The sequence below is a fragment of the Rissa tridactyla genome, chromosome 7 (genome assembly GCF_028500815.1).
Source record: "Rissa tridactyla isolate bRisTri1 chromosome 7, bRisTri1.patW.cur.20221130, whole genome shotgun sequence".
NCBI classification, from domain to species: domain Eukaryota; kingdom Metazoa; phylum Chordata; class Aves; order Charadriiformes; family Laridae; genus Rissa; species Rissa tridactyla.
In genome coordinates, this window is record NC_071472.1 from 10144023 (window position 1) to 10216111 (window position 72089).

The 72089-nt window shown below is 38.8% G+C and overlaps 1 protein-coding gene across 2 annotated transcripts; it reads right to left on the reverse strand.

Moving 5' to 3' along the window:
- Nucleotides 1-3179: 3179 nt before the first annotated feature.
- CCDC93 (coiled-coil domain containing 93) lies at nucleotides 3180-54905 on the reverse strand. 2 transcript variants are annotated; one of them, XM_054209198.1, is made up of 23 exons: nucleotides 54740-54905; nucleotides 53528-53641; nucleotides 51714-51808; nucleotides 49016-49127; nucleotides 44821-44919; nucleotides 43967-44023; nucleotides 40196-40296; nucleotides 35949-35988; nucleotides 34408-34500; nucleotides 33880-33930; nucleotides 32706-32792; nucleotides 27942-28058; nucleotides 23871-23933; nucleotides 23606-23679; nucleotides 22954-23035; nucleotides 21524-21595; nucleotides 20371-20442; nucleotides 19998-20106; nucleotides 16640-16722; nucleotides 11557-11594; nucleotides 10212-10320; nucleotides 6416-6529; nucleotides 3180-5408 (listed from the first exon to the last, which is right to left on the reverse strand). In XM_054209198.1, exons 1-23 carry the CDS (start codon nucleotides 54779-54781, stop codon nucleotides 5355-5357), a joined length of 1878 nt encoding a protein of 625 aa, XP_054065173.1. In that variant the 5' UTR covers nucleotides 54782-54905; the 3' UTR covers nucleotides 3180-5354. The 2 variants fall into 2 exon arrangements, with proteins under 2 accessions (XP_054065173.1, XP_054065174.1); XM_054209199.1 differs by having other exon boundaries at nucleotides 4146-5408; nucleotides 10212-10296; nucleotides 54740-54904.
- Between the last annotated feature and the right edge of the window lie 17184 nt (nucleotides 54906-72089).

The window sequence follows — 72089 nt, forward strand, 5'->3', positions numbered from 1 at the left end:
TACCGCCATCCCCTGGCCGCCCGCACAGCCTTTTCCCCACGCATTTGTGTGCCAAACCCAGTAACCGGGTGCTATGGGAGCATCGCTGCTGGATAGTCATCAACCTTGATTAAAAAATAGTTGGAACTGTGGATAATTTTCTACCTCCCTTGGTACTTCATTTCTGTGATTAATTACTCTCATTATTAAAACTTGCAACTTTATTTTAATTGAAAAAAGAGGAAACAGTAAAATGAGGCCTGTGAGCAGTCCTCTTTCTGGCACTTCAAGCATTAGTTTAGCTCTTACGTTATTGCTGTGTTGTGATCCTTGGCTTCAAGATGGACCAAAAAAGATACGGAAAATACAACTCCCAAGTGAACTAAGATAAATTATACAGTGTCTTGAATATCCAAATAGAAAAAAAATATAAAATCAGCTATTTACAGAAACATCATTTGGCAGTGCTTAGATGTAGAGTCATTTATTTCCCCAAATACAAGTTGCAAGATTGGAGTACACCAGTGATCTCTGCCTGTACACAGTGGACTACTAGCTTTAATTTTATCTCCTGACACTGAATCTACTCATGGAGACTCTTGCTTAGCAGAAAGGCATTGCCGCATCCTGCAGCTATACTGAAATTAAGGGCTCAGTTTGTTGTGCTGTTGGAATCTACAGATAGTGCAGAAATCCAAAGGCTTTGGAAGATGAATGTGAACAGAAAACGCTCCTCTCTCCAAGAGACCCACATCCATCCTACAGCTTCCACGATGAAAGCTCTTCAGTAATTTATTATTGTACCCAGGAGTTCCTGATCTTTCCACCATCCTTCAGTCTCTCTGTCTAAATAGCTGTTTTACGTGAGAATTCCTGAACAATTCCTACGTGAAGACTGATGAAAAAAAAAAAAAAACCAAAACCAAACCATGAAGGGATCATCCCTGAGAATACACAAACCCCTGCGAGCAGCGCCTCGTCATCTAGTCCACTCATTCACCAAGACACCAGGTATGAGCAGCAGATTCTGGCGAGACGCTGCTGCGTGCGATGTGGCCACCAGCCCCACCTGAAGAGCTGGCTGAAGAGGTAGCGCCCGCCTCGAGCCCCAGGGACCACAGCCGGAGCAGCTCTGATGCCAGCTGGCTGAGCTGGCATAGGCGGCAGCCGGGGCTGTGTAGACACCGCATGAATAAACATGCTTGTGTTCATAAATTTTTTTAGAGAAAAGACTATCCTGAGAGTATGTCACCCACCACCGAAACGAGTAAGATTTGTATATCGCCTTGTACGTGCGCCCTACTTACATGCCTAATTTAGCAAAGCCGGTGGGTGTACCGGCCCCATTCTCCAGCTGTCTGTTTTGCATGAGTACCAGCAGCTATACCAAGTGGGACCTAAAAGTAGTAATACCCTTTCTCTCATGCAAATAATTTTATGTTTCTAAACAGATCTGAGCAGTTTTGCCATGTCCTATATGGCTGGGTATACCTGTACCATAGTTGTCTCCAGAGAATAAAAAATGCAACGTCCTACTTTGTCACACAGAAAAATGCTTTTGCGTGTCATACATTTCTCCCCCATAAAATGCTGTTTGGTTCGGGAGCCTACACACTAAGGTCACACTTCAGTAATCAGATTTTTCAAGAAATAAAGAGGAAGAAGGGAAGAAACTTTAAAAAAAAAATGAAATATTGGTCACACTTTAACTTGCCTTCAAAGATTTTCTTTTATTCAGATGAGTAGTGACTTGGTGCAGTGCTCCATTCGTTTTGATATGCTGTAACAAAAAGATTGGATTTTGTCATGCTTGGATTAGGTGTATGTCACTGATTTCACTCTCAGCAGATATTTTACAAGTGCACTTGCGGAACTACGTTTAAAGGAAGCTGTCATGATCTGAAAGGTAAGTGTATGCCTTAAGTTCAAAGACTGTCTCAGCTTCTGAAACAAAGAGCAGACTTACTTTACAGGAGTTTATTCAGCAGCGGATCAAAATAACTACATTTATTGAAATGCAAATTAAAGCTCTAAGCAGGCTCTGTCAAATAAAAAGAGAAAAGAAGCTCTGTTACAAGTCCTATAAATGTTATTTTACAAGCCTGGTAACACCAAACGAATTCAGGGCAAGATCTTTCTCTTTAAACAAAGAGATCCAGCAATACTGAGGTAATATCCAGATAAACTCTTAGCTCCTCCCTTACAACCAGCTGAAATGGAGAATTAAGACAGATTCTGCTTGCTGTAGGTTTGTATCGTGCTTTGCGTAACACGTATCTATACTCAGAATTCAGTGCCTTGCCTGCACAGCTCCAGTCACCAAACTGTGGGCATTAAAAATATCTTTAATTCTGTAGATCAAAAAGTAATGTAACGATTATGCAAAAAGACCTTAAATCTGCAGTAAAGACATGGTACACATTGAAGCTTATTGATTTAAGGGAAAATAACCACTTCAAAGCACCGCCCTCCTTTCTTTGAAAACTCCACTTAGAAGTTACCTCCTGATACTGCCCTTTATTTTGACAAATAGCTGTCATCATTTTCCTGGCAGCCAAAATTAACTCAGTTGTTTCTGTTTAGCAGGATTGTCATATTCATAGTGTCAAAGCATCTCGGAGACAGTTCCCAAAAAATCACCTTCCCACGAGTAGCCGTGGCATGAGACGTCCCTGCTCCTCCACACTAAAACTGAGTGGGGAGAGCCTGATCTGGTGGTTAAGCCTGACAACCATCAGCGTAAGCAGGAGGAGGAACCAAGTCATCCCTTAGCAGAATTGCCTCTTTCGTTTTGATTTGTCCCCAGGTATGAGACGAAATGGTCCCCGCAACATACACAGCCTGCGACAGAAAGCCAGGAATAGCCGATGGAGCTTTTTCCATACCTCTCCGGCTTCTTTCGCTTTCACACCAGAGTTGGAAAGCAAAGACAGTGTCCATCTGCCCTGGATTTCAATCTAGTGTAGAAAGAAAGTGACTCGTTACAGTAAATTATAACCTGGACTCTGCTTTATTTTCTATGGGCAATAACTGGATCTTCACAAACCCCAGATTTATATCTTAGTCAAAATCGCTACCTCCTAGACACAGCAATAGATCTAATGTTTTCATATTCCACGGTGAAGTTTCCAGGTTACTGTGTGTGTAACAGGTAAGTATGAAGTTTGATCATTTAGTCTACATGTAAGTCCACTGCTTACCCTACCTAGGCAATTTTGCTTGACACTTAAAGCAATTTCAATGAAAATCGTAAAACACAAATTGAAATGTCCATTCAAGTTATTTTTTTTGAAGTGCATGGTATGCAAATACGTCACAGCTTGAATTCACAAACAGCTTATCTTAGTGCCGAAGTCAAATGATTCAATTTACGAATTAGGAAGAAAGAAAACTGTCATTTTTATACAGGGCAAGGTTTGTAGACATAAATAATGTCTCCTAATATCAAAGCTGACTAGAGAAAGTCTGCAAGTAGCACTCAATGCAAATTTCCTCCTTTGAAGGAAATCTGAATGCAATTTTTTCCTTCTTTGAAGGTACACAGAATTCAATTTTGCCTTCATTATTTCACCAGCTCTAGGAAGACTGACTTTTTGAATAGGTACAAGAGGAGCAGCCTGTCTACGTTCAGTCACTAACCAGTGTGGGGGAGTAAGGTACCAGCTGGCTCAGCACAAAGTTTGTCTTTCTGTTTGCACTGAAGGAACAGGAAAAGGGTTTCAGGTTGTCACAAAAACACAGTCTCATTTCTGAGAAGGTACATCCCATTGAACCTAGTCTACCACGGTTCTGGTAGCTCACTGCATTTTACCTGAACAGAACATCAACGATCTCCTTATGCAAGGCTTAACAAATGCCTGCGCTTCTCTATTTTCAATGCTGCTGAGTTTGCATAAATTCACATGCTACTATCAAACCTTCCGTTGTATTCAAGAGGAGTGCATTCGGGTATCGTAGCGTGATGGACTTGCACTGTCTCCACTGAGAATTCTGTATCTTAAGCAGATACCTATGGAATACAAATAAAACCTTCCATGGACCTCCTTTCCATGCACCAGCTTTGATAGTTTGTGCCAAATACTGAAACACTAAGCTTACTAAAAGCAACAAGAGAAAACAAAACGTTACCCATTGCGATGTGACACATGAAAACATGAGTGAATATTGACACAGTTCTTCTTGTCACGCACTCGTAATTCAAAAGCATAGTAAGGCTTCTAAAGCAAGTGCCACCTTAAAAACACAATAGCAGAAGGTCACTGGATTCCAAACATTCTTTATTTTATATTCTCTGCCATAGAAAGTAATCGACCAGCACTGTCATCGGTGTTACTGGGAAAGAAGAACGTGGGTTTTCTTCTCCTGAAGATGTGATGCACATTAAGAAGTCAGTCCAAAATCCTGATGTTAAGTACAAAAAAGCAACTGTTTGCATTATAAAATACTGTATATACAGATATAAAAGTGTTTCAGAAAGTGTTCCACAAAGTTTCTATACTTTCAAGGGCAAATCTTCAGCAGGGTAAATAGGTCGTTGTCTTCAAAGGTGAGCGTTGGTTCATTTGAGCAGAACGTCTGAATATTTATCTTCCCATATTACAGGCGACACAGACTTTGATTTTCATCCCAGCCAGGGATAACATGATGGTCCTAGTGATTAAGGTGTTTTTTCCTGGAGCTATTAATTTAACAAGCACACTCTCTATATATAAAAATGAAACTTCAAAGAAATTTATACAACAGCTAGACTTTATAAAAATATAGATCTATATTTTTACACCAGGAATTATCCAAGGTAAGTTTCCATTTTCTTATGTCTTAACCATTAGAAATTAATTTTTATCCTTTGGAATCTTATCTATGGCTAAAGTGTAAATTAAAATAATGTGAAGTTATTAGCTGGTGAAGAGAGTTTCAAGAATCTCATTCTGTGGGTTTTTTTGGCCAGAATTCATAAACCACTGTATTCTGCAGTGCTCATCTTGTGGTACTGGACATATTACACAGTACATATTTACTTATTCCAGAATCTTGACCTAATTCAGTGTTAAAACCCAAATAAAAAACATCCCCGTTGTCCTTACTGTGGAAAAAACCCAAACCCAAATAAATAAAATTAGACAATATTTCTATTTTGCTGTACTGTGTTAGCTCTTTACTGTATAGTGGAGGCAATAATGAATAATACAGCCATGTGATGAAGGAATGTAAAACTGAATACATACTGGAAAAAGAACCAGACTTTTACAGCTGCGTGTATATATTTTTTTTATATATATCTCTATATATATCTACATTGCAGTTACAACTGTCACCTCACAAAAGAGATTCAATGGACTGAACAATCATCTCTAAACTTCACCAGCTGGAGTTCTTCAGGAAGAATTAGCTTTCAGCTTGGAGAGCAGCATTTCATTCTTACGGCATTCCTGTTAACAGAAAGCGAACAGGTAAGGACGTAGTTGCTCTTAATTCTACTAGCTGTATCTTCACATCAGCAAAACTAAACCCTTTTATTTTGAAAGATCTCCAGAGTCCAAAGTAGTCGAGTAAATGATGAGCTGAAGATAGTTCTCATTCATCCATAATGTTATTTCAATGGTAATAGTCATTAAAGTTTATGACATTCAACCCAAAAGGAATGCTGCTTGACCATTCGTCTGAAGTTGTTACAAGTAGCTAGAGCAAATCCACCTTTTTACTTATAAATTGAATAAATCTGAAATTGAGATTACTTCTAGGTGATCTGGAACTTCACAAGACAGTTTGCAAAAAAGTCAATATTCAGGGAACAACTCCAGGTCAAGAAATATATTTACACAAGTACATACCACCTGTTTACAACACCACAACCATGACTTCATTTATTTTTAAGGATAGCAAGGTTGAGTAGAAGTTCCCTCACGAGGCAGTGTCATTCATTTGTCACAGAGAATTCATTTGTCATTCATTATCATGGAGACAACAATTAACAGAAGCACATTATGATGAAAAGCTCGGGAAAGGCTAAATCGATGAAGTGTTAAACAGCGCTTTCACAGCGGTTAGAAAACAGGGCTGGTTCCTAGAGGTGTTTGTAACTACGGAGACTCTGGATTCCCTCCCTTATTCACACACGGTCCCACAAACCTCTTTGCTCCAATACCTAACTGCCCATAGATCTTCAAGAGATTCCATTTGGAAACCTAAATATACAGCTTGCTTGGTAACAAATTAATCCTTCCCCTGTAATACAGAGGGGTGCTAGTCTATCGGTGAAAAAAGAATTTCCAGAATCAAATTCAGAGTCCAAGAATCACGTGGAGATAGCCACACGAGACATCGTGAACATGGTGTGATGAGCATCACAGTCGGAAATCTCGGGCATCCATTAATGCACAACTCAAGACAAAATGGGTGAACGCTTGCCAGTTTACATTAGCAAAAATGTTCTTACCTCTTTAAATTCTTTCACTGTTTTAAAGTAAAGCCTCTGTTTCTCCAGAAGCTCTAAGTATTCATCATTCAACTGGTCCCTTCGCATTTTGTTTTCTTGCTTCTTCTTTTCCATCTGTTGGTATACAGGAAGGGTAAGAGACCACACACCGTGTAAGGCATATATAATATCAGGAACAACTATCTATAACAGACAATAGGAGACAGATGCTTCATAAATGACACCCCTGGCTTGTGCTTTAAATGCAATGAACATTTAAGCCAGCTCTTAAAAAAATATTTAAAAAGCTAATGCTGAAGTCTCAGTACCAGTGGCCCTATAGGTAGCATTCAGAATTAGACTAAGGCTCACATCTCTGCAAGCCAAGAATCTTGCTCACGGAACAATCCTACCGTAATGCTGACACATTGAAATCAATTAAAAAAAAAAAAGTTTTTGATGCAACACTGAGATCTTGTTTTGGTTGGTTGTTAGTTCTATCAAATGGGGAGGGCAGGAGACATCTTTGCCTTCTTCTACAGTGCTGTGCTTGCTGAACATATGCCACATATAAGAAATTTCTTTTATCTTTTTGCCAAAATTGTGACAAACATAACTGAAGTCCCTAAATGTGAAGAGTGTTGATTCTTATTACAGAACAGACTGCCTTCCTCTCGGGGTACCTCTAATGAAGTTCTTCCATCACAGCACCACAGACAAGTTTGCTGCTAGTCTAGAATGTCAATTTTCCCTCCCTCCCTCTGGTGCTAGGGCACAATCACATCAAAAGTCCTGTTGTATTCCCCTCCCCAAAAATTATTTTTGCATTCTCTCTGACAGGCTTTCGTCTCCTAAATTTTGACAGGGAAAAATACAATTCCCAAAACTGCAAATATCCCCCAAAGCCCAACCAAGCAGGTAATTGCACAGCAACAGAACTTGCTGCATTTCTAGACTGATGCATCAACGTTGATCTTACCGATTCTTAAGCCTAAAAGAACTGAGCAGATCCCAAACTTTCCCTTGAGCATGAACACCGCTGCCAAGATACGTCTCCTTTACAAAGGCAGCTACTGTCTAACATCAGGGAATCTCTCCTAACGTAACTTATCAGGGCCAGCAGGTTTTTAAAGTTATGCTTGAGGAATAAAAAGCATCAAATGTGTTAATGCAGAAAAAAAGCATTATCACATGCAGCCTGTTCCTTTAGAATGAGACTTAAACCAGCATTGCTAGAAGATCTAGGAACTAGATTACTGTGAAGAGATAAGGCCCTATTACTATCCTTTGATAAATGCTTCCTTTATGCACGACCATGACAAATCTTTCAACACGCTTCTCTCAGTAGAAAGTGTCCGGCTCTGTCCTCAGAAAGTCTCACGAGTCTCTGTTATCACACAGAAACGCTTGTTTGCGAGTTACTCGTTCTCAGTAACAAGTATGTCTGATTTCTCCTTAGGCCTTTTTTACAATGCAGTTACAATATGATGGGCTTTGAAAATGAAAATTTCTCTTCAGGTACAAGGTGTAAGGTCTTCAGGGCTGTACAGAAAACAATTAAAGAGGATGTACTTTAATTGTGAAACTAACTGTGAGCACTTCTAAGGCGCTGCAGACAGAAGTCAAATAGGTAAGACTAATAAACCATCCCAGGGTTGGTTTACAACTAGCCGTACAACTAGACTGTCGGTTGAAAAAGACACCCAACAGACATTTCCTAGGTGAAGAATAAGAAAATCTGCCCTTTTGTTGCAGAGCTGTTCCCCAAGGAACCATGTGAATTGTTACAACTTTCTTAGCATCCATTTGCTGTCGGTATCTTCACCAGCACTGAGAAATCAGCTACAAGAAGGTACCAAATGATTATCTACTCCATCGCTAACAAGTGTTTTTTTTTTTCTCTCAACTGAGATAAGCTCAGCTATTTCGTTCAGAAACTTGTTTTTCTCCATTAGTTGTAACCACTGCCTCCTGCTGATCCAGACACCTACACCTAGGAATGAAATGCCACTTGTGAACTCTCTCACACAATACGCCAGTGGCCAAACTGCCAGTGCAGAAATACAGCACAAGTGACACGAGCACCCATCAGAGACACTGAAATGATTCTCCCGAAATAATGAGCCACCTGACACGATAGCTCCCATTCACTTCCTTATCTGCACGTGAAGCAGCTGAAAGTTTTGATTCCGCTTGAGAATATAGTAAGAGAGTCCAGAATGACTTTATGGACTTCGAAGTTTTAATAGTTCAATTGCAAGAACCTGAAGTAAGTCACCCATTTCTGTGTGCATAATAGAGGCAGACAGAAAACAAATCACTGAACTCCAGGAGAATTTCTATTTGGGGCAGTTGCTTGCTGCAGCAATTAAAATAACATTCCTCCAAAAGAATGAAATGTAATTATCTTCAAGCTCATCTTCTCACTAGTCAGAACTGCACTGTTCTAAAGTATTTTCATCATCTCAATTTGATGCTGAGTCACTCATTATGTCAGCCGCCTTCACAACAGAAAGATGACCCATACTTACAACCACTAACATGGCTATTCTTTCTGCTGTCATTTTGTACTCTCTGAAAATAAGAAGTCAAGCAAATAAAAAGAATTCATTGCAAAAAAAAAAAAAAGCAATGAACTAGCCACCTATTCAAACACAGCAGTCTATAGTAAGCGTCATATATTTTTATCGTAGGGTTTATTAGCGCAAAAGAGCTTATTACAGCCTGAGATCCATCCTGTTCTGTTTTTCTATATACACATGCTTATCGTATTTTGTACTTGACGTTTCTATTTAGCTATGGAGATAAAACAGCCCAATACCTGGACACACTGCATTTTCAGTGCACATTCTAGTATACGTTGATTTATTGTCTATTATACTTCCATTTAAACTCAGATAAAGAACAGCTATAACCTGCTACCAAGAATTTTCTGGCTCTACAGAGAAAAGAATCTCAAAGCCGCTTTACGGGACTTGGGAAAATATGAGTATGTTCACATAGGAAAACAAAAAGTGTAAAACAACACAATAGCTACAAGTTAGTAACTACCATTATCAAAAAGTACTTAAGCCTGTCCCCACTGTATGCAAATATGCCTGTGGACAACTTTACTTGGAGCCACTGTTAGACCTCATGCTTGCATTGCCCCAACACAACACAAGTCCACTGGGGCTCTGCTTTTACAAAACAGCCCTCGAATGTTACCAGAGGCAGTTTTGTCTTCTCTGAATGAGCCCTGGGGCTCTGCTCACCCACAAACCCCTGTCATTTGCTGTGTGGACACAACACACTCATCAGCAACGCTGAGCCTTTCCAAATCAGGTTAAAAACAACAAAAAAACCACCCAAGTGGCTTCAGCAAGGTGTCAGATGAGCGCTGCAGCTGAGACGAGGGAAGCTGGTGGCTGGGACTCCCCGAGGTGCGGTTGAGGCTCTGCAGCAGCAGAAAGCAGCTTCAACCACCTCCAGCTGCCTGAGAAACCGTGCCCGAGGTCTGACTGCGCCCACACAATCCAAATGTAAGAATTGTCACTGAATTAGGTGACATCCAGCTGTTTCAAGCATCTAAATCTGCGAATAACCAAGTTAAGGGGTATGAGCTTCCCGCCCAGAGAAGTGTTATACTCCGTTCTACTCTATTCATTAACATTTCAGTGGTGAGTAGTTTCTTATGGATGTGAAAATAAGTAATAAGTAAGTTGCTTGCTTCATTTGCACCTCACATAATGGATTTCTCCACGCATAGTTACTATCCAAGAGGCTTTTCTGAAATAATTCTCAGGTTCTACCAAAGAAAGTGAGAAGAGTCTCAGACCTTCATCCGATTCTGTTTGATGCCTTCCACAATCTGCTCCATCTGCCGTAAAAACTGCTCACGAGAACCAGAAGATGCCATTGCTCTGGAAAGAAAAAAGAGATAACAACTGTCAGGGATGTGGGACAGTGTGTCCCATCTACACCTGTCTTGCACATTTACCCATGCCCAAGAATTCACATTGCTTAGTGTTCTATGTAAAAATTCATCTTTTTAATCACTGATTTCAGGTAACAGCAGAGCTCTTCAGCTGGTATGAACTATCAGAGAGATGGGAACAGAGACTACAGAGCTCATCACAAGCGTTCTCCCTGGCGGTTCAAGTCTGTTCCTTTCTTGCATGTGCTGTACAGAAATAAATTGCTATTAACTAACAAAAAGCACAAACCTTTATGAAAAGCAGCTGTTGTGAATATTAAGAAGGTGAGCAGAGGACTAGTAGATGAGTAAATATTCTAAAAAATAATTTCATGCCCTAATAGGGAAAGTCCAGAAGCAATTTTAACATATCTTAAACAGATTAAGAAAAATAAAACAAAGAAAATACACCCCCCCCCCAAACACACACACTCCCAACAAAAAAAAAACCAATCCAAAACCCAGCTGTCACCAAACACAGAAGGACACAAGTGTAAAACAAAGCAAAGAGATAATTAATTACTCTGGAAAACAAAAAGCAGCTTGTAATTTCACAACAGAATTATAAAAAAAAAAATAATAGGAAGAATTGTTTAAAACTATTAAACGGCCATCTCCTCCCCCATGACTCTACTGAATTGTACTGTTGTGACAAAAATTCATACTAGATTTTTTTTTTTGTGAAGTCAAAAAAAACCACAGAAAAAGTAAATGCCGGCTGCATCATAGACTAATATTTGACCTTGAACTTCCAAGGGAACCATAATTTTACCTAAAGGCTTCACACGTCATCAAAACCTTTAAATACAGGGTTAGTCTATAATAAACATGTCTGAAATATGTTTAATGTTTTGTACATAATGTAATAACCACAACGTCACAAAATGAAGAAAAATATTTAAATTAATGCCAGGAAAATTATGACTGAATGATTTGTTTCCACAACTGCAACCGAAGAGGCAGATATTAAAAACATATGTTGGCTATAAAAGTTAGGTAATTCCAAGTCTTTGATTCCCTAAACATTGGCTTAAACAGAATTAATAAACTAATTTATAGAGTAGTTTATAGTATATAGCAGTCAATAGTATACAGTAGTTAATAAAAAATTCTAACAATTTTTTACTCTAACTCATGCCCACTCCCATTTTTCCAACCATCCATGCTACTCATTTCAACTATCCAGAGAAAAATGAGCACTACTTACTGATGAAAGTTGTCGTGAATAGAATTCAGTAAGTTAACCTGTGAAACAGGAGGGGGGAAAAAAAAAAAAAAAAAGAAATTATACCTTTGTCCTTTCTGGTATGAGTTTTCACAGACAACAAAATTAAATTCAAGTTAAAAAAATTGACTCTATAGATGTTGCCCTGACAAGCAGTCAGCTCTAGGAAAATCACAATGAGCTTGTTTTCGGAAGGGAATCCACAATCCCTCCGTATTAGTAAAACCTATCCCAGTGGAGGAGCCACAGAAAGCAGGAGCAATTTTGGACTACAACTGCAATTTTTAATTTTACTGATGCCCAATTATACCACTGAGAATCTTCCAGCGTGATGACTTTCTAAACCAAAGCGACGAAGTAAAACGGTGTATACAACTGTTCAACACGTGTTGAAACTCGACACACAAGTAACTTACAAGTTATCATCCAGCGTTCAACAGTGACAGTGCGCAACCATATGCTGTGGTTACGTTAGGTTTGCATAATTAGTCTTGTAGTGATAAAGCAAAACAAACAGTTTCACTTAGGCATATCCCTGACTATGCTTACAAGCCAGACAGGATAGCAGATGGAGAAATAGCTTTAAAAAAACCAACAACCCACCAAACAAAACCAAGAAAACCAAGCAATAACTCCCCAGCGCCCCAGAAAAATAAACCCAGACTGTATGAACAGTACGAAGATGCTGGCTTTGATGCTCTTAGCAGCAGAGCTCTGTCAAGAAGCTGCAACTTAGCTCAGCAGCTTGAGTAATGCATTGCATCAGAGGGGAAAAAAAACCCACCACAAAACAAAAACAACCAAAGAAACAAAAGACCTCCCACTTTTGCTCCCGAGACTGGAACCAGTATCCCCACACAATACTGTGCAGACTCTGGGAGCAGTGCAGGACCAGCAGGTGAATTGCTGCACTGCTGTCATTGTGCAGCTGAGTTCTACAGGTTTCCAAAACAGCCATGCCTCATTACTCACTTTGCTTATATGTATTTTACAGGCTGTTAAAAGATTGAACTTCTAAAAAGTATGGAATGGCATTTCACATGCATGACTTCTATTACGAGATACTAATATTGCACTCAATCAAGACAGAAATAGAAATTTATAACATTACAGGAATATTTTGTTGCTCTAATCAAACTATATATCAAATATTTTCTGTGTAACAACCTTTGATTTTTTTCCTTGCTTTCTATATATTGCTGAGAGCACTAAAATTCACCAAGTAGCAATTAATGGGATTCTCTCTCGTCTTGCAAGTCTCATGTGGTTAAACCTTCCGAGCGGTTTCTCCTTTTGATGAATATTTGAAAGCGTTCTGTACTAAAAAAACCTAAGCGTTGCGAACAGAATCACTCGCCCCACTGCTGTGGAAAGCTAAACTCATCTCTTTCAAATTCCAAACCTTCCACCTGCAGGAGACAGCGATAAGCACACGCATGGCAGAATCCGCAGTTGTTCCTGACCTTCCTTTGAAAAATTCAAACAAATTCTGAACAGACTGCAAAGCAGCTAAGAAGTTGCTTAAGAATTCCTGTTACTTTGAGGAAAGAAATTATTGCGTGACTCATCAATATTTGCCAAGTCCGTATCCTTGCCTCAAGGTATTTCCACTAAGCGTGCATTTAAGAATGTAATTACAGTTTATACCGCAAAACATTCAAGTCATGAAAAGCAATACTGCACAACTATTGCACAGTGAGAGTGCTGATGTATTACATTACTGACAGTAAAAGCAGCGTGTAAACCCCCAAAATAAAAAAAACATTATGAAAAAATGACTTTAAAAGCATTTTAAGAGTGAATCCCAAAATATGATTAAAATATCAACCATATCCACGGAGACCTTTCATGTCAGAGCCATAACCTTTATAGCCAAAATTCCGCTGTATAGCAACTCCTGCTATTGTTATTTTAAAACAATTATGTTCAGCGTATGTTATGAAAGGGTTGGTTTTGGGGGGAGAAAAGAAGGGGGGGGGTTGAAAGGAGGGTAAAGAAAAAACGCAAGCATATTCCAGAAATCTCTGTGAGGCAGAGATGCCAAAGGCATCTTTTGTACATTAATAGATAATATTTACTTGCTGAAACCTTGGTTCTAATATTAAAAGCAACACAAGGAAACCTCAACTATATAATACATTTAACAAAGTTAAGCCTGCATCAGAAGATACTCAGATCTCTCTCTTGTGACTGACATCAAGCTAAAAGAAACCCTCGATCAATTTATTTGTCTTTTGAAATTATATCCATGTAAGTGAAGCTTGGAACTGAAAAAAAAAAAAAAAATAACCAACCAAAACCCCCAAAAGGCACTGAACTGTATTGGCAAGAGTACTCCCAATTTAAACAACAATGAAATACATCTGCTCTGTATTGTCGGCTGGTTTTTATGTGTCTATTTAAAAAAAAACAAAACAACTCTGTATGCTTTTTAAATTTGCAGGCTTGCCCTCAAACAAAATAATAATAATAAAAAAAAAACAGATCTGTGTTAAACTCTAACCTAGGGGAGAGGTGAAAGTAATATGAATTCTATAGCTGCTACTTCACACAGTATTTTAAATCCGCACATTCTTATCTGCAACCTGTTGCATTATGTATTGTGAATACATTTCACCATTTGGAATAAGAAAATAAAAACAATAAAAGACTGCAGACATACAAAGCATGTGATAATCTTCTTACAGACACAGGTAAAGCATTTGCCAGGGCCACTGGCAGCCGTTACAGCAGCCACTCTTGCAGAGGGACGCCAGTTGTACAGCTGCGGCTCCGGAATATTCCGCATGCAACTGACATTAATTGGCATCATCCCTGTTGGTTTGTAAGAAGTTGATGTTTGAAAAACTTTCAAGGAAAATTCTTAATGGTATTTTCAGGAGACAAAAAGGTAAGTTATACCACTCATTCCACAATAATTTATTTGAGGATCTTGGGGACCATCAGGTAGAATCATATAATGGTTTGGGTTGGAAGGGACCTTAAAGATCATCTAGGTCCAACCCCCCCGCCATGGGCAGGGACACCTCCCACTAGATCAGGTTGCTCAGAGCCCCATCCAGCCTGGCCTTAAAAACTTCCAGGGATGGGGCAGCCACAGCTTCTCTGGGCAACCTGTTCCAGTGTCTCACCACCCTCATGGTGAAGAACTTCTTTCTCACGTCCAGTCTGAATCGATCCATCTCTAGTTTTAATCCATTCCCTCTAGTCCTACCATTACCCGACATCCTAAAAAGTCCCTCCCCAGCTTTCTTGTAGGCCCCCTTAAGATACTGGTAGGTCACTATAAGGTCTCCTCGGAGCCTTCTTTTCTCCAGACTGAACTACCCCAGCTCTCTCAGTCTGTCCTCATAGGAGAGGTGCTCCAGCACTAGAATAATTTCTAGAAAGAGCATTCTTGCATATTAAACTGAAACCTCTCCCAGAAATTAGGTATTTCTAGAGCACATGACAATCACCACCGCAGGTTAAATTTTGGTAAGATCCTGCTTTGTACTGATCACTGACCTAACTCAAAAAAATATATATACACACCAATAAAAAAGCCATAAGGCTCAATTCAGCACAGAACCTGAGATGTTTTTACAGATATAATTTACATGTGTTGTTAAATCACCTAGTCACAGAAGTTACTTTTGAATTTATTGTGATGCAACTTGGATTCTGACATTCATAGAGCGGTACAAAACTTTTCTGCACCAGAAAGGGCCAGATCTACCCTGAAACTGCCGTCATACCTTAAGTTACTTATATCAGGATAAATGGAGGAACGTTATAGTTTAGAATGGAAACAGTATTCTGGGTGGGGTTTTTTTCCCATCATCCTGGCCTCCAGAAAATCTGTAAGGAAGCCCAGTCTTGGATGTTTGCCAAAGGAAAAAGATATGATATCTCGGAGTAAGGTCTGCACGGAAGTAGAACGTCTGTGAGCTTTCCAGACTTACATGGAGCACTTTTTAAGGTTATCAAAACAAAAGCAGCTAAACTGTACTCAGTTACTGTAGAACTAAGTAGGGGAATCAGGAAGGGATGAAGTTGTTTCCTCCCCCCGCAGTTCTTGCTCTTGGACATGCCTAATGCTATTCTAGCCTGAAGGGCTGTTTGCCTTCAGTTGTGTTGTGGCAAGCAATGGTCAGGATCACATGCCCCCCCTAAAAAACCTACATAAACGACTAACTTTTCTGAATTGAAAAACTGAACATGATCTAGCACATGTATTAGAATCAGCTGCTTAAGGGAAGGAAATGGTCGCTCATCTTCTTCAAAGACAGGAGGTAAAGTGTCTTTACATAGTCAGAAATTTGACTACTGCTTCTCTCACAAACTAAACAAATATGTCTAAGTAGTGCAAAACTAACTAATCAGTTCTTGTTTTATTAGAATAAACAGAGAACCCTGCAGTATCAAAACATTACATATTTTTAAAGTAATGTAATAATTTTTATCAAGTCTTGACTACTGCTGTTTCTCTACTGAAGCCACATGCTTGTCATTGCAAAAAAGAAAATGGAAATCACTCGATTAAGTCACCCCAAGAGCAAGCCAACCTCTACATAGCAGGGAGAGAGGGGAGGGAAAAACCCATGAAAAGTACTTTTCTGAAAGGAGATTTCGCTTTCATGAAAACTGCTCTTCCGATCCTGATCCAGTAAAATCAGCAGTGACTACAGTGCAGGCAGGCTCCGACCTCGAGAACTAACGCTGTTGTTGCTGACAGCGGCTGGAATTTGCTCTCCAAAGTTCCTGACTGTAGCACCGGTTCATAACTGTAGCACTGGTTCATAATAAAAGATATTGACCAAAAAGAGAAAAAGAGGGTAATTTGGTCCTGTGATACCAAGACAGAGATATTTGCTAATCAAATGTTACTTATATTTTGTGAACACTTCTTTTACAACACAGACCATTTCCCCCTCAACATTAGAAATATTCTTATAAATTAGTTGTTTCATTTTTACTTACAAAGACTGTTAACTGTGCTCTGACACGACCGAGTATGGTGAAAAGCCTTTATCTCCTTCTCCACAGACTGAATATTTAGAAAACAGTAATAACATTTTCTTACCTCCTTTTCCAAATATACTTTCTTATCATCCAGTGTATTATAAAGAGTAAAGAACTGCTTCGTTTCTTTGTGAGTTGCTGAGACTGCAAACAAAAAAAGGGTAGAATAATAGAAGAGCATGAGGTGAAATGGAATCTGTAAAAATACTTCATAGGTTTTATATAACATACTTCCCACTATCAATAACGGAACACAGTCTTTAATACATTCTGGAAGAATATTCCCTCCACATGTAAATCTCCAGTGGGGTTTGCAGCTATCGGATTTTATGAGAACACCACAGCTCAGTGTTTAAATCAAGCCTCAACTCCTGACAGTCCTTTACGCGAACACAGGCTGGCACTATCAGCTGTGCTTCCTTACCGCTGCCTGTTCATCCTTCCTTCACAAGCTTTCCCCTCGCGCCATGCAGGCTGCTGTGCTGCTAACGCTCGCCCTCGCACAGCTTGCCTACGGTGGTGGGGAGGCTCAGGCCAGGGCAGGGACAGGTGGGAAACAGATAATCTGATAGTACCATGTGGAAAAAGAGCGCATTATGCTACATATGTTGCTCAAGAAAAGCTTTTACCATTTTAAAGCCTTTTTTTCTCTTCTTGCAGTTTATTCATGCCGATAGGATTAAATATTACTTTCTTTTTAAATAATACTTTCTGGTTTAGGTGATTATAGCAGCTGTTGGTCATAGCACGGTGGGGACGGTAAGGCTCAGACACGCATTCCCTTCGGGCCCATAAGATGATGGCTGGTACTCGAATCTGCTACATGTTCATCTATTCTTTAGTTCTTCAGCGCCTAGGGAAACCTAAGATATTCCTGATTCCCAGGGAAAGAGTTCAACAGAGGAGGACAGCTGGCGAAAATTATATTAAGTACTGTCTAGAATCCTGAACCTGGAAAAAACATACAGCTTAAAAAAGATAAACCTGAGTGAAAGAGTGAAATCATGCCCCTTACGTTAAACTCTAAAGACTAACAAGTTGCCATCTATAAATAAAACCTTTCCTGAACTGATACGCTGGACTAAACTTTTGAATGGAACCACTTACAGACAGCATGACCTCCTCCCCACGTCACAACATCATTAAACACCCAAATTTTTAAAGGAAGTCCAACTTTTGATTTGTACAATTCTGTTCTCCAGCTGAAGCCCAACAGCAACCCACAGCTCAAAGTTCAGTGTTTAGTGACAGAAATCCAGCAGCGTTTACTTCTGCAGCAGCGAGATGTTTGGGACCAAAGAGCTTGCTCATGGCCACAGTGTGATTGCGACACATGCTCTGCACAGGCTGCCTGTGGCCTCCAGAAGCACGCTGCGTTCTGGGAGCCTGAAAGCCCCCAGGAATTCAGGAAAGCCTGGGACAGGTTGACAAATTAGTAAGGACTATTTTCAGCATGTTCCACAAAGATTTTCCAAATGCTGAAATCAGGCTGCTTCTTGAAAAACTGCATGAACACAAGGATCACCAAGAGGCTTACTTCAGATGTGCCCTCTTAATCAGTTTGCTTTTTGCAGGACTTGCTGCTACCAAATGGAAGAGGCCTTTCCCAAACCATTTCCTTCATGCAGCTCTTCCCTCTCTTGCAGCAGCTCTGGTAGTCACAGATCTTTAGTGAGTGGATTCCACGCACCAGCCCAAAAGAAAACTTGTCAGGATTTCCATTGGGTTAGAAAGTTGTACCAGGTCATGGAGCCTTACAGGCACACATCAGAGCCCATGTAAGGCAAGACAGACAAAGAAAGAGGAGGAAGAAGGAGCCAAGTGGTTCATTGATTCTCTTGAAACCACAGCTTAATGTTTTCAAAGCAAGAGGTTCAGTTAGATTAAAAACAAAGCAGGGAATATTGGAACTTAAAAGAATTCTAGTGTGGAATCACAGAATCACTGAGGTTGGAAGCATCGCTGAAGATTGTCTTGTCCAACACCCCTTGGATAAAAGTTCAAATAAAACCCAGGTTTTGGCAACTCTGAAGATCACCTGAATCTGGCTAAATGAAAAGTCTCTGAAAAATACCACAGTTCACAGAAGGACTTGCTAGAAATTTTCAGCTTATTTTTCCAAAAGCTTAGCTTGTACAATGCAGGTTCCCGGCCACGACCGAGTAGTGTGTTATCCTAAGTTGCTACACGTATTTTGCACTCCAGAAAACAAAGTCCCATCAAATATAAAGCATCTTAAATCTACACCCAAAGCTGCACAGGTCTCTTTGACCTTAATCTTTTTGTACTTCAGACACAGATAAAGCCTGCTCTTCTGAGCAGGCAGATGCTCTGACCATAGATTATTTGTCTGGATTCACTTAGACATCACAGGGAAAACAATCTGCAGAAAATTTAGTGCAAGACAACAAAGTTGTCTTTATAGCTGGACTTGATTAAATAAACTGCATAGCACATCAAGATGTACTCACTAAAGGAGTACATCTGTTCCATGCACTGGGTTAGACAACGCACATGGAAGAGAGCACACGACCACGTCACCAGAGATGCCTCATAAGGGCAAGGGATTTGAATCAAAGTTGGATGACAATTTTAGAACTACTCAACCTTCAAGAGCTTGGTTCACACACATATTTAGTAAATACAGAATATTTTTAAAACATTAGCTAGTTCTTCTGGATAGATATTATTTTAGCTTATGCTAATACACAAGCTACGTTAAATATACACCAGTAAGTATACTGGTCTGTTACCAGTTTAATGGAACAACTTTAGAATTTTATTCAGTTTGCATTCTCTGTACCATCCATGCACAGCAAACACATACCTATCCAAAATGTCAGCCAAGCACATTTCCCCATTTTATAACTTTTTATCATAAAAAAATAAAGAAAATTCGTACTCTGAGCCTACCAAGATATTGCAGGGTACTTATAAATCAAAAATGAAAGAAAACAATCCCTTTGACGTACTTTGGGACAACACCTTCAAGAAATTGCCTTTACTTTGTAGTTCTTGATGTTGTTTGGTTCAGATGCAGATATCTCACGTCAATGAAAACAATGAAAGCCATCTAACCTTAACTGCAATTAATTACACATGACTCAAATTTACAGCAGCCTCATTTGTAAGAAGTGAATTAAAGACTTTCTAAACACACTGGTTATTAACCTAAATGACTGAACATGTCGCAGACAAAATTTAGTCCAGAGATCTTGCGCATCGTTTCACTCTCAGGAGAATTCTTATAGCCAGCTTATAAGGGCTTGAAAATAGGGTGTATAACATGAGTATCAAAAGACCCTTAAAATACCACAAAACTAGCAAGTGCTGTTGTTACATGTTACACGCTCAAAATGCAATTGCCCTCCTCTCAGGGCTTTAGCCTTCAGCAGGATGTTCCTGCTTGATATACATACCCTGACTGTAAAGTTCAATAAATCTCTTCTGATACTGTGTTAGCTCAGCTCGGCTGGGTACTTCATCAATCTTGCGTTGTAAAATGGCTATTTCTCTGTTTCTTCGTGCCTGAATAGAAAGTTAGGAGGGGAGAAAACAAAGCCTCTTCTTGTTCTTTTCTTAAAATGGATGAAGCCCCCCCAGCAATATTTTGTTACTAAAGAAATAATTTAAAAAAAAAAAAAAGCGTTGGCTGAGGGTCAATGTTTTTTGTAATTGATTTGTGACAGAAAAACTTTTTAAAATTAGAACAACAAAAAGAAGTATTAGTAGTTACAAGACAAGAAAAATGTCAATAATTTTGTACAAGAAAATTTACAAAGAGTTACTCACCAATAACAGCCGTATCTTTTGAAGTTTATCTTTCTCAGTTTTGTACTGCTGTTCTATAATCTTATTCGGCTCCTAGAATTTGAGAACCCAAAACAATTGGGTATTACAGTCGCACAAGAGCTGCAGTTGCAAAAACGTGCCAATAGGATTTGATCCCAGTATTTGTTTATCTTCCATTTAATGGCTCCCACAATAACACCACCATTTGCTGGAGGTTTTTTGTCTTTTTTTTTTTTTTTTTAAAAAAAGATTCATATCTGCATTAAAAAACTGACATCTTTTACTGTAAACAAATGCATTTTGCTAGCTTTTAAGCTTTTGATATTTTAGATTTTAGTATTTGTTACTAGTTTTTCCACTGCTTTACAACAATCACACTTTAAATGAAGTTATGTATCGGAAGATTGTCTTTACTCCTTGTTTGACTGTTTGCACTTTGATTCAGCAGCTGAGGACAGAACTCTGACACGTGTTCTAGATTTCCTGGATCGTGGACTTTAAGATAACTTTTTCTCGTTTAAAAATTTAAGATTTAGGCTTACATTTTAATTTTTTCTTGCTGCGCTCATGCAGCATCATCACAGAACCCGTAATCTGTCTCATTTCAGAGACATAAATGCATCAAATGTTTACCCACTGAAAATACAAGTAATTCAAGTTTTTCCTTGTTTGTTCATTCATTATTCATTGCCATCAGTCTGGACGCATTCGTGTTAAAGCCTAACTTCTGACAGCTGCTTGTGGCATGCAATGTACTGAGCCACTGAAAACTTGGTGCTTTCATCCTTCAAATAAATCCACTTTTAAGAAAAAAAACAACTGAAACAAACACGCTTTCTGAGGAAGACGTGCCTTCCTGAGAGGTATGCTCTGCTCTTAACACAACATCCAGAGATTCTTCTCTGGTACTACAAAGAAAGTAGTAAAAGGCACAAAAGCATCTATGAGTTAGCCCCATAGTACTGAAGAATACTATGGCTATTTTCTATGTTTATTAGCCTAAACTGTAGCTTTACCGGTGGTGAAGAATAGAATTTTTCAAAGATTGCAACAGATGCTTTAATGCTTACAAGAATGTGCCAGAAGTCAGGAGGACCTAAACAGCATTTTAAAACACAAACTGAAAATAAACACTTAGACATTTGCTATTTACCTGTTCCTCTCCATTTTCCACTGCCTCGACTTTCAAATTCTCTATATCTTGTTGAAGTCTCTCCATTTCTTCCTTTAAAACAAAAAAAGTTTATGTTGCTTTTAATTGAGACCTGTTCTCTTAACACGGGAGGGCAGGAAGCTTGACAACATAAACCCAACAGAACTGCGGAGCTGACCACACCATTTGTATTTAAATTTGTAAGATTAAACAGCATTCCCTGCTTAAGGGTAAGGCATCCATTATTACTCATTACATTGAGCTGTCTGCTTTTGTCGAACACAGGAATAGATGTTTTTCTTACTTGCAAATATACTAGATCCAGCTAAGACAACTAATGACTGACATGGAAAATTAAACTGAGGAAGCAGAGGAATATTACAACAGCAACAGGGTGACATGGGACTGCAACATACAGCATTTGTAAAACTGAACAGACATACAGTTACTTGCAAGGTTGTCTCCATTACAATCCTTTAGAGCTTTCCAAAGGAATATGTATGGGAAAAAGAGGTTCCTGTGCTCAGTCTGTGCCTCAGGGCACTATTTCTTTTTTCTTCTTTTCCTTCTATTAAATCCCATCCACTCTTGTTTAAATAGAAGAGAATGAAAATAATTCGCTCCAATTGTATTTCTATGCAGTCCATAACGCAGCAAACAGGACAGCAAAACACAGTAATTAAGCAGTAAAACTGAAACCTGCTCTGACAACTGCAATAGCTTCATCTCAGTCTTGTCTCTTTTGGTGGGTTGCTCCAAAGCTAGGGGCCTTCACGAAGCTCTCCTCTCTGGCACTGTACCTCTCCTCAGGTCACTGTTGGCTGCGTTATCCAAGAGGAGACAATTCCATTTCAGGCTGTGAATAGCATTGGTGGGATCTAGTACAGCCCAATCTCAAACTTGCGTTTTAGTGCTGCCTTAATGCAGCTTTAGAGCTGCGTGTTTTGCTCTCAGCAAAAAAATCTCAAAAATTTTAGTTCTGCTCTCAGCAGAATGGCAATGGGAACAAGAAGAGCCACAACTACGACCAGCACAAGGCCAATCTGGCATTCTGTGTCTAGGAATTATCCTTCACTAAAGAGTCCCAGGCACAACAGAACACTGAAGGCCATGCTAATTGCCAGCCTTCCTTACACCTCCCTGCCTCAGGGCAGGGGCCAAGTCCTTCTGGTTAATCCAATTCCAACCTTCTGGGTCATCAGCCTGTCACAGATATGATACACTGCAGAACCGGGCAACTGTCCCTAATTCTGCTGCAAATCAAGCTGGTGACAATATTAACTATAAACCTGGAAACACCAGTAAATGGAGAATGAGGGAGCAGGACAGATGACAGACAGGGACACACAACATGATGACAAATCAGGAACAAGTATAATGCTTATTTACCAAGTTTTAAATGAATCCCTACATAAGAAACTAAAACTTACCCTACAATGTGCTTTGAACTCTTGCTCCTGGCTTTTTAGGTTTTCATTCATGGCCACCAGTGCTCGCAGACTCTGTAATATGCTAAATTTGAAGATCCAGTAAACCACATTAGATTTTTAGTTTCTAATTTAAACAGATGGAAAACTAAAAGACATTAGAACAAGCTGAGTTCTAAAAACGTGTAAATAAAAAAACCCACAAATATCACCACTGATACAGCAAGGTCAAGATAAAAATAGATTATTAAAAACAAATTAGATCAAGTATTTTGATGATTTTGCTAGGTTCTGACCTCGTTATTGTGAGAGCTTTAAGAGAGCCTCCTATTTAATTTATGTGAGATGAAGGTTTCAAATACGAAGGAAATAAAATCTGGAAGGCCTCATCTACTTGTCAAATGTGTCTAGGGTTCTTCTGCTTGAAACACCTAAAATTATTTTTAACTACAGACTGACGCAGATTGACACTTTTCATTCTGACTGAATAGTATGACAATATTTTCCTGTCTTTGGAAAGCAAGCTGGAGAATTGTTTAATTTTTTAATTCTAGTTATTTGTTAAGATTGAAAAAAAAAAACAAGAAACATTGAATGACTCATTTAAAAACCGTAATTTTTCAGAATTTCAAAGGTCACAAAGGAAGAAACTTACCTAGAATCTGCTTGGGATTCTATGGTTTCTAAGGCTGCCAATTCCTTGTCCAGCTTTTCACTGTAACTCTTAACCTAAGGGTTGCAATTAATAATAAATTGAAACACACTTCCACACATAAAATGATTCCCGGCACTCAGCTTTCCCACATCACGGCAACAGTGAGGTAAGTTGTCAAACAGCTTCACCATTTAATACATCCCTCCGCAAACCAAACTTCTCAAAAACGATTTGATTAGTGCACAGAAAAACAAAGGAAGATTACCTCGCTTAAAGTCTTTTTTGCTTCAGTACATTTTGCCTGCAGATCAGCACATTTAGCTTGCAACTATTATGAAAGAGAAAGAGAAGAGTTTGATTCTATATTCACGCTAATTAATCTGTAGTGGAGAACAACAATATTTGAGTTGTTAATAATGACTGTCTACTAAACAATAGGCCAAGCATCACAAACATTTTCTTCTCTTGTCATCTACTCCGAGAGCGTTTGCTTGCAAGAACTGTCATTGAATATTTAATTAATAACAGCAAACATATTCCACCTGACCTTCTAGATGTATCAGATTCCAGAATAAACAGCAGCTTTTGCAAAATGGATGCCAACAGAATGGTAATTTATCGGACAGAATCTCTGCTAAATTGCTCAGTTATTCAGCCCGATTACACTGGCTTAGTTTCACACAAAGCTAAGAAGAGAGTTCCATTTTGTACTTCTCCAAATAAGTTACGGCGATTCAAGAAAAATATTTTTTACCGATAATTCACCAATAGACTGAAAAAATAGATAAAAAAAAAATTTATCATTTAAGACTGCAATCCACACCTCATGAAAATTGACATAAAGATTGAGGAACTATTTGTTAGGAGAACTTTTGCTGAAACTTATAGCAGTATTGAAGCCAGAACTTCACAAACATTTTTTAAAAGGGGGGTCTTGACTGTCCCGGATTTCATTGTCACTTCTACCTCACCCTTCAAAAGCTGTAGGTGCCAAGTGGCAAAAAAAAAAAAAAACCAACACCCCAAAAAACCAACCAACCAAACAAAAAAATTCAACCAGGAAATTTTTACTTTACTAAAGTGTTAAAAGGATTATATTTAGCTTATAGCTGTCAGCACTCATTTTCCACATAAAAACAAAGCAGGGAGACTGTTACGTATTGCAAATAAGCAACACAGAATTAAAGGCCCCTCAACTGTTAAAATGGCAAACAGCATGACAACAGATTTAGAAAACACTTAAGTTTTGCTGTGGATTACGGAGGTTTTTTGGCAGTTAAAAGCAAATCTGTAGTGAAGTAAGGACTCTCTCAATTTTGTGTGGTTTACAATCCTGTCTCCTCCCCACCCCAGACTGCTTTCCTCCTCTCAGCAGTGTGTGGAAAACGAGCACATACGTTCATTCACTCACACGCTAGGGAAACTGGTAAAGGAAATCACTTGCACCAGACATGAAAATGTAATCCACTCAACATATATCAAGTTACAGGCATATTCTGTATTACTAAATCAGCAGCCCCACCACGCTACAATTCTGTTGAATATAAGAGCCATCTGCTCCAGAAAAAAAATGCTTTTGAACATGTCACTCATTGAGGCTGCATACAGATACTGGCTGATCCTTTCTGCTTTCCAGACCATAATGGCACAACACAAATACCCACAAAAGCCCCCCACAACTGCTCAGCTTGTTTGCCAGCCTGTCTTACCACTCAGCTAGGCAGAAAAGGTCATGGAAACAGGGTGGCCTGAGAAGCGTGCTAGTGCAATAGTGAAGATTTTAATTTTTTGAAACCTGAGCTAGCTGTTGTGGTTTCCTAACGCCACTCTTACTATGCAATTGTACCTAGGCTGTCCTCTCCAAAATTAAATTTGAGCTAACTGCCTCCAAGAACGCAAACTCTCCTCACAATGCAAAGGCTGTGGCGGAGCATTCTAGCGTCTATACATCCAAACTGAGCACGCCTCCATTATCTCTACATACTGCCTGCAGAAAAACTGCAGACAGATGGGAGCATTTGTTCAAAATCTGTAGAACTGTATTAGAAAATCCTTAAACCTGAGCAAACCTCCCCTCTCGTGTCATAGGGCAGCGCTAAACTGTTGCCAGTCATGACAAAAAACCTTCTTATCTTTGCAACCTGCTTGCTCAGAGGGGATGCTGAAAGCGCCTGCATCGGTCTCTGCACTACTCAAAATACATGCACCAAATCTCCGTCTCTCTTCACACGTATTTGTCTCATAGCCTTCATGGTTTAAAGGAAGAATTAAAATGCGATAGAAACATACTGCAATGACTTAGGATACAGTGAAAATCCTCTTCCTTTCCCCACTTTTGAAATTCCAAAGATCTCATTCTGCAATTTACGTTTCTACTTCAGGAAAAACCCTCAAGCCAACATGGGAATTCAGGCAGGATTTATCTGTCTGTAAACTCATATTATGATTTTGAAAGCCTGACACTTCAGCCTGCATTTAAATGCCACGTATTGTCAATATTTTTTAACTAGCAGCCAACATTTTGACAGGGCACGAAAGTTATTATTTGACATAAGCAGATATGGAAAATGTGTATTCCCAAAGGGTTAAAAGAATACAAAGTCAAGTAAAAAGAAGTATAATTAATTTCAGTATATCATAATTGTAATATATTATAATACTTTCAAATATTTCACTCTAGAATGGAGAGGAATTGTGACAGACATAGTTCACATTCAACATACAGTGCAAATAATTATAGTGTTATTGGCTATGAAAAAATGCTATTTTTGAACAGATGGAGCATGCCAGACACAAAACCAGAAATGCATCAGTTTAAGAGGGAAACTAATTCAGCATGTTCTAAAGGAAATGCATTCTAATATTTACCAGTTAAAATACTGTCATACTCTATCCTTTGAAAGTCCTTTTTTTGTGAAAAATACATTAAGGAGAACCTGTACCCATTCTTCACAAAGCTTTTTATTAAACTCGGAAAAAATAGAAGGGAGAAACAAAGAACAGGATAGGCAATTAGTCATTCCATTTTTTTGCGCATAACTTTTATTTCTATAGCTTTATTTAAACTTAGTATTACTTGAATGCTAGTCAGAGCTTTCAAAACAAATGGTTCACAGCATATGCTTTACTGAAAGGAGATTTAAGTTTTGAAGGGATAAATAAAAGACTTTATTGCACTGTTAGAGACTATATAATTCTCATTTAAAAAAAAAAAAATTAAAAAAAGTCAGGTCCAGTAAGTGGCTGAGCAGGAAGGTTTAAAGTGTAGTGCTGCCATAGTTATAGCATAGTAGGTAGAGGTCTCAAAGCTACAATTCTTTCACCTCTGCTGTTTGTAAGACTGGAGATATCACTGTCTCATAAAACGTGCCATACAGACACCTGTCTTTCAAAGTCCCTGTACCCTCAACATTTAATAGGTAAAACCCATTAAGATGTAAGGGGTTAACACGTTACTGACAGGAGCAGAGCAAAACAAAACAAAAACCAGATGAAAGCTGCTGGAGCGGTGCTGTACTTGACAGAGTATCAACCACACAAGTCATCAGCAAGAATTCTTCCTCAAGTACTATTTGGTTTTTGGCAAGCTCTTCCAATTACTGACTCTGATGCAATATGTTTTCATCAGATTCTGCAAGCTAAAGATGGCATGGTGCTGATTACAGCTGTATGCATAATTAAAAGCAGCATTTCATTAATGGCACAGCTTTTCCACTTTTCTGAGTTTAAATAGCAATAGCATGAGTAGGTTGAAAAACAGGAATGGTGGTTCTTGCTCTTACTTATAGATAGGAACACAACATCAGTCACAAATTCAAAAGCCTTTCCCTCCTAAAACAAACGTGAAGATGTGAACTAAGCAGCGATCGTGAAAAAACACCTCCAAACAACAAGCAAAAAACCCACTATAGTCAGTGAGACAAGCTGGCTCGTATAAAAGCACAGGAAGTGATAAAAAAATAATTTGTAACATATTTTAGAGTAACTTCCTGAACTGTTTCTTGAAACTGTGAAGAGAGCCCATTCAACACTATGGCTACCATGCCAAATGGAGATACTCTCTCTGTTTTTCTCCAAGAGAGATATGCAAATAAAAAAGGAAAAACATGTTTTGATTAGCCCACGCCCTCCTCACAGAGGGCTATACGATTTTTAATATAAAACCAGCCACATTGTCTTAGTAATAAATGTGCAAGCAAGACATGCAGAGATGAATGTTCGGCATGACAAATTGCTGGTACAGAAGATAGCTTGTAAATCTTTTCTAGATGGCAAAAACTTTGTGATCAACCATATTTATCAATGTTTTCTTTTTTATTACACACACAATACTTACCTCTTCCAGGAGTTTAGTTTTTTGCAAAATCTGCTTATTCAGAGATGCCACCTTCCTTCTATGTTGTTGGGCAGCTCCAAGCCTTTCTGGTCGCTCCTCAGAGGAAAGCTCAGATTGCTAAAACAAACAATAACAGCAGCCTGTTGGACCTCCTGCCATTACTTTTTACTTCTTCAGGAGCTCAAATGCCAAAGTGGGACACACCTCTGATATCCCTTATCAAGAACTGTGTCCCACTATCCAACAGAAAGAATGACTTACTGATTTACCTCGCAGCAAGATAAGGAAGCGGCTGGACAACTGAATTGCATCCCTGGACAACTGAATTGCATCCCAAAGGTAACAGATAAAGTAAGCTAAAAATACAGTCAGATGCCCTGGGACAGGTGGAAAATACTACATTATACTAGGAAAAAAAATATAATTTTTTTGCATCAGCATTACAGTTAAACCTGGTAGAGTTCCTAAACATAAAAAAATACAACCAATGCTAAAAAACACCTTAAGCAGTGGTATTTACTGAACTTGTTGACTCAGAGATGCTCCATACCCCAATAAGTAGATCCAGAACTTTCAAAGACCTTGAAAATTTGTGTATTTAGATTCTGAAATACTGGCTTTGATGCATCTTTCTGCTGAATGACAATGACATACTCAGCGTGGTAGATACATTTACCACTCTAAGCTGTTCTTTGCGTGTGTGTGTACGCGCGCGCACGCCCGCTGTGGACACCAGTCTTTGAAAACCACTGGATCCAGCATGCATTGCCAAGAAAGTGTCTCATAAATACATAATGAAGACAGCAATCTGGATCCAGTCTCCGGTTCTCTCTGAATTGTGAGAGGAAAGCTGCCAGAAACATTCTTTATCAGGAATAACATTTACAGTAAAAATTGTATATTTGCAGTAGACAAAAAAAAAATAAATATTAAAAATCAGTGATAGCTAGGCGCCTAAGTGATTATGTGCCTAAACATTATTTGCATCTTTGAAAGTCCTCACTTTAATATTTGCATACACCTGTTTTGGTAATTTGCTTCATGCACTCAGACTACTTTTCCAGTTCATCCATTTTCCAATTTTACATTAGAAAAAAGTTAATTTTCAACTACTTCAGGTGCTAATTTTCAGAGTCTGTCAAAGACTTCAATACTAAGTGCTTTTTGAAATTACAAAATGTAGACAACCAGTACAATGTACGATTAGCAAAAATGTTACCAGAAGTGTGAAACACTCCTGACTTGTATTTGCTCCTGGTATCCACTCTAGGCAGGTGGGTCAGTAGGTCTTCATTAACAGCTTAAGTTTAAACGAAAACAAGAGGCAAAACCTGTCTTCCTCTTTCCCATTTTCTATGTTATTCATATTAAAGAGCCGCTTAAATGACTTGTTATGCTTATACATCTACAGCAAGAAAAGACCAATTCTGATATCCCAATAATTCACATACTTTCTTTCCATTTGTTAGGAAAGGAAAAATGTGTCTAAACAACACCTGTAACACTAAACTATTCAACAAACACACACTCAAAACTACTTATTCATCTTATTATTTAGCCAAATCACATTCTCTCATCACGTCATGCATTCTAAGACCCATCATTCTCACTGTACGATTAGCCTACCTAATATGCGTAACATGCAAATCAAGAAAACTGGAAATGCAAGAAAAAGAAACGTGAGCTAAACCAGTTTGGGACTGATATTGCAAAAATAGTAGCAACCCATACAGTACAGCTTTGGCATAAAGCAGAGGTCATGTCTCAAGAAATGGGCTGTTAAAGCTTGCTTTTTGAAAAGGGGAAATAACCATCACTGTAACTCAGAGGTTTCTGCAGAAAAATCCTTCTGGTCTGCAAATGAAAAAGCTAGGCTTAAACCTCGTGCAGTCAAATGCTCTGCAGCAACACTACTGCTTTAAAGTTACTGAGGAATTGGGTTCCAATTTGTGGAGAAAAATGCATCTTTCACCACAGGAGGACAACAGCACAAATTATAGAAGCTAATTTTCTTCTGACACTACTGTTGTTACCTGGTCTCTTACTAGACTGAAATAGCAGTTCCCTGTTGAACGTAATTTAAGAAAGCTGTATCTGAGCACTAGCATCTCTACCTCAAAACAAGAACTTCAATTACATGTGACAAAAAGGGATACACGGATACATCTTTTAATTGTTCTGTTAACACACATTATCCCCACCACTGACAGGTGTAGACTCACTTCTGCATTCCTCCCCATTCCCTGCTCAACTGCCCTAAAACGATGTAGCCAATTCAAATAAACAAGTTAAACAAGAAATCTTAGTAGCCTCATTTTCTATGACAGTATTTGTTAAGTTAAAACAGCATATTAATTACGCATGAGGATCATTAATCTATGGCAGCTCAAAAACTGCTAGGCAAAATAAATGGCTAATTCTAGGCTTTAAGAGCCTGCCTCCCACTGTTCACATGTAAGTTTTAAATGGGAAGGAGGAAGGAAATATATGCAATTAATGTTATTCGTTGTAATGAGATTCTCTCACACACATTAGTCCAATAATTAAAGAAAGAGAATTCAATCATTAGTCTACAGAACTCCACATTCTTAAAAAAAAAAAAAAGAAAAAAGAAGAGCCTCTGTACAATGATACAAAATTTTAGCAGTAAATAATTTCATTTTCATCTCTTCATGTTCAACCATCTCCTACTAGTAAATAGACTTCAGAGGTTTAGGTCTGTGACTAACCCCAACATAGTCGCCTCAGTTTGATGTTCACTGTCTGGAGTCCTTTGGGAAAACAAAAACAATCTCCAGCCCCATAGCAGCTCAAATCTGTTTTCAGTCAAGTTTGACTTAGATCTTTAGCAGTCATTCCAATGTAATTTGTCATCATTTTTCCTTGACAGTTTCCCCAGGGCTCAGGAACCCAAAGATAAAAATCACTGCATCTCATCTTATCTTTCAGGATTTCCAAAAACAAAACAAAAACATCCAATTAGTATCTTCCTTGAACAACACTCCTTTACTAACAACACTCCTTGCTAAATGGTTGAAATGTTTATTTTATGTTACTTCAACTGACTGCGTAGCGTGCATAGTAATCTCCGATGTAAGATTCCAGAAGTCCAGAAATATGCTGAGTCAACTTCTTCAGCTGTAAGCAACTGTCAAACCGCATTTAAAACTGTTGAAGAGGATTCTCCTTCGGGCATTTTTGAAGGGGGTAGTTTTGAGACAGCAGTCTTCTCCAGTTTTATTCATTCTCTCACTTTACAAGGGAATGAGCTTTTCGTCCTATTCTACTAGCAAAACCTCTTGTTACATATGTCGATACTTGCAAATTCTCAGAGGAATAATCCTTCTAACACAGTAAAATCAAAAGCTACTTTGTATAATTGGCCTTCAAAAGCTGGTGATGAATAGGCAGATAAAAGCCACATTAATAATTTTCTGCCAGGACTTTTAGAAAGTGAGGAATGACACTAGAATCTTCCATCCAGTTTACTCAACAAGTTAACACAGCAGCAGAAAGGAGTGGCTAATGCAGAAAACTGCATTCATCTTCTGCAAAAATACCATCTTGTAAGAAAGGCCCTGGCACATAGCAACATCAGGTGTAGAATTTTGTTTGCCAGCTATCTTCACTGGGCCCAGGAATTCTATTAAGACTGACAGACAAATAAGTACTGCTGTGCTCTTCAGACTATGTATAGTTACAAGGGGTTAAAACTATTAGAACTGTATCCAAACAATGCTGATGCATCAATAAACTGTTCGATAACATCCTGTATTCTCTTTTTCTGGTACATGCATGCACACACAGAAATTATTTTTTTTGTCACATCCAATAGATTCGAAAAGCGATATATTTTTGGTTTGACTTGAATCAGTTCTTACTTTCCAGAGTATTAATCATTGTTCTACTGTAATAGTCAAGGTCCTGCTGCCTTCTCTCAGAACAGAAGAAATGTAACATTGAAATATGACGCTTGGGCTTCTGGTCTTCCAATCCTTTATAATAAAGAAAGGCCAAGAATTTGCTACAGACTCTGTTGAGTTATAGGGTTTATCTCCCAAATGGGAAAGCTCCATACCTCATATGTGTCAACAAAAAGGAAGAAATATGAGAAGACTATTGGACAAATAAGAGCGACCTATAACTCATATCTGGCAGTGATGTATTGTATGTATTAATTGCTTGAAGAGGCAGATTTTCTTTTCACATTACTGTAAAAACAATCACAGTTGAACACAATAAATGGAGCTAATATACACAGTTAATTGCCTTGACTTCTAAAAGCAACAAAGGTTTGGGTTTGATGATACTAGATTCAGAATAAGAGATCCAGGGCATGACTGATAATTGGAGCCCACTGCAAGTAAGATCCCAGTGTAAGAGTGGAAGAGGCCTAGATTTTTCTCTGTGCAGGCCCACAAAACTGTATTTCTGTGCTTAACACTGAATATTTTAAAATACATTAAGAGTTTAGGTCTCTGGTTCGAACAGGTATCAACCCAAGTCCTTCTTTATTCATGAAAACATTTAAGCAAGAGCTTAAACCCGAACTATTCATGAATGCAATTCAGGAATACATGCTGTCATACCAAAAGCTTGTGCACGTTAAATCTCATTAAAACACCTTCATGAATCCCAACTGTGCTGTTACCCATATGAAACAGTGTTTCAAGACAATCAAGGCAATTAAGTTGGAAGCTTAAGGCCTAAATTAACAAGCTATCAAACATGTGTTGGTAAAACGTAATCAGGTAACACACTTACCTTTTCAGCGTATTCTGACACTATTTGCTTGATCTCATCTGACTGGAGTCCAACAATCTGGCCAACTGTGCTCGCTGTCAACTTGCCCTGCAATTATGTCAAGAAAATGCTTGGAGTTTTGGAACTGCCTGTGCTTTTTCCATGGCAATTTCCCCAAGCTCTAATTCTAACAGAAACGTGCAAAACCTTTACACTGGCTAAAAATCTCTAATTTTTTAAGACCAAGAAACATTCCACCCCACCCCCCAAAAAAAACCTTCACTAATGGAAATTTCTCGCTTACATCCTTTTAGAAAGCAACATTGGTAATTTGAAGTAAATTTTTTGGAAATCTGAATTCAAATTTTATTCTGTATACTGAATTTTGCATGCACAGTAATGAAACTCACTTTTAGACCACATTTTGAGCCAAACGGTAACAATGCAGCCGTGTGAAAGAATACACCTTTCAAACTGGATGCATGTAGAAAAACAATCTTCAAGTACAAGTGCATTCTACAGTGCATTTCAGTAGAAAGCACGTCAATCAACTTTGAGACTAGACTAATTACTACTTTTTCTTGTGACTTCAGCATAAACAGAAACAATGTTTAACAACTGAATCTCTTTCCCAGTCCTGTCAGCCAAAAATCAAAATGTAGGAATTTTCAAAATTATAACAGCCTAAAGGTTCCATTATATCATTGACTACAACCAATTAAGAATTTTAAAACAGCATACATATCCAGTATTTTCAGTCTTACACTGATGGTGTTGTTTATAAATATTTATCAGTGCTTTGAAAAACACCTTGAAATGCATACAATTTTCCTCCACTCTCCCCAGCAAAACGATTACTCCTCTGGCTATCTTCACAAGATGAATAAAGTAAGATCATACCGCGTCTTGGGTAGCTGCACCGTGTTGTCTTTCCCCTGAAATTCTCCTTGTAGAAACCATTTGAAAGAGGCACTTATTTGTATTGCTTTGGTCATTTCAAGGCAAATGATTAAGTTATCAGCCTCGTAAAAATTACTGTCTTTCTAATTCAACCATCTTTTCTCACGCTCCCTTCATGAAAATTTAAATGCAGCCATTCCAAGACTTCAGACTCACCATTATTCCAATTTTAGGAAAAATTGCCATAACGAACCACAAGTTAAACAAAGCTGTATCAGTTTTAAATGCTTATTACCTCTTCTGTTGCCATTGCAGCCATTCCAGTCATCAGAGTTTTAATGCGAAGCTAGGGCAAAATATGAGGAATTACACATAAACATTTATCTTTTATTATTTAACTTATTTCTGCCCAGTGACAGGGACACACGTATACTATTAGTATCATACAACGTGTATTTTAATGTATGTAATGGGACAGTAAGTCTATGAAAGTTAAAGAAGAGGTGGCAGAAGTTATCAAATAAAGGAAGATTCCTTATAAGAGTACAGCTTCACTCAGAGTATTCACCTCCGACTATCAACCGAAAACTGACCGCTTAAACATGCTCGGATTCCAACCCAAAAGTTGATTTTTTCTGCATTAAATATCAACAAACATTTAAGTTTGTGCATCAATTTCAGGTTCCATACTCTCCTGCGGGAAGCAACTCCCACTTCAGCTAAGCATGGAAATTCTCCTTCTCGCAGAGAAGGACTGGGCAGTGGTAACTGCTGCCCTGTCCCCAAGTTAATAACATCCATGCCTACTACGTGTATGGCACACCTCTTCAGCAGCCTGAAGGTCATCTTCATCACACGGCTCAGCTTTTCCTGCTGCTGCAAGCCCTGGAGGTAGCACAATTTTTTTATCTTCAGCCTTTAAAAGAAAAATTAAGACAATATTGTATCTAGTTCCAGTAATCTGAAGTATTAAGAAACGTAACAAGGAGAAAACGGGAATATAGCTGTTCTGTTTTTATGAATACGTTAGCTACGGGAACATCCTCTCCTTCCAACTCATGCCAACTGAGATGTAAGCCTCACTGGCTTCATAAGTACTTCAGCTGTTCAAGACTGTCTCTGGCTTGCTATGGACACATCTGGTGCAGAGACGCCTTATTCCACAAAGTTCTAAGAACTATCAACATCACAAGACAACTGGATACCCCAGAATATGATGTCTGCTCTATAGGAAAAGGCTGATATTTATTTATATCTTTTTTTACATAAATCATTTTTCGCAACTTAATATAATTTAATATTGGCATAACAATCATACAACATAAAAAAGTGTAAAATTTCCTAGTCCAGTCAGAAGAATTTGTACCACTAAAATAATGAGACCTGGTGACAGACAAACTAAATTTCTAGGTCACTCTATTGCACCACTAACCTGACTATTTAATCTTCCACTTCTGCCTTACTGGTGACTCAGGCCACACAACAAACATGATGACCTTCTAATATACAATATTCCAAAGGCAATAAAATATTTGAAGAAAAAAAAAAAAGAACTCTATAAACTTGACTGTAGCCTGGCAGTTAGTTTGAGGGGGAAAAAAAAGAAGTACACCAAAGATTTATAAAATGTAAAGGCTAAATTTGTACACGAAATATTGAGATAATGAAGAAGGGCAACCTTAATGTACTTAGTGTATTGCTGGGTCCATGACACGCTTAAATGCACTTCTTCATTAGCTCTGCCTGTAATAAAAGCTTGTAGCCAAAGTAGTATCTGCACTGAAATAACAAAACTGCAAATACTCCGACCAGGATGTTTTATGATTCCAGAATCATCAGAAGCACAGCAAGGATTCTACTTTTCAAGATGCTTTATGAATGATTTATGGCATGGTATCATGTTCCTCTATCACATTAAATAACCTGTTTTGTAATAAATGCCTACAGAATTTCTTAACAAGCTGAATGGTTCTTTAAGAAAAGGGAAAAAAAACTCTAATGATCACATCATGGGACACTTGGTTAAAAGATACTCATTATCCAGACAGGATATGTTCATTACCTCACATTAAAAAAAGAAAACAAATGAAACACCCAACCTCTAAGCGAAAAATGTTTGCAGAATGTGATCTTTGAGTACAGATGCTTTAAAAAATGCTTTAAAAAAGGAGATAGTAATCAATTGCACCTTTCACTGCATGCAGATTTTAAGTTCCAGGTAGCCATTTTTAAGAGGTGGTAATAATAGAAGTTATAGCTGTTTATTCTGTTGTATTCCTTTAACTTCCTACAGTAACCAGCACTCCAACAAAAACAATGCAATTCATCCCACAATACGAATATTTAAAATTAGTACATTTTTACCTGTTCTGTTTTCCCTCCTTGTCTGCTAAATCCATATCTCCTAAAAAAACAATAGTAACATGAAAGAAATAGATTGTTGTTTACAGCTTCCACAAATAAATTGTTTCTATCGTTTTTCAATGAAAGAAATGCACTGAAAGGGAATCATTTAATAAAACCAACAGCCAGGTTCCCATTAGTTTTGGAATGCCTCAAATAAACTAAATAAGCAGGTACTGCAGTGTATTTACAGAATAATCTCAGCTCTATCTACTCCACTATGATTTGCAAATCTAGACTGTTCATAAAATTTTGTCATGTAAAGCTCATGAAAGGAAAAAGCAATACTCTCTTTCCATTTGGAAGTTAATCCTCAGCTAGTAGCTATATACTTCTCAATTCTGGAAAGGCCTCAGGAAGTTGTCAGTGCAATCTCAACTCCCCCAGAAAAACATTCATGCTCATGTGCTCTGATCAATCTTCGATTTCTTTCTGAAGCATGCCATTCGGAGCTTTAAATATATACTTAAATAAACTTTTTTTACTTCTGTTTTTTTGAGGGAAATGAAAAATTTACATTTGAGTTATGTTGTTAGTTTAGAAGTATTACCACCTCAAAGCAAAAAATGGTAGAAAGAAAGTTTAGATATGAGGAAGCAATCACCTTCAGTACTGCAAAACACTAAACCCAGCACATACATAGGTATGAAAAGAAGTGATGCTCCTAACTAACAGCTACGACTGTTTAATTTCTTAACTACTGCAGAAGCAGGACTATTTACAAGCCTTTTATGGTTAAAAGTAATTCTCAGCAGCAGTATCAATTGTCAACAGTGGTTCATTTACTCACCACTCATACTTAAGAGGTAAATTCAGTCATATTTTATCGCAGCATAACACCAAGTTTTCGAGAACTCCCTAATCTTAAATTCTGTCTGCATTTTGAAGCTTTGCAGTACAAAGAATGTGGCAGAGCAAGCACTACTCTCCCAGAGAATGCGCATAAAGTTGTATGGGCATAAAAGCATTTGTAATTAGTATTGCCACTATGGTATACCTGTTCTCGCTTTCTGTAGGCGCACAACTTTATTTTTGCACAGATAATTGCATCCAAGTAATGAACTGCACCAGAACAGCAATAACAAAAACTTAAACATCACTTACATCAACAGAGAACCTAGTTGTCTCCCAGGCTTAACATTTCACATCTGTTACAGGAACCCCCCTTTGCTGATAACTGATTGATAATATGCAAAGAAGTGGCACTGAAAGCCCTCGGCTGAAACAGACTATGCAACTGCGTGGAAAGACTCTCACTGGCATCACTCCGCTCTCAAGCCAAACTCCTGCCTACCACATTCAAGCTCATTTGTGATAACCTTTAAACTACAGGATCAAAAACCAATTTATAATAAGGCACTATCACTCTCTCTATCTGAATAACGCTGCATTTGGCATCAGGACATTGGAAGACTCTATACTATTTGCTGGACTGAGAAAATGAACTTTTATGATTAGAGTGCTCTGAAAGGAGCCGTTTCTGGATAACCACGGGGCATTTAGGAGGAAAAATATCCTCCACTCACGATTTTCTACAACTGCCGTCTACATGCAGTAAAAGAATGAAGGGTTCACTTGAACTAATGAATTCTAAAACATTCAACACTACTCTTAAATCTACCAAAAATTTACTTTTTGGTTTTTTCAGCAGTGTTCTACTTCCCCTAATGTTGCTGAAGAGCGGACAGTAATCTCTACTGCCCTGACAGATTTCTCTCTGTATCCGAGTCCTTGTACTCCTGTTATTTTATTACTAGGTTCACAGCAGACACACTATCATCCTCCTTAAGAGTTTGTTTGTCTACCAAAACACATGAACCAGACATTTTGTGTGGCTCACTACCATCATTTTCTCAGAGTTCTTCATTTTTACGCTATAACAGAAATATTTTTCTGATCAAGAGTTTTATGCTTTGAGAATTCATTATGAAAGCATTACCAAAATACATTCCAATCTTGCAACTACCCTCATTTTCTCCCACTTCCATTCAATTCATGTTAGACTCTTCACACCAAATAACTAACTGAATTTGTCTTCTAGTAAGTACTGTCCTTCATTTGTATCACCAATTTAAACAGTCTAGCAAGTCTCCTCCATTTGTTCTTCTCTTAGAACTCTACACTGTCATCAAGATCATCTCAACAAATATTATCCTGAAGAGGTATTTTTCTTCCCCAAATTCCCATGTTCTTGGTCATCATTCTTATTAGTCCAAACCACTCCTCATATCTATGTACTGATGTACTCTATGCAACAGAAGAGCAGTTCCCTTGTGTCTTCAACACCTCACACTTTTCTGTTCTTATTTCCTCTCTCTGTACTTAAACTTTCTCCATCACCCATTTGCATTGCTTTTACATTAAAGATTTATCTGGTTTTCCAGAAGAAATGAGCTTTACTTAGGTCTCAACTGTACCTAAAGCTAAAACAATTTGTGCAGATCTATAGAAAACGTCTTCTATTTATTTCAATTTTCAAGATACATAGTGATTTCCAGTTTTGCCTTTTTTTAAAAAAAAAAAAAAAGACAACGAAATTACTTTAGAAAAATCATACACAAAAATTCCCTTAAAGTGCATAAACTATTTTATACTCTTTTTGTTTATTAGGAGATGTGTATTGACACCAATACATAGTAATGACACTGAAACACTACAAGAAACTATAAATAGACTGAATAGGAGTACACCGCTTCATTTTTCCAAACCAGTTCTTTAGATTCCCATTGTGAGCACTGATGAGGTATCAATGACCTGATCTAAATCTAAAGATTTCAGTATGCCTGTCTTCCCCTGAAGAGTCAGGGAAGAAATCCACATGCAAAGTAGACTAATCCCTGACACTGTCACCGACTTGCACATTCAATTTTCATTGGGAAGGGAGGAATTGGACTCGAATGGGTGAGGTAAATCAAGCCTAACACCTTACTAGCATTAGAAAGGTTAGTAAGACTCATTCAAGATTACAGCCCACAGAATTTGTGAATGCTAACTGTGTTAATAAAATTAGCTGTTTAACTTATGTAGACATCTATATATTAACATATATAGAAGAGGCACTGTATTTCCTTATAGCTCCCTGTGTTTTGAACAGATTAAGCTCATTAGAGCAGCCAGTCACCTTAGGCTTTCAAATGAGCTTGCGATACCTCAGATAACTGCACTGAACTCCACTGGTTGTAAAAAAGAAAGGAGAAGTTCTACAGTTAACCATTTGTATATGAAGTTTATGCAACATCAGAAGAGCTCTGCTGAGTAACAGGACACCAAGGTACCTCCCAATAGTTTCATTCCATTAGGAACACACAGAGGATTTCATCCCACTTTAATGGAAAATAAGCTGAAAGATGTTGATTTGGTCATGCTGCCCTCACAAAATACCACCATGAAAGAAAGTGGAAGATTATAAGCAATCTGCAACCAGGACACTTGCTGACAAATGCGCAGAAAGGGTAGAAGGAAGGTACTCAAAATAATGAGACAAAAAAAATAGCATCTACGGCTTTGTGGGAGAAGCCACAAAAATGAATTCAAATGTCATTCGCACTCATTAAGAGCTCAGACAGCAGATAAACTGTCCATATCACTAAACTATGAAAAGAAAATTGTAAGTAGAAGCTAGAAATAGAAACTCTGTAACATTATTTTTATGTCTGGAGAGCTCTCAGTAAACCAGGGGGACTTCCACAGGTAATGGCTAAGTCAAACCTTCGTAACTTCGTTCCTATATGGAAGTTTGCAGAAAGTAAGAAGAAAAAGCACTAAACCATAATTCAGCCTCCTGATGCAGCAACTACATTAGAACTACAAAAAGCAGCAATAACAACTTCAGCTCCTTTTTTCCCCACTTTCTGGGGATTGCTTGCAAAGAGGAAATATTGACTGACAGATGCTACCTAGAAGCATGATGAATTTCAGCCACTTTTATGAAGCAAAGAACAAATATGTTAAGTAAACATACCCTACTAGCAGCATAAAGTCAGAACTTGGGCTCCCGTTGTACAAAACATTGTTCACACATAGGAGGACTGTCCAGTCCTCAGAGAATTTACAGGGTAAGCAAACAAAATCTGAAACCAAATAGGAGTAAACCTGAAACAGTGTGATTCTCCACTAGGAAAAAAAAAACTCACAATCCAAATTTTATATGGAATGCTTCTAAATACACACAATACAAACCCCACAGACAATTAAATGAAGCCTTTCACCTGCCATATTCCAGAAGCGTAGCATGAACCTTTGATTCCTCGTCTAGCAGTTGTTCAGCTCCCTTCTGACGTTTATATTTTCTCTGTGGTTTGTAAACCTCCTGTAAGACAGTGAATGAATTCAGAGCTTGTAAATGGCTTTTCTAAAAGCAGTGAATAATTGTTATCTAGAGTGATATCTACCACTGTTTGTTTTCCAACTCAATATACTTACACAAGGATGTTTATTTCATCCTTACACTTTCTCTTTTTGGAATTACTTGATAAAAATCTTACTGAATTTACTTCTAAACAATCTGCTACAGGATCTGTCTTTCAGGTTTTTTTTAAAAATGTGAGTGTTTAACAACAAATATGATTTCTTCAACTATTTCCTCCATGACGTTTGAAAGACAAATCAAACACAATCCACATCTATTAAAAAAAAGCCCTATGATTTAGCCGATAATGCCAGCGTCTAGAAATCTCACCTCCTTTGTGAGTTCATTCTATTTTTGATCTCCTATTGGATAACTAAATGTAATCATTATCTACTCAACGATCAGAGGGTAAAATGGAATTAAAGCAGATTTTATTGCAATTTAAGGAACAAAAATATCTTAAGTTTGGCACTAAAACCATTGGATCTCATGCTATCTTAATGTGATCCTACAGCTGGAGAACAGCCCATCAAACAAAACAAGGATTCATAAGTACTATTTTATGCTGACAGAGCTACTTCCAATTTAAAAACAAAACGGAAACAAAAGGACAGAGCCACTATCCTGACTGTTTACATTGACACAACTGTTGTAACACTGTAAACATGGCCTAGTACCTTTTTTCTCCCTCCTTCCATAGAGATCAACTATGCTGCTATACAAGCCTACATGACAACCAAAAAATTATTCTACCTCAAGCACAAACCAAAGAAACCAAACAAAAAATAATCATGAGATCCTCAGCTTTCCCCAAATCAGAAACTGGAAACTAGATAAGAATTACTTTTATTGGAATTATTTTTGCTGTTTGTTTGGTGAGTCTGTAACGCAACATTTCTGTTGCTGGAACAAAAATTTTAAAGTTACTTGAAGTCTACTATTTAGGGCTATCGTGCTAGTAAGTACCGAAAAAACTCACCAAGAACCTGTCATCGCAAAGATTTATTTTTATTTTTTTTTACTCCAATTGGTATTTTTTAAAAAGTGTCTTCCTCAATCGATTAAGTGACGTTTTCTCTTCTCCTTTTTCTGAAATAAAAATCTAGCCCTCATCACAGCAGAGAAAAACTTCATCATCACCACCAAATAAACAGCATCAAAAAGATACACGCCCCTCTCTTCTGGTCTGTTTCACATTCATATCTTTTAAATCCTTTGCAGCTAGGCTCAGAATGCTCAGAAAAAGTACCTTACAAAAACAAAAGCTGAAATCAAGGTTGAGCTGTCCATATATACATTTAACTTCAAAAAATCCTATTCATATGGGACAAAAGATTCAATGCAATAAGATGCAAAGATTCTAAAAGAAAATAAAAAAGGAAGATTATTTTTTTTGCTTGGTCTGGCTTTTTGTACAACACAAACTATTATTTTCAACAAGCAATTCCTGCACCATAACATTGCTGAAAGAGCTTTCAACCTTTTTCAAAGACATGTAATCCCAAAGCAGAGATTTCAAACAAGTGAAAATAGACAGTATTCCTTGGCAAGTTTCTCCTGAATTTGTCAATTTGCAAACCCTTTGCAATTTTTACTTCATTTCTAATCTGAATTTCTGTCATCTTGGTTGCCAGCTATTAATTCTTACTACATTTTTGCCTGCCACATGAAAAAGCTTTTTCTGATCAAGAATCTCCCACAAAATGTACTTTCACACCTACAGAAAAGCAATGTAAGTCATAAAAGTAATTACAGCTTTTCTGGTGGCATTCTATATTATACCTGCGCTATATAAAGTGTAGGCATCATACTATAAATATTAGTCTTGGCATCAGACAATCGAGTAGCTGAACAAGACCACTGCAAGATAATCTCAATTCACTAGATAGTCACCTTTCAGCTGCAGTAGTTCTTATTCCAATAACCATTCTTGATATTTAATATTCCCTTTTCTAACCTTTAGGCCTGATCGTGACCGTAAATCTCATTGTATTGTCCCCCTGAGAAGAGCAGGGCAGGTCCTTAGACCAGAGTTATAATAATGAATTCAGACAACAGACTAATCTTTCACACTTGCTGATCCTCTTTTAGGAAAGTGGATTTCTCTTCCAATTGCAATGCATAATGATTTAAAGGTGACCTGTGAAAGAGCCTTCATCTAATAGCCGTCTTCTCCTTCTTCCAGTTCCTATGGATAGATAAAAAAGCTTGTGCACTTTCTCCCCTGGAAATTAACTCTGTGTGTTCTTCTAGACTGCGCTCATGCCTTGATGCCTTAAGAGGTCTCATGAACTAATCCCTCCATTAAGAAGATCAGGTGCCAGCTGTAGAGGATATAATCCTGACAGAGCTCATGCAATTAAGACAAGGTGTTTGTCTAATGATACTCTGAGCAGCAATGAACAAATGTCAAAACTTTATCTACCGTGAAGATGCACCTAAAAACTAGGTTTTTCTGGATCTGTGATCCAGAAGAGAAGACAGAATACACCTTTATCAACCCTGCAGACAGATCCAAAGCGGGGAGTGCAGTCAGTGTGCTCAAAGGCAGGAGAGCTACTCGGAGATATTTAGACAGGCTGGAGACTCATAGCAATGTCTTTCTAAAACCTATACTGTAATTCAACCACTTATATATTAGGCTCAGCAGCACTCAGCTAGTTAATATGGAAAAACTACTACCTCCAAAACATGGCAAAAGAGTAAGATGACTTGTCTGGTCTGTTATACAAGCTATCATGTAGCTCGTTATACTGGCACTTAACCTCTCTATTCATGGACAAAGAATTTCAGGAGTCTGGCTAGAGCTACCTGTTAATAGCATTGACTTTCCCAGAAGAGTGTGGTTTCATCACTTATTGAAGAGCTTTGAAAGCATTCCATTCAAAGCACACCCAAATTTCTCATGACTTCTCAAACAGTGAAGTGACAATGTCACAAGCAAACAGGGAAATTAGAAAGAAAGTGAGGAGAGAAACTCAAGTTGCTAGCTAGGGATCTGAATTCAGGTATGACACAGTGATATGGCCTATCTACTCTACATGTTCAAGAACACTGCCAGGATTGACAAGCTTTCAAAAAATATAAACAAACAGTTTATTCAAGACTTAGAAGATCTGCATCTGAAGAACAAAGGTGACACCACATTTCCCAACCGACATTTCCTACTTGGAAAAAACATTTCCAAAGTAGGGTGTGTGTTTTCATTGATAATTACAAGTAAAAGAGAGAAGTTCTGAAACGCAGACATTTAAATTGAAGACATCATCACCATTTTGATTAATTACAAGATAAACAGTCCAACTGCTGATAGCTTCAAACCAACACTTAGTCTGCCAAGGGTTTCACAGTCCGCAAGCTACCTTGTGACTTTTGTTTGATAGCATGGAACTCCACACTCTCTGTGCAGGCAGTTGATATGGTTTACCAACGCCTAAAGTGTACATCTAAAAGGTTTTCGATCTGGTACGTTGGCATTTGAGACTTGTTCTAAGAATGAAGCTCGATGTGTAAATTAATTGGGACCCTCTCAAGAGAAAACCCAGGGTCGGATGCACTAAAGAAAATTAACCGCCACCATCTCATTAGAGAAACCACTTGCTTCTTGATAATGAAAATCTAACATACTTACATAGATATCAGTAACAGTTTTGATAGCCTTCTCTTTTCTTTGCATAAATTCATCATCCTGCAAGACATTAACAGAGGTGGTTAAAAATAACGGGAACGGAGATTAAATCTCAACAATCGCAATGAGTTTAGCAAACAAAATTGTCACATAGTTTCTAATTGAGCGGCCCAATTATTTGGTGAAATGTTAGTGATTTCCTGTAACACAGAAAAGTATTTGCTTCTCTCATCAGACAGGTAGGAGGGTCTTTAAAACTGTATCCAGATCAGCAGTCTTTCTGCTCTCTGCTTATACAGTACCTGACAAACCAATTCCAGCCCACTACCAGGATCTCCAATCACTATTATGCTATGAAGAAATGAAGTTGGGATGGGCTTAATGTGGAAAAGAGAAGTTTCCCCTACTGTTATTTTAGTTTCTAAGCATTAAAAATAATTAAAAAAACCAAAGAAAACAAAATGCAAACCACCTCAAGCTAATAAAATCCAGCTGTCTTTCCCAACACGAGGAACATCTACCTTTAATGCTGTTACTGAATTAGAGACAAAACTTGGGTTCCAGGTTTTAAATAGGGAATTGCCTTGGGATATCAATGAATACCAGGCTCGTTCCAGCTTTCCTCCCACACCAAGGAACCTTCATATCATTACTGCAGAATAGGAAGAGAAGGTCACAACACTGTTCTAAGCATGTAACTTCAAAGTGGGCAGCATTTCATTATGATCAAGGACCTATTAAGAAAACGATAGCAAAGGCAACTCTGGTATATTGTGCTGGTTTCAGAGTGGTGAAGCTGGTACTGCACCCGAGCATTTGACATATCATAATAGAAACAAGAACTGGCTTGATCTTACCTCCGGTAGTCTATGAGTTTTTTGAAATTGTGATATAGAGTAAGAACGAATATAGTCTCCCATTTCTTCCCTTGTTTCTATTGCACGTTTTACCAGCCACTGGGAAAAAAAAATAAATACGTTTGTATCTGTGGAAAGGGGAAGAACAACAGCAGCAAACACCAAACTACTGCATAATTATTTTTAATACATGATAAAAGCTAAAAGCACATTTTAAGCACACAAACAAGAGCGTTTGTTTGTAAACATGGTAACTCAGGGACCTACTCCTAACAAAATGACTCAGCATTAGCTATTTTAAAAACTTCATGTTTGCTCTTCTTCTACATACTAAAAGTAGAGCAATCAGGTAATGCATAAGCTAAGAAACCACACATCTTTTCTTATAATAAAAGTTTTACATGGAAAAGCCTAAATATTCTTCATCCTATTAAACTATATTGAACCATACAAACCTCAATGAGCCTGTTCATACTACAGTGGGATTCCATAGTCCAAAGATCAAACTGCCTTCCCTTATAAGCTCCTTGGAGTAGGGTCTGCTATCCCAAAAAAAACACTTTTCTGAATGTTATTTGTAAATAGTGTATTGCAAAATTAGTTATTTTGTTGTATGATTTCCCCTTTATTTAGTCTGCACTGTAACTTCTCACATACTGAATTGGGTTTACATTCTAATTAATTTCTTATAGTAAGTATGAAAAGAAAATTCTATTGCAAATTTCAACTATTAGGAATTCTAAGTTGACAAATTAATTTATGAACAAAACCATATTAAACCTTCACAGGCATAAGCAAAGTTAATTGAAATTTTGCCAATATGAATTTCTGTAATCCAAAAGATTGGATCTTCAATAAAATCATTCCAAAAGGAAAATTAAGAGCATCTGTGGAACAGAAATGGATGTGGTCCACTTTAAACATTATTATGCTAGCTTGAATCTTTAAGGAGGGGGAAAAAAAATACACCACCACCCCCCGCAAAAAAAAACCCAAAAAAACCAAAAACCCAAACCTAAAGTGCCCTCCCAAAAAATCTGTGTGGCATAAATCCTACCTTCTAGCACAAGAAACCTACTACCTAAGCTAAAAATACGTTTCGACAAAGTACATTTCACCACACTAAGTAATAATATTATCTACAGTATTCATTGTTAGTACTTGTTCAACATTAATAACATTATATTATCAAAATACAGATTAATACATGAAAAATACGCAGCAGTAGTTCATGAAACAAATTAATGTTAATTTTCTAGCTTTTTGTTTTCATCTATACCATGGAATAGCCTGCACACCTCACAACTCACCAGACCAAGAGCTCAGCTGTACCAGCCGGCACAACATATCCTATTTGAGGTTCAAAAAACTCAAAACTCTACTGTGCTGTAAAAGCTATCAATGTTGTCCTTCTACTTAGCAGGTCACACTGAATAAATAATAAATCCCTTGGTTCTAGGAAGCATTGGATTTACAGCACGTATACAAAAGTGTGATTGTACTCTGCATGCACACAGGTTCTTCCCTCTCCACTCCAAAGAAGCATGGGAGCATACTTGAAAACAAATGGATAGTCCAGGTGGCTTTTATACCGTCTGTGGGCTATGCTATGGTCATCCTTCTACAAAGCAAGCTTGAACTGTTCACAGCATCCATCTCTATCAGCCTGAGTGGGAGGAGATGGGCTAGAGCTCTGCCAGAAATTGAAGCAATTAGAAGTCGAACAGAAAATATTCTGGGCTCTTAGTGCCAGAACCCAACACTGAACCTGTCTTCTATCATTAGTCCCTTATACTCTGACAGAAGACACCACTTGGAGCATGACCTCAACCTCATTAATCTTGGCTGTACCCCAGGTAGAAGCCGTTACGTCTAGATTATATGCGTTTCTATCAAATCTTCCTAATATAGATCACCTATTGTTTTCAAAAACTACAGCTCCACCATGAAAAGACATATCTTCAAGCCTATGAAGTGTTCAAGAAGAACCACATGCCTGTATAAGAAAAAAGGCTTCTTCTGACATTTATAAGACCACACAAAAAGCCACAAGAGATTGAAGTACATTTTAAACAACGTTGGAGAAGATAAATCTTGTGGGTTGTTGACAGCCCGTGCAGGAGGTCACATAAGAGATCAGATCAATCTTGGGATCCAAGTCTGAACCAGCAACAGTTTTCTGTGCTATAAGCATGAACCCCTGGAAAGCGAGGGGAAGATGATGACAACAAGAAAGATGAAAATGCAGACTATTAATTACAAAGCACATCTCAACACAAGATTATGTACATACTTTTCTCTGTGAACATAAGCAGAATTTACTAGGAAGAACTGCACCATTTCTGCCCACTGGAATTTTTTTTAGTCTTTTTTTTTTTCTTTTTTAAATTCTGCTACAGTCTATGGCAGTGAGCCAACTCAATCTAATTTCTTCCTGTTGGGAAGGATTAATCTAAATTCCTCCCATCAAGTTCACCAGAGTAGCTTGTACAGTGCAAGAACTACTGGAACACAACGCCAGGCAGAGGAAAGAGCTTCTGCAAGTTTTGGGGACTGATATGAGATTTACAGATAGCAAGTGAATTCCTGAATTTAACAGGGCATTGTGTCTAAATACATAATTCCTACATCCCATGATGTGGTCAGCCTATTATAGCACTCACATGGCCTTTTTCAGAGCAGAGTATACTGGTGACACTAATAGAAGTTTTCTTGAAAGCCTAGCTTGGTTGGGACAAAATGAGGAACCAATAGTATCTGGAGTAGGCAGAACTTCACAGGGACCTCACAGAAAGCCACAATTTCTAAAAAAGATCCTCTACATGCAAAAAAACTAAGCTCATCAAGGCTTCTTCACCAAGCATGGATTAGATATACCACCTACTGGTCAGCTACTAATACCCAGAATTACTGCTCTCAGAGAAAGCTGATTTCCTCCCTGCTTAGAATTAATATTCCTCCTTTCCAGAGGTAATACCCTAAATCAAGATTTTGCATAACGCAGGTCAGAGAAAAAGAATAGTTACTGCTGTAGTTTTTACAGCAGGAGTAATAGTTCATGTTCTCACTTTAGGAGAAGAATTATTTTTCCTGTGAGAGAAGTCTTTTTTCTGATAAATGTAACCATTCATTACCATCATCACTATCATCAAGTGACTAGGGCAAGAAATTAACCTGGGTTGGGATTTATTTTTTTTTTTGTAGGAAAATACAAGTTTAGAAGTAAAAACTCGCATTAACATGATACAAACTTTCCACCTTAGGCAGCATGAGCACAGCTTGAAAGCTGTATAACAGTAGCACACACCACACGTCTTTTTGTGCAGAGTGCAGTTAAGTGTGTTTTTCCTCAGAAGCCCCCTACTAGAAGATAACGAGAAAGAGACAAGAGGAAGTTTTCCCCACTTCTTACAAACTGGAATTTAGATTAAACTCTTACTTGCTAAATTCTTTCACAGGCAGAAGGCAAGGAGATATTTAATGAAAAAGAAGTTTGCTTAACAGTGTTCATTTCCCTATTTATCAAAGATACATATCTGTGTGCAGATGAAGGCAAAGTCAAAAAGACATACCAAGGATTCTCAAGATACCACACTAACTGGAACACATCACATGCTAGCTTAACCTTAATGAAATGGAGAACTATGAGCGTGCACGTGGTCAGTTAGTGGTGCTCAACAAACACACAGTAATAGGATCACAATCATCACTATTTTTCCACCCGTACAGTTTTTTAAGTGATATGAATGAAGGATGAATTATGCTTAAAAAAAAAACCCCAAGTGGTTATTGCCTGTTTCGTATCCTTTTCATTGAATGACTATCTGCATAACTTACTCCACAAGCTTAAACATAGACTGTAAGATGTTTGTTCTACATCCTAGTTTGGCAAAGTAGATTATCAGATTCCAAAACAAGCTTAAACTTTAGTTTCTTTAAGCAGAAATTCCACAAAAGGCAGAATCTGAGTCAAGGAGTTTGGTTTGTGTTTTTCTTAAATGTGGATCAAACGATACTTAAGAATTCTATCATCTGGCACCCAATTCTTTAAAAACATTCATTTAAACTACTTCTCTGTCATTATTCTTCCCAAAGTTAACTAAAGAGCCAAACAATAATACAGATCTTGTTAAAATGTTTATGCAAGTTTTATGGCATTTTTCAGCAAAGTATCCATACATCTCAAAATTATTACCTGTACAACAGGAAATATATGAATGAAATCCAATCCCTGGATCTGATGTGGTTCCAAACGATGAGGACACTTCATTTTTGGTAATACTGACACGATTTTTTCGGTTAAGGCACTATTACAAAACAACAAAAACACACATTTATATATGCTACAATTTTCTTTTGTAAATTACAATTTATTTTTGCAAACACACTTAGTAGTTAGAAGGTTCCCTCTAGTGGCTTCCATTGTATACAGCTGCGAAAAGCAATCAAACTTTCATCTACAAAATAGCTTTTACCTTGTGCTATGGATATTATTTGTCTGTGAAGAGGTGATTAAACCCCTCCCTTGCAGGCTCCTACCTTGTGATTTCATTTTAAGATCTGCATGTCTGATCAGATGAAATGCCTATGTAAGATATATCTACAGACACCTCTGCATATTGTAATATATGCACACATGAAGAAACACTATCTTTAAGAACAGTTACACTAAGTAAAAGACGTGCACTCAAAGAAAGTCCAGAATCAAATGTAAGGACTTAAAAATTGGTTTAGCAGAACTCCCAAAATATATCTTGACATTACAACCGAAACTTTATGAGTTTAAATACATATTACACCTAAAATCTAAATAGACAGTATACTTCACATGGTTTCGAAGCGAGTGGAACTGAATTTGCTGGCAACCATCTCGTTCTGCAGCTCAGGTAAGAGCTGGTAAAGGAAAAGGATTACCCTAGCATAAGGGATTCATCTACAAGAACATCATCCTGCTTCCACTGCATCCCTTATTTTAGGGCAAGGTATGGTTTTTGCTGCCAATGCTGTCAAGCACATTTTTAGAGCAGGTGTCAGCACTGAGGATGAACACTGTACTGGGAAAACTAAAACTATTTTTCCATGAAGGACAAAAAATGAACTGGTCCAGTGCTGATCTCAGTGATATTCAGTACTGCCCAAGTGAACAACTGATATTCTGGAAGTACAAAAGGGGAGCAAGAGATATGAGAAAAAGACTGAAGTCCGGGAACAGAGCCTGAAAAGTTACACTTCTTAAGAGAAGTGAAAAATTTGACATAATTCTTAAAAGGCAATTTCCTCTATGGCACTATACTAACATTCTATAACATGAAAATAGCAGTGCCCCTCAGCACAATCAAAGCAAATGCCATTTTAAAAAAAGAAAGTTATTTATCCAAGAGATGCAAGATCCTCTCCTAACGTATGTTTCCATGTTTATGTCAAAACAGCAATTAAATAACAGGACACCATCAAAGCGTCTTCAGAATAGTACTGAGAAAACACAACTTAACTTTTCCTTATCTTGAGAACATCACAGAAGCAGTGAGCCACCACCAATATAAACATTACACTGACACCAAAACAGCCTATGCTTGTGTGACTGTGAACACTTTAGATTCACAAATAAATCACTGTTGCTGTTTTGGGAGAGGAGCCTGGTTTTTGTTTTGCCAGTTTTATATCCAGTCAGCTGGAAAGATAACAGAACACTTTCAGAACAACTTAACTATTTCATAACCTGCTGTTCTTAAGGATAACAACGATGGCAATTATAAAAACTTGGCAATTGTAAAAACTACCACCACCATCTTCATGCCTAGTCTCTACGTAATTCTGTGCACTTAACAATGCTTTATGTAGTGAGTTATCGGTGATGATCTGAATGTATCCAAATTAAAGGGAATAATCACAAATCTTTATTTTTAAATGCGTTACAGTCTTGCCAATGCTAAATGACTTTCAAGAAAACAGCACAGGACGATGTTCTTTCCAACTACATCGAGCAAACAAGTCTCTTCATGCAAGCGTAACTTGACTGGATATTCTTACTTCCTGCAAATTTTAACTATGGCTCTTTTATCACAGAAATGCATAAAGAAATAACATAGTTTAGAATGTATTCCCTTTCTCAGCACAAACAATTTTTACAACCTCCCTAATACAGGAATTAGCTGGCTTACTGAGCCAATTCCACGCATAAGAAATAAATCAAACCAAAATGGCCTCATTGCGTCACTATCAGGAAGGAACTCCTCCTCCTCAGTATGGGGCAGGTAACTGTTTCTGCAACAGCGTCATGCTTTAAATTCCATTTGCTGATGTCTCCAATCCCAACCCAGAACGATAAAGAAGAATCAGAGGTTATTTACACAGCAAAGCTGCAGACATAGAGAACTCAAGGAAGGTCTTCTAATGTTGCACTCCAGTTTCCAGCAGCGTGGTCTCCGTCTGCCCTTTGTTTTGGCCTCTGCATCATCTTCTTGTGCCAGCACAAGCATCTGTGCAGCTGCACAGAGAACTGGATCCAGGAAGTGATTCATGTTAAAACTATTTTCACTTTTTTTTTTTTTGGTAGGTTTTAATGTGGATCAATTCCCAATCCAGTTCAATGTGGAGCCACATAAGCGCTTTCACTGCTAAGTAGGGATATAAGAACATGGCAGCTCAGAGGGGAATAGCACTGCCTTTTTTGGAATAAGCTACTTTTTGGTTTTACAATTTGTGGAACTACAGTCTGAGAAACCCAGAAATCAGTGCAACATTTCGCAAATGAGTGGTCTTGAAAAGCAGGAAACTCGGACTAAAAATCTTTCTTATAAACGAGCAAATAACAGGTAACTTCCCCACCCTCACCCACTTCTTCTTTTCTAAGAAGAAAAAAAAATACCACACTTGCCATTTAATCAACTTACATTTTTTGACCAATAGTAGAGTTTTCCTGAAACAATAAATCAACATCAATATCAAAGTTGCACGTAGTGATACACCACGTCATGCCGCCTACCACCTAGGAAAGGAGCAACAGCATGGTTAGTTCCATTTTAATTTGAAGAGGTAAAACCAAATACATCTGAAAGGCTTTATTTATTTTAGAAACTACAGCTTAGTATTTTCTTCATCCTCAGTATTCTTATATAGAGACTAAAATACATACAGATAGTGTACATTTATCAACTTCTACATACAATCCATATATACAAGATGACAGAAAAAAAAGCTAGCAGGGTAATTCTGAAGTCCTCTCTTAGCTTTAGATACTAGTTTTGAAACAGCTTTCCAAATAAAAAAAAATAAATAGATAGACCATAATAGAATGTTAAACGTCATGGTCTTTAAAAAGTAAGCATATCAAAATTTTACCAAGGATTACAATTTCTGTATTCACATATTTACCTTTATATATACACACACCTTTGCTGCTATTATTCTTTGCTTGCTGACACATATGCAACGCCAAGTGCTAGGCTATCAGTATAGTAATGGAAATCATCAGCTCTGTAGAAATCTGTATTTCAGACCCTATTCCTACAGATACTTAGGCGTATTTAAGCTCCTGAGACATTTCATCAACTTTACATAAATTCCATAATTATTTAAAGACAACCTTGCATAAACCTATGCAAGATAACCTAAACGTATGCAAAGGCAGAAAACAGAAAAAGGGATTAAAATATGGAATAACTTACCAACATCACATAGCAAACTGGGGTGTTCTATACAAGGTTTTCTTAACCCATTCCCTCTCTCACATTCCCCTCTGAAACACTTAACCAGTATCCCTTTTATACTAGCAGATAGATAATTTTCAATGGCAATGCTCAATTTTGTAAACGTTGGGCATTGTCATGAAATGGTAACTTTGCAATTATATTTAGGCAAGTATAAACCTGATGCATCCATTTCTACACATAAATGCAACAACATTACATCCTAAGGCGGTCTCCTTGAACCTACTTTATGTCTGTGTGCACAGTCTCCTGAGCAGCTACGGTCAGTAATGCTATGTAGTTAGAAGAAACTAAAATTGCACTGCAAAGTAAAGCTGTGCTATGATGAAAGAGACAGCAGAAAACAGAAGAGTCCATTTCAAGGCTGCTGTAGTTTTGTGCTTCCAAACCTTTGTTCAGGCATTTCTCACAGAGTCAGCAATAAAACAATTCAGAACTCTCGTTTCAACCTGAACTTTGCTCACTGTCAGTATCCCATACTTCCTGTCTAGGACAATGGAAGGTTACCATACATGACATTCTAAAGATATGTAAAAACAGCCCCAAAATAATCTCACTAAGCTAACTGTTCCGCCCTTACACAGAGCCTCTCAAGACAAATATTTCCTCATTTCTCATTAATGAGTACTTCTTTTTAAAATTACCATGCTATCTCCAAGTATCAAGTCTTTCTAGCTATTCTAACTGCAGCTGAGAGGGGGGCAGATTTCCCCATATATGCCTCTAATTTAGGCCATAACACCCACAAAAAAGCACACCAGCAATTAGCATCCAATTGTCTCCTTTAAAACAGGCCTTGCTGCACAAAATCATTTTTCAAGACTGAAGAGGTCCTGTCCGTCTGAAACTGGGTCATTTGCAGAATTATTTACATAGGAAAGCCTCGTGTGTTCCAGGTATCTTTTTTTAATCACCTAGAACTGCTAAACTAACTTGCAAAAAATATGTCATCTTCATGTACTTAAAAAAGGTTTTTAAAAACACTGCATTGGTCTCACCTTGTCAAAGGGTGATAATCCTTTGATTCTTGCTCGAAAATACCCAGCAGCCACCAACAGTTCCAAAATTTCAGTCAACTTGATGTTTTGTTCCTCATCTTCTCTTGTTTCAACCTGACAAATTAAACACACAACACTAGTTCAATGTTTCTCTTTCATTCTTTAAATGAATATTCTCCAAACTTTACCTTAACGTAGACCACATATCAGGGAAAACCTTGACTTTCATTAGCAACTTGGTTGTTAATTTGAAAGACATTAAAGAAACAGGGAATGCATTTCTACATGGATTTAACATCACATCCTTGTCATGCAATTAAATACTTTAATCTGCTTTTGCTCTTTAAACTTCTGGTCTGCTGCTTGCCTCCAGACAGCCAGATTGCTCCTGTTGCCATAACACAGTTAATTTATTCTCCGTATTGCACATTTCCTTCAATTTCAGGGTTCTCAAAATTGTACACCTCCCCTTAATGCTTCTATAATGTTTTTACAAAAACAGGAGGAGAAATTTGCGTGGAATTCCACCTTTTTGGGGAACGCAATTTTCAGCAAGCCCAAGGTAGGGCAGTAACAAAAAAAGTTAAACTCTGCCGGGCAGCCTGGATAGTTTGAGTGCTCCAAAGCCTCACCAGCACAGCACCCTCTGAAGGGTGCTCTTGTCCCCGTGTGATGGGATGAAAGCCCCCAGCCCCAGGGCTACACATGATTTACTGGGGGCACAGAGCACCCAGACACCTCAGTCCCAGAGGCGGCCAAAGGGGGTTCAGGTCTCCCCCCCAGAGGCTGCGAGCACCCACCTCCGCGCCCTCCTCCCCTCTTCCCCAAAATCTGCTCGGCAGCCCCCCCTTCTCCCTTCCTTTCCCCACAGAGACCTGAAAAGAGAGAGACGGGGCGGAGGGGGGACGGGACAGAGAAGCGAAATGCCGCACGGAAGGTGACCTACACAGGCACTGCCTGCAGCCCCACAGGGCCCGGCTCCCCCCGCAGCGGGGCCCGGCTCCCCCCGCCCCGCGGGACCTCACCTCACGGGGCAAGGGAGGCCGCAGGGCCCAGCCCGCCGTACAGCACCGACCCCCGGGCTGCAGGCGGAACCCCGGCCCCGCGGGGAGGGGAAGGAGCCGGCGGAGAGCCCGGGGGAAGCCAGTGCAGCGGGGCGGAGGAACGACGGCACCTCCGCCGCTCTGCCCGGGAGAGACGCGGCTACGGTACCTCCTGGGGGCCCTGGTGCTCCTGTCCCCTGGGGACCACCATCGCCCTCCGTCTCCGGCAGCCTGCGCCCGGCCTGTCACGTCCGCTCCCCCCGCCGCAGCGCCCGGGCCAAGGGGGTGTTCCCAGCCGGCGGCTGCCGGGTTCCCCCGCCCCCGCTCAATGGTTCGCCCGCACCCTCCTTGCGTACAAGCGCATCCGGGCCGTGCCATTCGCGGCCAAAGGGGTGCGGCGGGGTGGGGGAAGGAGGGCGGGGGCTGCGCGGCTGCCCCGGCGGCTCATGTGACTGACTGCGCGCAGCGCAACCGCCGGCCCGCCCCGCCCGCCCCTGCCCGCGGGCCGCGCCCCTACCGACCCCCGTGCCCGCCGCCGGCCCCTCACGGCCCGTCGCCATGCCCGCACCCGCGGGCGCCTCCCCGCCCGTCTCCCTTCTCTTTTTTCGCTGTTGCAGGGGGACCCGAGGCCTCTCGCCAGCATGGAGGAGAAGTCACTGGGCACTCCGTGAGCTAAGGGATGCCTCACGGGCTCTCGTGCCCCGCAGGGCACCGCCGCTCCTCATCATCAGTTGGTGGCGTTAGGCCACCTCATAGCTGAGGGGGATTTCACTGTTTTTCTCTGTCCTGTGCTCAAGGAGCCTTTGCTACCCCGTAACTGGGTGCTGCCTCAGCTTGGTGTGGGCGATCGGGCCCGTGTGGAAGCGCAGCCCTGTTGGGAAGGCAGGCGACTGTTTGCCGGGAGGGACTGGGCGTGCTGGAGCCTGGCCTCCCGGGCCACACTGGCCACACCACGTAGGCCCGGTGGGTGAACCTTGGCGGGGCCAGGGGCTGGAGAGCTGCACCCAGGCACTGGTCGGTCGCTAACATGCTTTGGACTCAGGAATAAAAATACGCCAACGCACAAGGAACCCACAGCTTGCGTAGCCTTTCTTGGCTTCGGAAATACCTGACAGTGGTCTCGTTTCAAGTCTATGCCAGGCGTTCAGTTTCTAGGCTCTTTGACACACACAGAGCATTATAAAAAATAAACTCCCTGTTAGGCTAGAGACATCTCCAGGAGGTGAAGGAACAAGAAAAGCCACGCGAGAGCATGGTCTGCATCCGTCGGAGGGCAGCACAGCATACCCAAGTCAGTCCATAACAACTGCTGCCCTGACAGAGGGGTCAAAACAATAATAATAAAAGCAAAAATAAGCCAGACTGGCTCAGGCCGCATACTGTTGTAACCACAGGCCACGTCTTAATTAGAGTTGCAGAAAGCTGTTATGCAGCCCCAGAGGCTAACACGCTCACCAGAGCAATACAGGCTTTCTGCTTTTTGTCTGCCTTCTCCTCGCGGAGAGCTGTACAGCTCTAATTTGATTGTCATGGAGAGGAAGACTGAAACAAACAAACAAACAAACAAAAAGCAGGGGTAAGAAGAAGGGTTGAAACAGAGGAGTGTTAGGAAGGGATGTATGTGACCTTCAGAGGCAGCAGCCCGCACAGGTTATAACATAACCACTGAAAAGAAACATCAACTTGTAAAAAAGCTTCCTCGGCCGTGATATGGTCTCAATTCCTTTTCAAAGAAACACGTTAAAGAAAAAGGATGAATAAAAAGCCAAGGGCAGTATAAACTAGGGGCTTAAGTAGTAACTGAGTATCAGACGAGGCAGGGGTCAAATTTACCCTGGAAAACTTAACTGTTTCTTTGGTTTTTTAAAGCAGAGTAAAGGAAAGGCGGGAGATGGGGCTAATTAACTCCTAGGGACTTTAAAACCCATACAACTGGCACCCAAAATCACAAAGCTGGCTTAAAATTATATACTTACAGAAAGATAACTGGTTCTTTTAGTTTGCTGTATGTCTATGTGACCACAAGGACTAGAAACATTTTCCTCCTTTACAGTGAAGGCTGGAATTTTTCTTCACCTGGTATATGGCTAGGAAGTGAAAAGGAAAGGCATGAAAATACAAAAATGTATCTCTGTTGTCATTACAGCATCAGCTTTGATAACTTGAACCTCAATAAAATACTCCACAAAGGCATTGCTTCCCAATACCTAATTGTGATGCAAATTCACCCAGTTATCCAGACAGAGCTGTTGTCCCCTATGACATGTGGATAATCAATCTTCTAAATACCAATTAGGTTTAAAAAAAGTCCCAAGAGGGGTACCATCTAAAAAAGAGAAACCTCCCTTCCTTCAGATGTTTACATTTTGTGCTTGCATATCTCTAGCAGGTTCAACTTTAGTCTTTGCTTTCCCTTTCCCCGCTCTATTTTGATCTGTGAAGGTAAGCCAAATTCTGGCTCTTGCTGCAGCTGCTTTGAACAATCCTGTCTTGACTTTTCAGTTTTGTTAATGTTGACCCCTTGAAGCTGAGCTAAAGTGCTTCCTCCATTTTTTATAGCCACACGATTTATTTCCCTGTTTAGCCTAGACTTCTGACACCATCAGACTTGGTCACCACTGAAAAATGCAGCAGTAGGTCTCACTGTATCTTTTAGCACCATTAGGTGTTTCTTGTAGCAAGAATTAAAATGCGAGATGGGGTTATAACAGCAACAGCAAGGGCTCCATTCTTCGTTGGGCAGACACAGTAAATAAACAGATAGACTCTAGGTAATTTTCCAGTGATTTCTATGCTGAGGAGGCCTAAAAGGCAGATTTGTTTCCATAAATCCTGCATAACAGATAAACTAAAGATAAAATAACTTCCTGTGTAATGGTAGTGTCTGTTTGTTAGGGCACAACATTCTTGTATGTATATCATAAAACAAAGTGCTGTGGACTGATCTTGGAGTAAATGGGAAGGATCCCAGTGATGCCATGACTTATATTCTGATTTGTATTCTTAGTTACAGGAGAAGCTGAAGCCAACTGCAGGGGACTGAACCCAAGCTGTCTGAAGTCAGTAACAATTTCTGCATTGTTTTTTGTGGCTCATATCTCGGATGAGCTCTGTTTTCAATCCATTTTGTTGCCTGGGAGCTCCAGCACAGAAATCACCTCCATCCTGATCCATAATGAAATAATTCCTGCTATGAAGGTTTTCATCTAGATTTCTGGAATTAGCAATACTGCCGGGCACAGCAGCAGTATCTTCCTCAGTATGCATTTAATCTTCTTTTTTATTTGTTGTCTTGGTATCCTGTCTCCTTACAGTTACACAGCGCCCCTTCATCTATTGCTCGAGATGTAGTAGGCGTGAGGAACCATTCGGTAGGCAATTGCAAATGCCCAATTATCATCTGTGGCAGTGAGACTGTGCACTGTGAAATGACGAAGTCACAGTCCTGTTACAGTGGCCATTGCGTTAGAGGCTGCAACAGACCGTTGCATCCCATCAAACAGGCTGATACGTTTTGCCAGGTATAGTGCCCTTTCAGCAATCACGTATAACATTAGATAGTGATGTTTTAAACATGCCCACTACCACATCCATTGGTGACATTTAGAAGGTACAGCCAAGCCAAGATGCTATTCAGTCTCTGCACGATTCCTATTCTCAGCATTTAATAGCTTAAAACATACAGGGAGACAGGAAGACATTTTTCTTGAAAATGATGTTTGTGTCATTTCTAATATTGATTTATTAATATTGGCAACATTAACATGAACATTTTTAGCTCACTTACCAAGCTGTTAGTTCATCCCAACCAACCCAAGGCAAATGCAGGTAAACCAGGTGGGAGTCATGGATGAGAAAACAGAAGAAGGTCCTGTTCATGGTCACCTATGATGTAGTCAGCAAAGGGCCATGCTGTAGTTCCTTTTTTAAGCAGGAGGAAGAGGAAAGACTTTATGGCCTGTGGAATTTGTAGAGGACAAGACAATCCAATGGTGAAAATGATGATGCTCTGGTAAGAAAAAAAACACAGCTCCCTCGTGGTCTACATGACAAAAGTTAACAAAATTGGTGTCTGGTCCTCTCTACAATTTCATCCATGCAAGCTCTTTCATAGCAGTTTTTCTGGAGAATAAGAGAATATTACAACTAGGTATCTAGATTAATACTAAAGTTTTTACCAGACTTCTCTTTTGCAGTGTCATGATTTTGGTTGCATCACTCAAAGACTGTGGTCAGAGTTTTCAAGTAAACTAGTTATTTTGGGTGCTTCATTTTTTGAGAAATTTTATGAGAGGCTTGATTTTCAGAGAGCGCCTGCTGTACCCTCTTTGAAAATCAGGCTACTGGAGAGTTTCTCGGTGTCTACATGGGTACACATTGCGAAGCCCAGGCAAGGACGGGCACAATACATGCTGACACGGAGTAATTACCCATCGTGAAGTTGGTTCGGGACAGTGCCATTAGACATCTGCTCTTCTGAGAGTCTCAGGGCATCTGTAGCTATCACAGTCAAGAGAAATTAATCTATGGGAGAATGAAGTGGATTTTTCTGACTCAGTATCATCCATGGAACAATTAATTAAGTCTGAGTCATCGAGCCTTTACCTGAGAAGGTACAAAGGAAACGAGAACAATTGCACTGTAAGTGCGTCACACGGTCCTCGATTTGGGCCAGGATATTAAATTTCAGATCGCAGCTGTGCCTGTGATGCTAGAAGAAATGTTTTCTTTCGGGTTTATATTTAGACTGAGCAAATCTGATTTGAAATTGTTGGAAAACAAAAAGCCCAGGAACTTATAATATACTTTTAAAAGGTAAAACTTTCCCAAATAGAATCACGCTTTAAGATTTATTTGATGTTCAAAGACCAAGAGAATATAGGTTGCTGGCTTGCTGGCTGTCTTGGAACAAATCCTTACAAAGGGGCAGAGAGGTGTATATTTTCACCGTGGCTATTTTAGGCAAAATATATGGATTTAGACTTTACCTTCTATGTGTCATAATGGTATGGCACATCCTTCAGTTAAAATAGTTCTAAGAATGAACAGTTAAGTTCCCTGATGGAGCCAGATAATCTGAAACAGTAACAGACTTCTGACAGGTACACCTCACTCCCAAGAGAAATAAGATCTAAAGTGGAGGAGTTTCTTTGTCTCTTCTTCTTCTGTGTCAATTTTTGTGAAAGAGTATTGGGAAGGCAGAGAAGTAGTAAGAGGCGCAAGAGAAAATAGCAGTGCTGTAGAGGTAGAAGAGATACAAGACGAGCACTTGAAGTGTTACCTTGAACAGAGCTAAGCAAAAAGGAAAACAGGCTGAAGAGTGAGTGGAAAGGCGTGTCAAGTACTGAACAAAGACATTCCCGCTGTTCTGATTCCCATTTATTTCAAGTAAGCATGATTTTGCCTTTTCTCTGAATTACAAGAATTCCATCAATAATTATTTCACTTCATTGACTTTAAAATAATCTACAGCCTTTTGTGATGAAAAAATATGGATGAAAAATGCTAACATTTATAAGTCCTCCATCTTCTTCTCATCCTAATATCTCATTATGACACTACTAGCACACCTTTAAGATATCCGGCACCATTTACAAGCTGCTTTACAATGCAGCTTCCCCGCAGAAGAAATTAGCTGTACGCTGTCTCGGTAGACGCCACGTTTACCTTGATTAATTTATACATGTATTCATTCTGAAACAATCCCACAGAACAATGTTTAACTTTGGTTAACATTGTTTAGCAATGTTTTAAGCAACTTAACCCTAAATGAAAAGCAAACTGCTACCATTCAGTCTACTCCCTCCATCATCTGGCTACTTCTAAGCAGTGGATTCTGGCGTACTCCAAAGCTGCCATTAGAACAATGCATCTTTTTAAGCATCAAATCTGGCTTACACGAAAGCAAACACTTTGACAAATGGTGTAAGAGCACCATCTGGTGACACCAGACACATCACTATATTCTGCTGCCATTAGAAAAAATATTCGTGGTGTACAGCCTGTATTTTGGAAAGCCTGTCTCAATGTGTTTTAATAGGTTTTTAATCCTTTATTCAATTATGCATAAGGAGTAAAAGAGTGAACTTGCTGAAAACAAATCTGAGCTGGCAGTGACTACCTCTACTGTCCCTTAAATCACTGAGAAGGTCTTGTAATTTGAATCAAACATTTTCTGTATTGTTCTGAGCCATTTTTAGGAGGCTTTGGAGCAGATTTTATGGTCACCATGAAATGGAGTCCCAAGTTTTATTGCACTGGACATTTCAAGGTTTTTCTGCGTGTGATCCAAGTATTTTCTTGCAGTGTTCAAGAAACTTGGCTTAGCTGTCTTTTCAAAGGTTTTCTTTTTCCACAGAAGCAATTATTAAGAAAAATGAATTACCTTTTGCCGTTCTATCTGTTCAAAGGTAAGGAAAAAGGATGGTTTTTAACCTGACTATTATTTGCAAATCATAGGTAATTTCAGCACAAATTGAACCTGAATATGCTAACAAATAAAATACTTGGTTTTTCTGAATAGGTTCTTTTTCACAATAATGATCACACCCATTTCATTAAAGTTCAAGGGCAAACTAATGTGAGTTTAGTTAGGGATTAATAAAAGCAGATCATAAGTATAATAAGGTTAGAAAACACTTTTAGTCTGCAAAGAACTAGCTTTCTAAGGCTGTGGTTTGTGCAGACCAACTCTCACGCTTCAAAAGCTGGGCAAAACCCCTAAAGCTTGGGGAACCTTGCCAAAAATTAGATAAAGGTCAAGAATGTGGGAATCATGGAAGTTCTTAACTGTCACATGGGATTTGTGTATAATTCATGAAAAACATGGTCACAGAACTACTAAGTTATTTTTTAATTTATCATATGAACCTGGTCCACATAATATTGATTTAATCTTTTCTTTCATAAGATAATAAAGCATCTCCACAGTGTAAAGATAATCATCAGAATGTCACCTAGCACAAAACTGTGCAGCATGTCTGAGTAAGTCTGCATATAGCATATGATGATTATCGTGAAAGAAAAGTGATACACCCTGTTTCCTCCCACCATGTCCCAGAGGTGGGATGATAAATCTTCAGCCTGTGATGCGGCCTAAAAGTGTCGTTTCCGCATTGAACACATTGTAGCAGAAATACCCAACTGCTGAGTCTGCAGTTTTGTGCAGGAGAGAATGTTGAGGGAAGTTGCAGTAGCTGATGAGTTGGAGAAAAATCACTCATACTAAAGAGTAAATTAGAAAACAGGTCCAATGTTGCCCAAAAGAATGAGGGAGAAAAAAGCTACAACTCCAAAAGCCTTCGCTTCCAATTCGTACAGGTCTTCTAAGGCTTTTTGGAGGGCAAGGATTCAAAAATAGAAAGCAAGAGAGACCCAAGTCCAGAAGACCCAGGTTCTAGCTCAGTTGTTGAAAAGCTACCTAGTAGGGTTACAATCACAGTAAAGGTTCATCAAATTCAGCGCTCTCTGCAGCTTGGAAGAAGCTGTCTCACGCAGAGACAGTAAGCGGCCCACGTTCATCCATGTCAGCTTTCTGTCCTTCCTGACAGCGGGACCAGATGCCCATTGTGGACAGAAAGGTGCGTATCATTTACAACCGTGAGTTACCTTCAGTGGGGCTTCTTGCTTTTACAATCAGATATCTGCAATTTGGTCTTGCTAAAGATCTAACATCACATGCCAGAAGGGGAAGATTCCTCTTTGGCAGATTTACGTGTTCCAGACAAGATTATTTCCTTTCCTGTGTGCCGCAGAGTGATACTATTGCCATTATCTTTTGCATCTAATGTCAGTCATCTGGCAACTCAGTTTGGAAATGGCCAGGGATGTGGGCTCTGTCTTTATACTGTATATCCTGCTCGGTTGCAGTCATACAAGTAACATCAGCCATCAGCGCTATGTGCTTTTTTCTTCCTTCACAAGTGCTATCACAAAGGCGTCGACTGACTTGAGCTTGGAGCTCTCTGAAGCTGTTTTGTTGCTAATTAAAGCATTTAAAAAAGAAACCTTCTCTTGGGTTTGGCATCATCAGTGTTACTAAAAAATAAACATTAAAAATTTGGTCTCTATAAATAATGCAATCAACTTCAATCAGGTGATTTAATATATCTAAATCGTATATCAATATGAAGGTTTTTCTGTCTGCTTTTTTGGCTTTTGTGCCCTTGGAGATTATTTTTTCCAGCAAACAGTAAATGAAGAAAACCTTTCTTGTTTGTTTCTTAATTAAAACAGAGACTTTCACCTAATCTCTTGATTCCAGGAGCTGGGCTTTAAACAAACATCAAATATTGCAAGGCCCATAATAAAAATAGGGAGAATTGGCAACGTCTTATTACACAGCTCCACATCCTTTATGCAGGGCCACTTAGGACAAAGATTTGCCTCTAAGATTGTTAGCATTTTCCTTATCAGTCAACTCAAAAGCATCAGTTCGGCTGACTCCAGTGACTGTGCTGGGGTTTTTTATAGTGCAAGGCTAATGAGGTCTTTTTGTTGTAGAATTCTCCTAGCAATTTCTCCACCGTCTCCAGTAGTTGATATTCTTGTGAGTTTGAGAGGCTGGAAGTAATATGTTTGGAGTTGTACTGCATATCCCCAAAGCATGCTCTCTTATCAGTGAGCATGCCTTCTAGAAACCCAAGATGGAAAAGGATGTCTTGTGACTTCCATGACTTTTGAAATCAGGAAAAAAGTTCCTACAGCTACACAAACACCTGGGCTATGCTGCAGGCTGTCCCCTCTAGTTTGTTTAGAATGGCTGTTAAAATCACAGCTTATTCACAGAGCAAGCATTAAAAGCTCCAGCAAGCTCTACTTCCCATTGCTGCTGCTTTCTTTCTTGGGATCCATATTACTTTTGCTTAGTATAAGAAGCAGATGTGCTACTATCTCTTCTCCCCTAAATCTGCCTCTGTGTAGGGAATATTAACTCTTACAGCTTCCTACCTCTTGGTCCTGCTCTTAGAACTTACTGGTACTCCTTTAGCGCTGTACCCCTGGCTGTGATGACCTGTGATGGCAGAGACATGTTGCTTCTCTTATTCAGACTTTTTGTAAACTAAAATACCATTCTATAAAACCACCCATTTCCTGCAGATGGACTTAGCAGAAATGACTTCTTTTCACTTTGGGAAGCGTAGGGCTGGTGGGAAGCTGAGCAGTGAGCAATGCTATACACTGGCAGTTCAGCACAGTCCATGTGGAGCAAAAATGACTGAATCCAGTAACCGCTTCCAAGGGGAAATGCAGTTGCCCCCTTTAATTCAGGAACTGTAACTTCCACAGAGAGAATAATTAACCTTTTACCTTGACTGTTGTTCTACTGAGCTTAGACACTTCTCTGTCTTCATCTCTTCTGGCTAGGCTCTCTCCCAGCTCCCTTTCTACTCAGATTTAAAGAAATATCTGACAATACATTTTCTTTTTTTGTCAGTCTCTGCTTCCCTAGCTGGCTGCCTTGTAGTCAGTCCTCCTGCTATACTTCTCCCTTTGTATAGCAGAAAATAGCCTGCAATTTTTTGGTTTAGAAAGTAGGATGAAATGACCTGCATATGCTGTATCAGAACATCACATCAGGCTTCGCCTGCCTTTATTTCTGGAACTGTAGATGAAGTGAAGCAGCATGCTTCACAGTTGCTCAGAGAAAACAGGTTTGTGCTGACCTGTAAGAGAGAGAAAAACCAAGTCTGCTTTCAGTAAGACAAAGCGACCTGGGGGTTCCAAAGTAAGATGGCAAGCAGCAGCTCTCACGCCATGCAGTAAGTCAGCAGCACCAGTGGCTTCCCATGAACTTGCCAGCAGAGGCAATTTCAAATGTTAAGGCAGTTCTGAAGACATTCTGGTATGCTGAAATTCTTCCTGCACATATGTTGGGTGCTTCTGTGAAAGACTGGATGTTTGTGTAGGAGAAGAAGAAGAAAATGCATGGTGAAAGGGTTAAAATCAGAACAATCATTTTAAACACTTTACGGAGAAATAAAACACATAGAAAAAAACCCCACATCTCTGGCCTTTGACCTTGGTTAACTCTAGACCAACCCCTTTCCAAGGTGTTTTACTTAACTCTTTCATTTTAAGAGTATTTTTTACCATGCCTCATACAGAGGTTTTTCAGGCAATCTGAACGTAAGTATGACTGTTAATATATTCTGTCCCCCAGAACACACTCCGGTGCCCACAGGTAACCCAATGCTGCATTATACTTTTTCATACAAATCTGGTTGCCCTGACAGATGTTGTTCTACTTGGGAACTGGTATGTTGGTGTTCCATTCTGATGCTGCTTCACTGAATTCCTTATCAAATTCTCTCCATTTATAAGGCAAAATAAGATTTTTTCTAACTGCCAGGTCTGCACTTAACAGCATATCTGAAAATCGAGCTACATTTTTTCTGCCGTATAGTTCATAACTTAGCCTTGATAGCAACAGATATTCTGAGATCAGGACTGAACTGCAATTTTATTGCTAAAGCATAAGGGGAGATAGACTCTATCTTGCCTTTGCTACAGCTGTATTGATTATCAAGCCTTTTAATAATTAAAAAAAAATAAGAAAAGCAAGAAGATTGTAGATGTTGCCATGGGGAAAGAGTTAATACTAGAGTAGTAACCTGCTTCTGACAAGAGCCTATCCCTGACACTGCAAAGGAAAACTAAAATATTTGTAATAAAAGTATATAACTGTGTAATATCATAATTTACCTTTCAAGGCCATCAGCTTAATTATCTAAACCCAATAGTTAGGTTAATCCTCAAATATTGCTTTAGCTTGCGTAGTAGTTTTAATGACAGTCTCATTCAAAGCCTACTGAGGTCAAAGTAAAGTTTTCTGGTGCTTTACATTGAATAAAGCCAAAGAATTAAGTCAAAGCTGGATAAACGTACACAGGACATAATAGAAAACGCCTTGCTTTTACAGATTTCCTATCTCTAACTGCACCCAGCAGTGATAGAATATTTTCCACTTTTAACATCTTTTCCGTAATCAAACTCTATTTTTTGAATTCATAGTCTTTATATACAGCCCTGTGGTTTTTTCTTTTGTTTTGTTTTGTTTTTGTGGATGCAACCCATTACCCATATTGAGTGTACTTCTAGTTGTTAAATACAGTGAAAATGCCAGCACCAAGTAATTAGACTGGAAGGAACTACCTGACATACTGAATGACAAGAGCTGATGATCCATCTGGTCCAGTCCTCTCTGCCTAATAAACTGCGGGTGCTTCCATTGCACAGAATGAGAGATACTGTAATTACTGATTACTCTTCAAGCTGTTCTCCTAGGTGCTTTTAAGCTAGGTAGAAAAGATGGGATTTTCCAGCATCTGTTTGAAGGAACATAGAGCAATAGTGTTGGGAAAAGGAACGTGAGGAAGGCTTTCTCGCCAGAGCAAAAGTGGGAGGAAGATGCAGAAGGGGAACCATGCACAAGGAATGATGGCATTACTCAGGCTGGTGCTGCTGGAGGCTTGATGTGATAAAACTGCACAAGGTGGCATCAAGCAGCAACCTGCACTAAGGGCCAGGCTTCTGATTTAATCAGTGGCCATTTTAACACTTCATTTAGTCGGAAGACAGCATCTTCTAGTCTATCAGAAGACCTCCTGGCAATGGTAGCAGTAGCATACTGTCCCATGGGGCACAAGCCTTATGGGCAAATATTTCCCTCCTGTCCTTTACAGCACACTAAAATGTGAAGAGTTAGAAGTGCGACGGCAATCAATACCCGGGCACATCACAGATATTTCCGGGGCCTGTGGTACATGTTCCCTTCCTTAACAGCAGATGGCAGTGAAGTTAAACGAATGGGTGGAAATAAATCGAGAAAATGTGTTTTGCCTGCTGGCTGGTGTTGCTGCGGAGCGCTCATGGAGCTCCGTGCATATTCAGACACTGCAAGGTTCATTTCCAGTGCACAGATCATCCGTGGTACATTCAGGTAGCAGAAACGATTAATTAATCCATAGCTGCTTGTGATCCAAGTCATGTTTATTTTGTTTGTGATGGTTTTGGTCATAGAAACAGTAGAAGAGATAGAATCTGTTATCATTTCTTTCTTACATCTGTATTTAAAACCTGTGCATAGCTGAACAGATGAGGATGAAGCTCAGTTTCAAGTGAGTAAACTTTTATTCTTAATTATGTATCTTGTGCTACATCTGAGAGAGTGAAGATATATCACCATGGGTTGCTTTAAAACTTTTATGATGCCAATTTTATTTTTTTTTAACCACCAAAAAAGCTGCATGAAAGGGTTAATAAGATATCAGTTTAAAGTCACGAGAACAAAGAGATTGAGAGTAAACTTTTACAGTCCTGCTTTACACTTTAAATTAATTTCACTTCTGGTAGAAGGATGGGAGAGGGGGATGTTTATTTTCCAATTTCCAGCAGGCAAATGATGGAGATGTCAGTATAGATACTCGATTGCAACTTTCAAATTCCTTGCATAAAGTGAAAAAGGGATGAAAAGATATTAGGGATATCTACTTAATGTCATTAATATCTTAGTTCCATAGCAATGTCATGAAAAAAACATGCTTGCAAGGTTTGTGATTTCTAACCAGATGCTAGACCATCAAATACAGCATCTTTTTCCCTTATTTATTGCTCAGTGCTTGATCCACCTGAGGAAACCCAGCACGACTCTCCCTCCATCACAATGCCATCACTCAATCCTGTACGATTATGCAAAGGACTCGAGGAGTGCCTTGCATACCGCACTCGAGGCCCAGGTCTGCAGTTCAAAACCCGTTCAAGACATTAGCAAGCTCTGGCTGAAGCCCTCGGCTGCTAACAGTGCTGATGGGAATGTCAATACTGTGATAGCAGAAGGAGAGGAACCTTTCTTGTCCCCCTCTTTTGGACCATTAGTGCTCTGCAACACAGATTTGGGCTCGGCGGCCCTCTTCCTAAGAGAGGTATCAAGCCAGTGGGACTGCTCCGAGAAGAGAGGGCTTCAAGGCTGCTCTCAAGAGTTTGATTGCCCTTATCATAGCATGCCTAACTATGTATTTTCTTTCCAAGCTCATATTTACACCTACTAGAGTCTGAATATGCTTTTCATCTTCCAGTTATATTAGAATTTTTGGTTAAAAAAATGTGCATGATGCCCCACTAGACATATTTATAACAAGCAAGGGCACAAGTTTCAATTGCTTGTGAAGAAGCAGCCCTTCTTAATCTGTCAATCAGCCCATGCACAAAATGCAGAGCGCATCAATTGCTTTTTAGGTTATTTACTGTGACTTATGTATCTGCCAATAAATCTAAAATACAGGTCGAAGAATATGTAGCTCAAATAAATCCATAAATGTAGCAGAAAAGCTTCACTAACTACCTCAGATTGCCAAAGGTGAGGTCATTTCCTTGTTGTGAAAAATACTGAGGTCCATAAATTATTTTTATCACCTCTGGGGCAATGCAAACAGTTTCCCACAGATGCTGAAAGTATGATATGTTTTTTATTTAATATCAGAACACCACTTTTACACAGCTCTTAAAATATGAGGTCCAAGATTCTGCTTGTGCTTTAAGGCCCCAATTCAGCAACATATTAAACCAGATGCTTCAGGTCCTGACATTAAACACGTGCCAAAGTGCTTTGTTGCATAGTCATAGATTGCTGAATTGGAGCCTAAAGACTAAATCTTTTTCCCATGAAACTCAGAATTTTCCTTCCATCTTCCTTCAAGGAAAAGAAGGCATTTATTCAAACATAACGTAAATAAACATTTAAAACCATTCAAAAAGGCTTGTCTTCCAGAGATCACAGGGTGAGCAATAGTTCTGGAGGTAAACCTTGGACAAAAGCTGATGTAGCATTTTTTGCAATAGTTTAACTGGTGTATATTTAAGACTTAACAATGTTTCCACGAAGAAAATAAAAATACCTTGAACGTGTAAAGAACATAAGCACGAATGGTGAACGTCCTACAGAGAACTTTGGAGAAAACACCACTGAATTAACTTACAGTACATTTGTTAAACATGAGCAGCTCTAATAATGACATTTCATTTAACAATGCCCTTTGTCTTTTCAGTTCATCAGTTACCTATTTCAGTAATGAACTGCAGTCATACCATTCTGATTTTCTCCTAATGTAAAGGCTGAGATCACTTCACTTGCAGTGGAGCGTGATGCTATTATTCTGTTTGTGGCTTAGGAAAAAAGCTATAGAATGTATCACAATTGTAATTGGCTAACAAATATTAAAGTCTGTGATCGGTAAGGACACCAATAATTTCGTTTAGCTTTTAATGGAAACAAGTAAAATTAAAAAAAAAAAAAAAAGAAATGACAGAAATAGTTGAAAATGCTCAGCATATCTATTTCATGAGCAGAGCAATAAGTATTCCGCTGGAAAAAAAAATGAGCTACTCACTAAACGTTATTTTAATTTTTTATCAACAGTCCATGCATAGAACTTAACAGCAACGTTTTCAGTTAGGATGAATAATCTCAGTCACAAAAATAAAATGGAGTTGCCTGCCCTATTTAAGGAGGATTTTCTAAAGAACTGGAGGAAGTCAGATTAAGTGGGTAATATCCCACTTTACACTATGTAAACACAAGACAGATAAAAAATATCATAGGTCTACTTGATATGATCCATAAGTCTTACAAGGGGTAATGGAGCCTGCTTTCACTCATTTGCCTACCTCTTTTTTGGGTATCTTAAATTTCAAAAGATTTTTCTTTGCTTTCGTAGCTGCAAGAGAGACATTTTAACCAGGCTGCTGTTTTCGCTTTTCTATTCACCGTGATCCATTTGAAATATTTTCAGAGCTCACCAAAAACATTTAATTAGCAGAGACCGGTGTCCAGCACTTCATAATCTTTTCCCCAACTGAACCAAATCTGCACAATTTACAATAGATCTTTGGAAAACCGCTTTTTACCGTGTGCTGCATCTATAGATCTCTCTCAATTACCCACAGTAAATTTAGGCATTGTACAAGAGCAAATTTTACAGTCCATGAAGAGATGAAGTGAAATCTAGATGAAATTCATTGTGACAGATTCTCAGTTAGTGCCCTGATGTGTCTGTATTACAGAAGATAGACATTCTATTAGCATGGAAGCTCCCATAATGGACTGTGAATCATTTCAGGTAATAGAGATGCCAACTGGAATGACTGAAAAGCACTATTGAATTCCATTAGAGCTCTTTGTTTTTAAATCAGTCATTTCTTTGTGAATATCCAACTATATACTGCTTGACCCTAGCTGAGAGTAATAATTGTGAACTAATATTACAAAACATTAATCTGAGTTACTGTTCAATTAATGTTTCTGTTCGAGGGTTATTTTTATGCTGCAAATGTGAAGGAGCCTGTGGCTTGTATTACAAATATGTATTTGGAGTTGAGCTAGTGCAGAATGCAATTTTCAGTATCTTTCTGTCTCCGCTGTATTCAGTCTCATCTCATTAGCTGTAAAAAGACTCGAGTATTGGCTTTTCTTTTTCCAAAGTCATCCTACCAGAATAAAATAACTATAATCAACAAATCTATAAAGATAAACATTTTTATAAGGGATGCCACAAATAGTCTTCTTTCATTTAGGTGCTTGGTTAATTATCAGCAAAATAACTAACACCATATCCTGTTACCCAAACAGCCCCACCTTATCTATCAATCATGTATGATTTATCAGACTTGATAATTGCCTGGATAATTAACACAGAATTTAGGTTTACTCAGTGTGCTGAAACCTCAGAAATGCCTGCATAATTGCCATTTGTGTAGCAGATGAAGTTATGAATAATTCTTTTTCACATAAATATGAAGGCTGGATTGCAGGCAGCACGTATTTCCTCACCCGTTGCCATTAATGCAGATATCATGTCATACAAGTGCTGTGGCATTGTCACATGTTAACTCTATGTATATAGTTAAAGAAATTAAAATACATATCTACAAAAATACGGGAAAAATCTTTCCCTTTGTTTGTAAGTACTGCATGCTTCTTTCACGAGGAAGTACAGAGGGAAGATTGAAGGAAAATTAGTCTACTCAGTACAGTGGCAACCGGATTTGAATCTCTGTAATATTCCTTTGGGAAGACTTTAAAAAAGCGTCGGCTCTATATCTTCTGTCTACGATCATCTATTTTCACATCAGAATGAGCAACATTATCCTTATATGCTGGAGTATCTGTGTCTACAGCTTGAAAATGAGACTCTCCTTAATGTTGTAATGACAGGTGTAAGATTAACTTTGTTAGGTGTCTAGCCACTCATGCAAACTAAATTAAATTAATGGAACAAATTTCTCTCATAATTAAGATAAAAATTCATGTCAGCTGTAACCTTGCTGTACACTAATTATATACAAATGATTTATCATCTGCTTCGCCCAGAATATTAATCCTCAACTCATTGATAACTGCAGCCAGTGTTAAGAGATGAGAGTTGATTAACTATGACAGATTGGGCGACCACATCACCAAGAGCCTGAACAACCAGTGAAACCAATAATATTCAAACAGCCCTTCTTAGTTAAAAATGCATTCCCATGGAAACAGACGCATGTTTAATGAGGGATACGGAGATTATTTCAATAACGACTGATATTGGAACAGTGGGCAGAACTAATCAATAATAATTAAGCCCTTAGCCCGGTTAAGATACGGTTCTATAAAGCAGGTTATATACACGTTAGTGAGGTACTAGTTCGGGCCATGCTGTATATGTGTCTTCATGCATTGCTGTTATTTGTTTTTCCTGCTGCAGAAGGTATTGCATAGTTTACACATATTACAAAACCAGTAATCGAGTTTTGGCTCCCACCAGCTCTAATAAAAAAGAAGAAATTGATGCCACCAACTGATGCCACCACTTCCTTTGAAAGTCCAAATGGAAAGTCCTGTGATAATTATGCTTTGGGAAATGGTACCTCTTAATGAAAATGTTCTTCTACAGAAAAACCCACAACCCAACCAACAAACAAAACCCAACAACTCTTGAAGGATCATCGGTTAAACTGGACCCTGTTTGATCTCTTGGAATATGACATTATACTTTAAATGACAATTATTAAAATTAACTTGTGACACCTTTAAGCAAAAGCTATTAGTATTATTTTTTTTAATAGCTGATATGTATTTTGGGGAAGATTGTTAGTTAATAATGTATCCTTTAATGAATAAAAAAATATGCAAAATTCCAGACATGTTGAAGACTTAAAGGTTTGGGCTTGGATTTTTTTTTGTATTAATTCTGTCTCCCCAGGACAGCTTTTTTTATACTAATTGCTCATTGAAACTCCAAGAATCCCTGTCAGACTAGAAAAAAAAAAAAAAGCAGTTTTGTACCTAGGCATTAATAAGGCACAACCAGCAAGCTGGATGAATTAAGCAATATTGCTGTAAATTAATTATTTTCCTGAAAAGTTGGTGTGTCTGAAGCCGAGTTATGTATGGAAAGGAAACTGATTGCTAATATAAAACTGAAGGCAATTATGAAGTTAACACAGAGTGTGAACCTGTTATTCACACTGGAAAGCTGGGACGA

What these genes read in the sequence shown, in the direction of transcription:
- CCDC93 (XM_054209198.1), bottom strand. Translation starts at nt 54,781, where the DNA reads ATGGTGGTCCCCAGGGGACAGGAGCACCAGGGCCCCCAGGAG. An exon ending in AGCACCAGGGCCCCCAGGAG is followed by an intron (nt 53,642 to 54,739) that starts GTACCGTAGCCG and finishes TTAATTTGTCAG; the next exon opens with GTTGAAACAAGAGAAGATGA. An exon ending in ACCTTCAGGCTGCTGAAGAG is followed by an intron (nt 33,931 to 34,407) that starts GTGTGCCATACA and finishes ATTTTGCCCTAG; the next exon opens with CTTCGCATTAAAACTCTGAT.